The 70,578-nt window shown below is 50.8% G+C and overlaps 2 protein-coding genes across 2 annotated transcripts; both read right to left on the bottom strand.

Moving 5' to 3' along the window:
* Positions 1-37,490: 37,490 nt before the first annotated feature.
* Positions 37,491-41,408, bottom strand: LOC134057657 (zinc finger protein 239-like). Its single transcript, XM_062514627.1, has 3 exons — positions 40,945-41,408; positions 40,450-40,590; positions 37,491-40,263 (listed from the first exon to the last, which is right to left on the bottom strand). Exons 2-3 carry the CDS (start codon positions 40,529-40,531, stop codon positions 39,347-39,349), a joined length of 999 nt encoding a protein of 332 aa, XP_062370611.1. The 5' UTR covers positions 40,532-40,590; positions 40,945-41,408; the 3' UTR covers positions 37,491-39,346.
* A 3,238-nt stretch (positions 41,409-44,646) lies between these two features.
* Positions 44,647-52,044, bottom strand: LOC134057655 (uncharacterized). Its single transcript, XM_062514626.1, has 7 exons — positions 52,021-52,044; positions 49,399-49,502; positions 48,950-49,352; positions 46,823-46,895; positions 46,435-46,487; positions 45,997-46,161; positions 44,647-45,519 (listed from the first exon to the last, which is right to left on the bottom strand). Exons 1-7 carry the CDS (start codon positions 52,042-52,044, stop codon positions 45,352-45,354), a joined length of 990 nt encoding a protein of 329 aa, XP_062370610.1. The 3' UTR covers positions 44,647-45,351.
* Between the last annotated feature and the right edge of the window lie 18,534 nt (positions 52,045-70,578).

Below are 70,578 nucleotides of genomic sequence, written 5' to 3'. Positions count from 1 at the left end.
AATTTATACTCTACTTAATTTATGTGACTTGTAATTCTTCCTGCAATGTTGGTAATTTTTTCCAGGGACTAAAATCCAGTCCCCAGGGGTCTTGGGCACTATACCAAGCTCTCTGAGCCCCCTGCCTGGTGAGTCTCGAGGCATCCAGGGAAGCCAGAGGAACACTCTGGACTCCCACATTTTTCCCCCCACTATTTGCTGTTTGCACCAAAAACTCCTCTTTTGCAACCCTGTTCATGGCTCGCTGAATGCACTGAATGTTGCACGGCAGAATGAGCAGAAGAATTACAAGTCCTACTAATATGTAAAACCCTACTCTTAAAAGTTCTTTCCACAATGGCGAAAGATTAAAAAAGTCAAACACACCATCCAACCATGATCCACTGACTTCTCCATGTTTTGTCACACCCTCTTGCAACTGTCTTACGTTCTCATTAATTGATTTGGAATGATCTGACAAGTTCATGCGGCACATTCCTTGAAATTCTTCACACCCATGTCTGTGAGTCAGCAATAGATAATCAATTGCTGCTCTGTTTTGAAGAGTGGATATTCTCATACTGTTGACATCAGTTCAATGCAAGAGAAACAGCTTGCTCTCTTCTCTCTATGTTTTAACTTTCTTAAGATTTTCAAATCAGATGTTAACAATGAAAGTCTTCCAACGCTGCATGGACCTCCTTTGATGTTTGCAGGTATAGCAGGCCAAATTCTGTCCCCACAAATTAAAAGTGTCCCTTGTGGCAATTGCGCAGGAACTTGGAAGGATGGTTTGTCTGAAACCTTAGTATAATTACACCACGATGAAGCATTTTTATACACATCATGATTCGGAGTAACATATATTGTTTTGTTCTCTGTCACTCCCAAAGAATTAAATTCGATAGAGAAATCCATTCTTGCTGAACCAAAAATTTACAATTCTTCTGGTTCAAAGGAGCCACAGGGAGAAATTGAACCCATACATGCCATCTGTCCACAGGAGTTGACACACCCTGTAACACCTTTGGAAGGATGTTCTCTGGAACTGGCCATTCTTTCACTGGCAATTCCACCAAACGTTCAAAATGGCTTTTTCGGCCTGGAGTGTGTCAAAGAAACTGTGTCTAGACCTGCTGCATAAGCTAAATTTTCCCAAACATTCTCCCTTGGCTGCATCATGGGTAAATCTGCCCCATCACTTAACACAATTGACAAAAAAATTGAACACAAAATTATCTGAATATACATTTTCATTTTCATTTCTTGAGTTCTTTATGTGTTGCTCGAAGAGGAGTTCATGATCTTTGTCTCTGACTCTGTCTGTGAACTCGCCTCTTCACTTCCAGGGTTGGCATCTGCTTGCTTTTGAGCCCGATAAGGCTTCATGCATCTTGCTGGCAACCCACTTCTGTCCTCTCTCTGTGGAGACACAAGCAAAACCCTTTCCCCAAGTGATTAATTTGAAAGGCCCTTCAATTTGACCTGTCTCCAGGTTTCTGATTAAAACCAAAGGAGTCTCCTTCAGCTTTGCCCTTGTATTGTTAGTAAAGTGTCTTATAATCGGTGGAGTTGGCTCTGAAAAAGAACCATTCAAAAAATTCAATATATATAAAGCTTTATTCAATTGCATGTGAGGCGTAGCCTCTGCCTCCCCTATTTTTTGTTTATCTAAAAGTGTTTTTAGGGTATGATGTATCTTTTCTATAATTGCCTGACCTGTGGAAGAGTGGGGAATGCCAAAGGTATGTCTGACACCCCACGTTTTTTAGAAATTTGTCCAGAACCTTTCCAATATATGTTGGACCATTATCTGTTTTGACTTCCTGCAGTACTCCTAAAGATGCAAATGCTTGTAAAAAATGTCTTCATGCATGCTGTGCTATTTCTCCTGTATGTAGTGATGGAAAAATTGCCCCTGAAAAGATTTCAACTGGAACATGAATATTTTTCAGTTTCCCAAAAGATGGATATTTTGTAACATCTGTTTGCCATAATTGAAGACTTTGCAGTCCTCTCAGGTTGACTGCTCCCATAGAAACTGGTGGCTGTACCATTTGACAATCTGGACAGGACTGAATAATTTCTTTTGCCTGGCTTTTCAAAATGTGAAAGGATTCCATCAATGCTTGTGCATTTTGATGGAAAAATGCATGGCTTAATTTCGCCTGCTCAAAGATATCTGGTAAAGTTTGCAAAACTGACATGGTTAATTTATCTGCTTGTGCATTTCCTTCTGCTAAAAATCCTGGGAGTGATGAGTGTGCTCTAATGTGTGTGATGAAATATCTATGTGTTCTGCTTTCCAGCAGTGTTTTCATACATGATAAACATGAATACAGAATTTCATTGTTTGTCTCCCTCAGAAGTGATCCTTCTAATCTTTTAACTACCTTAGCTACATATGCTGAATCTGTGTTCAAATTGAGAGGCTGCTGAAACAATTCCAAAACTCTGACCATTGCTGCTAATTCTACAATCTGTGGTGAACCTTGCACTATTTTCACATCTGACTCCCATTTTCCTATAGCTGAATTTTGCCATGTAATTACTGATTTGTGAGTCTTTCCTGAACCATCAGTGAATACTGTGATTCCATCCAATGGTTCCTCTCTTATTTTTGGTTTCTCTCTAAAACTTAATTTTGCTTTTAACATCTTGTGACTTGGATAATGAATTGTACAAACACCTGTATAATCTAACAATGCAACTGCTAAATCTTGTGATTTTTGATTTGCCCAGTCAAAGTACTGCTTTTTGAGAGGTAGATACATTATTGAAAAATCTCTGCCTGCCATTGTCATCAACCTTGTCCTCCCTTTTATTATGATCTGAGACATCATTTCCAGGTTTGTGAGAATCGTTTTCAGGGACCCGTAAGATAAAAAAAATCCACTCTATGATTAAAAGAGGGTCTCTCTGAGACTCGTCTCATTGAAAAATCAAACCATATAGCTGTGTCTCTTCTCAAAACACCGCTAAACAAAAAGGTAGTAAATCTACATAATGATGTGCCTGTCTTTGTTGTATGATTTCTGCAACTCTCTCCCGAGCTTTCTGTGCTTCTGGTGTGAGAGTTCTGGGAGATTTGATACTATTGTCTTCTCTCAAAAGATTGAACAAAGATGAAAGATCCTCAGTTTTGATTCCTAAAATTGGTCTCATCCATTTTATCTCTCCAAGAAATTGTTGTAGATCTTGTAAATTGTTGATTGTTGAGCTGATTTCTATTTTCTGAGGCTTTATTGTCTGCTCCATGATTTTCCATCCGATGTATTTCCAAGGTGCAATCTCTTGAATCTTTGAAGTGCTGATTTCCAGTCCAGCCTTTTGCACTTCTGTAATCACACAGTCACAAGCTTCTTGTAGCTTTTGTTGTGTCGATGCCGCAATGAGCAAATCCATGTAATGAATGATCCTCACTTCAGGATACTTTTCCTTGCTGGAGCCAAAGCTTGTGCCATGTACCACTGGCAAATTGTTGGCGAATTCTTGAGGCCTTGTGGTTAAACCACCCAATGATATATTTTCTAAGGTTCTTCTCTGTTTAAACTTGGAACAGAGAATGCCATTCAATGAGCATCATCTGGATGAAGTGGTATGCTAAAGAAACAATCCTTGAGATCAATGATCACAAGCGGCCAATCTCTCTGAATCATCGTGAGAGAAGGAAGTCCTTGTTGAAGTGGTCCCATTTCTTCCATGATTTCATTCAGCTTCCTGAGATCATGACACAGTCTCCATGAACCAAAAGTCTTCTTCCGAATGACAAACACTGGAAAATTCCAGGGACTATTTGTTGGCTTGATATGTCCTTTTTGCAACTATTCTTTGACTAAACTCTTCAAAGCACTCAATTTCTTCTTCTCCAAGACCCACTGATCCACCCAAACAGGTTTATCAGTCTTCCATGTCAAATTCAGTGTTGTGATTGCCACAGTGAGCCCCACTAAAAATCTACTTTCAGACTCACGCCCTATTGTGCCAAAAGGTCTCTTCCCCATACTGTAAATGGCTTTTGCACAATGAAAGGATGAGTAATAGCTGGTTTTCCTCCTGGCCCTGAGATTACTATTGCATTCTCACTTTGCAGACATACGGAGCTTCCTCCTATGCCTGTGATTCGACCCAAAGGTACTACCAAATTCCATTCTCTTGGCCAGAAAATATATGAAACAAGTGTGATGTCTGCTCCTGTATCAAGCACTCCTGTGATAACTAGTTTTTTGTCATTATGTGTCAACTCACAAGTAATAATTGGTTTGTGACCTATGTGTTTCAGCCATGTAGTGTGAACTTCTACATGATCATTATAATAAGGATGATCTTGGCCTAATGCTGTCATAACTTGATGTTCCAGTGGGTGAGGTGGCAAAGCAATTGCTTTTGCTGAGTATTCTCTGGAATAGTTAATGGTGGCTGAAGAGCTCTAGCTAAAACTGTCAGATCTTCATTATACTCTGCTGAAATGACTGATAAATGATCAGACCAAAAATACTATTTCTGTCTCTACCTATTATCAAAAAGTCTTGCCTTTTCTGAGAAGATCCTCTGACTCCTGTAGGTATCGATCTCTGCTCTCCACTCAGGAAGCATATTATTTTGGAAGCTGCCAGGATGCATTGTGCTCTGGGTGGTAATAATTTTCGGCCACAGGGGACACCTGCAAGCGTCTTGCAGAGGGAGTCTGATTGACGTTCCCTAACAATTGTGCCGTCTGTGCTGTTGTTGTTCCCTGTGTTATTGCCATTACTTCTGTCATCGCACATTGACGACCCGCACTCTTTTCGAAGTTTCCTGGAATGGGTAATGGTTTTTCATCAACATCTGTCTGAGAGTAACACTCACTTGCAAGATGCTTTCGTCTCCTGCATCTTGGACAAAGCTCTGATGGCTTGCCAGTCTTTGCAAGCTGAGGACAATTTTTTTAAAATGTCCAAAACCCCCACAATTGTAGCATTGTCCTTCAGGGGAGTTATTTTTCTTTTTAAAATTCACAAGAACCTGCTCAAAGTTTTCATTTTGTGCTTGAAGTACTCGTTCCATTTATTCTTGTATTCTTGAAGCTATATGCTGTGGAGTGCCTACTTTATTCCAGGCTTCAACCATTTCTGATAAAGAGGGCTGACCAGGAATTGCACTAATAACTCTTTTGCATTCTTGATTGGCATTTGCAAATGCAAGACTCTTTAACAAATGTGGTTTGGCTGCTTCATCAGTGACTTGCCTGTTCACGGCTTGTGTGAGTCTGTCTGTGAATAAAGAGAAGGGTTCAGACACGCCCTGTCTGATGTCTGTATCAATTGTGTCCTGCATGCCTGCTAGTGCAATTTGCAGAATTGCCTTGCGTGCAGCTTCTTTGATATCTGTTAACACTTCTCATGGAAGTCTCGCTTGCTGAGCTGGATTGTTTTTCGGAGGATCACCTGCTAATTCTGCCAAGGTGAGAGCTGCATTCGGCCCACCTTGATATCTGGTTCTCAGTTCTTGCAGAGCCCTCCTCCATCTGTTGTCCCAGATGAGTTCCTCTGTGTCTGTGAGAATCAGAGAAACAAGAGACTTGAGATCGTACGGAGTTAACTCATATATATTAAAAGTACCTTTCAAAAGCTGTTTGAAATATGAAGATCCCAGTCCATTGTCCCTGATTGCCTTAATTAAATATTTCACTACTTCATGATTCAACCTTTCTCACCTTGGATTTTGCCCTTGGACATCATAATTGACTGGCATGGCGATGTCACCTGTTCCAGTCACAGGACATTATCTTTTGCTAGATTCAGCCTTATATGTGCCCAATCTATTAATGTCTGCGCTGCAGGTGGCTGTGCTTCCATGGAAATTGGCCTGTAAAGAGGAGCCATCTGATGTGTTTGTGTCCACGCTGCAGCTTTATTCACGGGCCTCACTGGTACCTGCACTCTTTGTTGTGTTGTTCCTGGTCCTGGCTGAGGAACGAGCATCTGTGACTCAAGAGTCGCCTGAAGAGTCTGTGGAAAATCTGCCCTCATCTTTGGACGACATTCCAGAGTTGTTCCCATCTGCTGTAAAAAAGCCTAAAAAACATCTTTTGGTATTGTAACCAATTGTCCTTGATTTGCACTGGCATCTGCTGTCCACGCCAGAATCCCCTCCGACACTGTAATATATAATGTATCATCCCGTTGCTCATGAGGAACTTCCTGTATTTTCTTTTTAAAAGACGATTTTTTATAAGAAATCGGAAAAAAGTCTTGTAATGTTAGGGTTCCGCCACCAGATGGAGCTGCTGCCTACGTTTGTAACAATCTACTTTTCTGTTGCCGTTGCCATGGCAACCGAGGCTCGACCAAGTCTGTGTCCATGGAAATACCTTTTGCTTGGGCACGCCCCGGCTCCACTCGCAGAGCCCCGGGGGTGTGGCCACTCCTGTCCCGACCGCGCCTCCTCTCTGCCCAGAAGACGCTGCCCTGCTCTTGGACATGCCTCCTCTCCTATCGTAATCACTATCGCTGTCACTAAATTCATGCCCTTTCGAGCTTGATTGGCTCTCATCTGAGCGGTTTCTTTGTTTTTACCACGCCCTATACGGCGTCTCTCCGTATCTGGGTTCCCGGTCCCTATCGCTGACACTTCCGAGTTTCGAGTCTCCCGCGCATGCTCGCCGCGTTTCGCACGCACCGCGCAAGCGCTATCCACTGCCTGTGTTACTATCACCGCGCATGTGCCGCTCCCTGTCGCGCCCGCCGTTACCGGGGCCGGGGCCGGGGTCTCCATCCCCGTCGCTGCACTTGGGGCCGGGACCGCCGCTGCCGCGCTCGCCGCGGTCTGGGCCGCCCTTCCCGCCGCCTCCGGGACCGGGACCGCTCTGCCCCCCGCCGCTGCCAATCCGCGCGTCTCGGTCGGCGCCGCGGACGGCTGCGTCCCGCCTACCTCGGCAGTGCCGCGCACCGAGCCCGCTCCGCTCCCCGCTGTTTCCGCGGTATTATCTGCCTTTCTCGCGCTTCCCGCCTCCCCCCTTGTCCCCCCTGCCTCCCCGGGAGTCGTCTGCAGCTCCCTCCCGCTTTCTGGGGACAAGGTTTCTGAAGGGCTAAAGAAAAGAAAATCTAGGTGCTCTAACACGCTGGGAAATATTTCTAACTTAATTTTTCCCGGCTTTGGATAAAGTACTGTGGGTAATTAAGGGAAAATGGGTGATTCTGGAGATTCTAGTAATTCAGGGCATATACCTTGACCTTCCTCAGGCCCTTCATCTATATTAATTGCACCTTGCTGGTAGCAAGGTTCGTCCACTGGCTGATAACCAGTAACGGTCTGCTGCTGGCTAGACCATTGTTGTTCCACTTGCTGATGGCAAGACGGTAAAAAACCTCGCTCCCCCAGCTGATGGCTAGGTGAGGACCTTAGATTGCCCTCTGACAAATGGATAAGCCCGCATTTCTGCGAGATAGGACTTTTAGCATTATCCTGGCAGGAGACAAAAGCTTTATTGCCTCCCTGTCTCTTAGAGTTGCTAAGTGAAACAAAGAACGATTGATTTCCTGCCAAAAACCTGGCTCAAATAACAAATTTATTTCAGCATGTGGATACCTTAGTCTGACCCACAAAAGTAAATTCTTAAGTTCTTTATCTGAGATGGGGATGGGATGAGCAGATGCCACACCTTTTAAGGTGGATAAAAGGCTTATTTGTTCCTGACTGAGTCCACCCCCCATAGTTTCTGAATTTTGACCTGTCTTACCCAAAGGCAAGTCTTCAAAGTCGAGCTGGACGGTTTTTCCTGATCTCTGGCCAGTCGGGCACAGGGGTGAGGAGTTCCCGGGTTTCCTCCCTTCCGAGTCGAATCTGGAGCTGGCTTTCTCTCAGCAGAGGTCAAAATTTCTGCAGTCTTCTCCAGTGGTGTGCCTCTCTCTGTTATTCAGGGTGTGTGGTCACATTTGTGAGCCATGCCCACCCAGGGACGCCAGATGTCACTGTCTGTGGGGTCTCCTGAACTGGAGATCACCCACAACAGGACATTTAGGTGGTTTAGAGTTCAAGTTTTCCCAGCTCCAGCACCGAAGAAGAATTAGGAAGCCGTTTTCTGTGGTTTCCAAGGTTGTTTATTCTTTCTTATCTAAGAAATTCTTTAACTAACAGAGGTCTGTGTAGTAGCTTGATCCAAGGCACACTCTCCATGCCCTTGGGGCAGGACGTATCTTTTATACTATAAATTACATACCTAATGTTTACAATTACTGTCCAACACATGACACCTTTATTACACTGTCCAACTTTGTCCCAAACCAATCCAGTAATGCCATCCTGACTCAGAAGGTGGATGACATGAAGAAGAAGAAGAAAAGACATACCATGCCCAAAGTCCTCCATCTTAGCTTTAAAGCCCCTAATATAAACATTTCTAAAAACTCACTTTTCTACCTTCTAACAATCTAATTTATACTCTACTTAATTTTTGTGACTTGTAATTCTTCCTGCAATGTTGGTAATTTTTTCCAGGGACTAAAATCCAGTCCCCAGGGGTCTTGGGCACTATACCAAGCCCTCTGAGCCCCCTGCCTGGAGGGTCTGGAGGCATCCAGGGAAGCCAGGGGAAGACTCTGGACTCCCACATTTTTCCATCCCATCTCAGGCAGAGGTGGGACTTGGGGGGGAAAAAGGGGGGAGAGCAACACAGGAGTCAGAGGGGCAGAGGGAAAAAGCTGCTTTTTCCCATCCCAAGCCCAGGTAGAGGCAGAATTCCTTCCCATCCTGACCCATGGAGAGGCAGAATACAAGGGGGAGCACAAATACCTCAAAACACTCCTTTGAGGTAAAAATAGGACAAAGAAAGAGTAAGGTTTTAAGTCCAAACTACCCATGAAGGGGTCAAAGTTCTTAAATTTAAAAAACAAAAAAAACCCGACCAGTAGGTTGCCAGAAATACCACCGGGCAGCCCTTTGGGAATGACGTTGAGACACAAGGGAATTATACAAATGAAAAAGTAAAGAAAAATTGATTCAATATTTGTTTAATAAAGTGGACCAAAGAAATGATCCGTAGAGATAATCTGTATTGGGCCATGTTCAGATCGTTTGAGGGGTGGATTTGTCGAGCATTAAACACATATGTTGCTTGTAAAGAACCATTTATGAGAGAGGAATGTGACTGTGCTGCTCTGTGGACAGAACAGCATAAACCATTCTCGGGATGTGCTTTCAAGGAAAAAGAGGATGAGGATAACAAAAAAGGTTACCTGGGAATCCCTTGATAATCTCCCACCTCCATATAAATACAAAAAATACAGGAGACACCCTCCCCCCCCCCCCCCAATGTCTCTGCTCCCTCCCCTTCTGGTACTCCAATAGCTCAAAGGACTCCCTGGAGTCAAAGAAATACCAGGAGAGATAGGATCAGCAGAGAGGAGGGAGATAATGACACAAAGGCTCCCCTTTACCCCCTGAGGGAAGTCCCATTAGCGGGACAACAGACTGAATTAACTGGATTTGTAAATGTTCCCTTGAACACAGGGGAGGTAAGAAACTAAAAAAAAGAGATGGGAAAACTATTGGAAGATCCTACAGGGGTATCTGAGAGACTAGATCAATTCCTCAGACTAAGTAGGTATAATTGGATCTAATTACAATCTATATTAAATATCCAATTCACCAGGGAAGAAAGGGGGAGGGAAACCACCCTGTTAGCGTGGAAACACATAATCACAGGATAATTATATGCAGGTGCATTTATTGAAAAGCTCTGGGAGCTGGGCTACAAACCCAAATCTGACTCCGACATGGATTTGAGATGAACATGATTTTATACCCTTTTAATTATGTAACTGTATATTAATTATTAAACTCATATTGTTGTATACATTGATCTTATCCAAGCATGAATTATTGTACTTTTCATCAGGTCCCCCAAACACCTTTTCTTGTGATTCTTATTACAATTAAACAACAACTATATTCAACTACCATACAGTCGTATCATTTATCATATGTTGATTACGCAGGTGCAGTTTCACCTGATCTAATTTGTTCCCAGGGCCTAGTTCCCATTCCCAGGCCTACCAGACCCAACCTTTCTTACCATCACCTGAATCTATACAATTCCCATGATTTTGGAAACATTTTTAACCCTATGCTATCATTTCCCCCCTTTGAAAGTATTTTTACTTCACTATAATAAGTGCAAATGCTTTCACTTGATACAGTCCTCTTGGCTTCCGAGTTTTTACTTGATGTTCGTCTTCAAATCCATGGTTGTTGTAACCATGGTCATGGATGTTGTCACAAACCGAGGAACCTGAAGATGATGGGTGTGGATTTCTGTCCTGTGTTAGTGTCTTCATTATCTTTCAGTTCCAGGATATCCTTTTCTGTATTTCTCTTTTCAGGATTCTGTAGACTAACCAAATCACTAAGAACATAATTAGTAAGATTACCAAATTCTCAATGATAGACCTAACCCATGAACTCACATTCCATCCTAACCCTTTGAAGATTTTGTCTAACCAGCTCGTAGTCAAGTCCTTTTGTTCTTCTGTGCCTAATACCTTATTTGTTTCAACTGATTGATATAACATTCTACATCTGCAGTTATGTTTGGGATGTGGATTCAGCAATGATCAATTTGTCCATTTAAAAATCCGCATGCCCCGTGCTCTTTAAGGAGTAACGTATCTAAGGCCAATCGGTTTTGTAAAGTCATTTTTGTGGTTGCTTGTAAGTGAACATTTAGTTCTTCAAATCCTTCCTGGGTGACTCTTTCTAGTGTATCTACTTGACCTGTAAGTTTATATAACATTTCTCTATTTTGGTAGTTTGTTATAGGACCGAATAAAGACTCTCGGGCCCACCCAAATTCCACTCCACTGGAGGGTTCTTGCCAAGTTTCATCCTGATCTGGAACTTCTCATCTTGTTCTTATCTGCAGAAGTTCATGTTTTCCTTTAAATGGGGATTTTTTCCAAACTGGACATAAAGTAGGCAGGCCCAGGTAATTTCTTTTACTTTCCCAAATCTACAGGCAGATGTGTTGTCCAGGTACCATCACTTGTTGCCCATACAAATTGTCCTGAACTTTGGATTGTGCTCTTGCCACATCCCACTATTATCTTATCATTCACTTTACTTCGTTTGTGTTTGATCCCTCTGCAGGCACAACCAATTTGCAAGGCTACTGCTAGTGGTGGCATTTGTTTTACCTTTATGTTGTCAGAAGTGCAATCATAAGTTTTATTACATGCCCACCAACTCACTATTTCTGCCTTTATTCTACTGCTAATGGCAGTGTTCATCACTGCTGGATCTGTTTCATTCTCAGGTCCTTCCCATTTTAATGCACCAAGGGGTATTTGCCGTATATTGAAATTTCTGAAGTATACTCATGGACCACACACTGTCCCAGGGTTCTGTTTGACCTTTCCAATCTTTTTCCTCACACTTCCATACAAGAGTGGATATTCTCTGTGATATTCTCTTTAATCTTTTTGTAGCGTGGCAAGAAGCATTCCCAGTTTGCAAGGTTTTGATCTTCAACCCACTATTCTATGATTTGTCCTACCTTTCCATGACTTGAAATACAGTCCTGTTTTCTCAAAGGCCTCGTCCATTCCCCTATTACTTTCCAGGTCTCCTTGATTATTTGCCTCGACTGTGGTACTTGTTTACATGCATTGTTTTGTTCTTTTGTACTTCAGATAATTTTGATGTTAGGATTCCCCAGCTTATTAGGTCTCCCGCTGCCTTCGGTATTGGTGTTTTGCATTGTGGCAAAGTCTTTGACTAATCCAATCATTACATTCTCAGCCCAAATTGCATTGGAAACTTTTATCACCTGAGTTTCTGCCTGGACCTCCCTCTTCATTCTGGAATGAAGAGTGGTCAGTTGATCCTTTTGCATTCCATATCCCAAAGTAACATTAATTCCAGCTGGTGACATTAATATTAATAACCATAAAATGAGCATTGGCACAATTCCTGACATCATTTAAAACAATTAAACACATCTTATCTGCAGCTTTGTTGGTCCTACAGCTTGTGCAGTCCACAGTCCAGGACAGACTTTCTTCACTCAGGTATAGTGTATCCAGGGATCCACTCCAGCCACCTTGACTGCTGTAAAAGTGGTCAACAGCACCTGGTAGGGTCCACTCCACCTTTCTTTTAATGGTTCTTCGTCCCAAGTCTTAATGTACATGTCATCTCCTAGATTGATGTCATGAACTGGATTCTCAAAGAGTCAGTGGCCTATTCCACATGAGGGCACTCGAAAGCTGAGCTAAAGTTTTCCCAAGAGACAGAACATAATTATGCACTTCCTGCTTCCCTGTGACATATACATTTGGATTAGGTTCAGGAGATTCATATGGTTTCCCATACAATATCTCATAAGGACTGACTAACATCCCACTTCTAGGCTTTATCCAAATCCTCAGCATTGCTATGGGTAAAGTTTGTGGCCATGGCAGTTTGGCTTCTTGGCATATTTTACTGATTTGCCTCTTTAATGTCTGATTCATCCTCTCTACCTGTCCACTTGACTGGGGTCTCCATGGTGTGTGGATGTCCCAGGTTATTCCTAGCAACCTACTCACCTCTTTTACCACTGTGGCTATAAAATGTGGGCCCCTATCTGATGATATCCCTATAGGCACCCCAAATCTGGGAATGATCTCTTGTAGTAACCATTCAGCTGTTTCTTTTGCTTGGTTTGAGTGACAGGGAAGGGCTTCTGGCCATCCAGAAAATGTGTCAACCCCCATTAAGAGATATTATCGAGTATCCTTGAGGTTCTCGTAACTCTACAAAATCTACCTGCCAATAGTCTCCTGGTTCTATCCCTACCTGAATTCTTCCTAGCTGTGTCTGTTGTCTAGCCACTGGGTTGTTTCTCAAGCAAATCTCACATTTTGTCATTACTGATTTTGCCATTGTTAACATTCATACTGAGATTAAATTTTGTTTTAGCAATTTCACCAGTGCTTCTGCACCTCAATGACATTCACTATGTTTAACTTGTAAAATTTCTCATATTATTGGGGGGGGGGGAGGGGAGGGGGGAATACCACTGTTTGCCCTTGTGTAGTTACATACCACCCTTCTGAATTCTTTTGTGCATTCAGCAAACGTCCCAGTCTCTTGTCTTCTGAATATTTTGGTTTTGGAGGCAAATTGAATTGAGATACATTAAGTTTTAAAGGTATCAATGCCATTGCTGTTTGCACCTTTTGAGCAACCTGTCAGGCTGCCCAGTCTGCCTTTCGATTTCCCTCACAAATTTTAGAACCTCTTGACTGGTGTGCTTTACAGTGTATAATTGCCATTTGCTCAGGTTTTTGCACTACTTTTATTAGTTGCAGGATTGTGTCTTGATGTTTAATGTGCATACCCTGAGAAGACAGCAGTCCTCTTTCTTTCCACAGTGCTCCATGCACATGTACTACTCCAAAAGCATATTTTGAGTCAGTCCATATGTTCTCTTTTTTCCCTTCACTCAATTCTAGTGCTCTGGTTAAGGCAATCAGTTCTGCCCTTTGGGCAGATGTGTTTGGTGGTAATGCTTCTGCCTCAACTACTGTACTGATTGTTGTTACCGCATATCCAGCGTATCTGATTCAGTTCCCCATGAAGCTGCTTCCATCTGTGAATAACTCCCACTCTGGTTGCACTAATGGGACATCTTTTAGGTCTTCTACACAGTCATGCTCTAATGGGCCTTCTTCAGTTGTGGTACCTAGGAACCAGGCTAGATTCAAAAAGTTAGTTGTCTTTAATGTGACATCATCCTGCTTGGTCAGGATTACCTGGAATTTTATCATCCTGCTTGGAGATAGCCAGTGTCCCCCCCCTTTTGCTCTAAAACAGTGGTTACCGTGTGTGGCACATAGACATCTATGTGTCTTCCCATCGTGAGTTTCCTGGTTTCTTGTATCAACATTACAGTGGTTGCGACTGCCCGCAGACATGAAGGCCATCCGGCACTTACATTGTCAAGTTGTTTGGAAAAATAGCCCACCAGCCTTTTCCAGCTTCCCAAACAGTGAGTCAGGACTCCCAGTGCCAGGTGAAGCCTTTCATGTACAAACAGCTGAAAGCCTTTAAACAGATCAGGTAACCCTAATGCTGGAGCAATTGTCAGTGCTTCTTTCAATTTTACCAAGGCCTCTTTCTGTGGTTTGCCCCAAGTGAAGGGCTGTGTCTTTTGAGCTTCATACAGGGGTTTGGCAATTAGCCCATAGTCCTTGATCCACAGACTACACCACTCTGCCATTCCAAGGAAGATTCGCAGCTCGTGAAGATTCTGGGGCTCTGGAATAGCACAAATAGCTTGGATATGGTTAGTACCTAGTTTTCTCTGTCCTTGTGAGATTTCACATCCCAGGTAAATTACAGTCTGTTGGGCAATTTGTGCCTTTTCTCTAGACACTTTGTACCCTCCCATTCCCAGTGAATTCAAAATCTCAATTGTTCCCTTCATGCAGGTTGCCTTTTCTTCTATTGCTATCAGTATATCATCAACATACTGCAACAAAAGGTATTGGTCTTTCAGTACTTGCCCCTCTTTGGTCCATATCTCTAGTTCCTTTGCCAGTTGGTTTCTGAATAGGGTCGGACTGTTCTTAAATCCTTGGGGTAGTCATGTCCAGGTGAGCTGGGTTTTTCTTCCATTTCCTGGATTTTCCCACTCAAAGGCAAACAGTTTCCTACTTTCTTTGTCAAGGGTATGCAGAAGAAAGCATCTTTTAGATCAATTATAGTAAACCATTTATATATCTCTTTTACAGATGTCAACAATGTGTACTGGATAAATGTCTAGTTATTTTATTTATTGCCCTTAGATCCTGTACTAGCCTATAATCCCCATTGGGTTTCTTTACTGGGAATATTGGTGTATTATATTCTGATTCACATTCTTCTAGAGTTTGATATTATAGAATTTATCAATAGTCTTTGCTATTCCTTGCCGTGCTTCTGTTTTTATAGGATACTGTTTGACCTGTACGGCTTTTGCAATATGCTGTTTGCAATGGGCACTGATTCAAGCCCAACCCTTGCATGACTGACCCTCTGCCGCCCTTGCCAAACCCACCCCTCCCCATAGTTCTGCCTCAGCTGCTTCTAGCACCTCCCCTTGAATTTCCTTGTACTATTGCCAAGAGATTCTGCTCCTGCTGCTTGTTAACCTCTTTTTCTCTATTGTTATAAACGTCCAAGCTACCTCAAGCAACCTGTCCAAACTTCTTAACTCACCCCCCCCACCCCCCATCTCTGCAACTCCCTCCCAATGTCATCCCATGATTGGCCAAGAAAGACAAGAGCAAGCTGAATTTTCACCTGTTCTGCATCTACCTGGAGGTCAGTATATTTCCTGGCTGCTTCCCCAAGTCCTTCCAGAAAGGCAGCTGGAGACTCCCCCCTTTCTTGCCTGATCTCATATAATTTGGACCAATTCACAGTCCCAGGCATGGCACCCTGAACCCCCCCACCTACATCCACCCTCGATATTTCCTCAGCCCCATCATATCCACTCCAGGTGGACTACTAGGATGCCACAATGGGTCCACAGTAGGAAAGTTATAATCCAAAGTCCCATTGCAAATTTCTTCTCTCACCCTTTCCCTGGCTGCACTAACTACCATTTCCTTTTGGTAGAGGCCATTAGAGTATCTAATATAACTTGGATGTCATCCCAGTCCAGATTTTGAGTTTTCAGAATAATTTTCACTACTCTGGCCACTTTATCAGGGTTTACTCTGTAAGTCCAAGCTGACTGCTTCCAAATTACTAAATCTCCTGGGGAAAAGAGTACATTTACAAAAAACGGTCTGTCCACTCCCGCTCATTGTCTCAAAGGGGCAACTACAGTTCTCTTTTGTTTGTCTGATCTTAATAAACCCTCTCTTGTTTTAGACCAAGCCGGGGCTAATTTTAATCATGTCCAACGAGCAATAGGGGTTAGTGGTTTATCTTCATCGCTCCCACTACTATCTACTCCTTTTGCACCCTCCCCATATCTCTGTATTACAGTTACATCTTGGTCACTTTCTGGGGAAGGAGGGGCAGGTGAAGACAGCAAAGAGGGTACAGGAAGATAGGAGCAGGTGAAGGAGGCGTTGGAGGGAGAGGAGGGTATCCCTGAGCAGGAGTAGGTGAGGGAGGAGGGTATCCCTGAGCACGAGTAGGTGAGGGAGGAGGGTATCTTTTGGCAGGGGGGTGTAAGTGAGTCAGGTGAAATAGGGTCAGGTGAGGTAGGGTCAGATTCCCTTGATGCCGTGAGGGCTACCAGCAATTCACCATCTATATCATTTTTCCAATATAAACTTTCATCCAATGCCAGGTGTTCTAAACAACGCTTCCCTTGGACACAACCCATGCAATTATTGTTTTCAGGTATTTTAACAATCATTAACCCACACTGAGCCAGCCACTCTGGTTTTTCCTGCAAACAGGAAAACAAATCAATGTACAGAACTTCATCCAATCTCCTCTCCTGTTTACAAAACATCAATAACTGTGAAATCATGTCATATTGCAAAGAACCGTTTTTCAGCCACGTTTTCCTTTTTTTTTTCTCTCTTTTTTTAACCTTTTTTAATTTTTTATTTTATATGCAAGACATATTTTGGCCACCAAGTGTTGCAATAATCAATCAACTTAACCTTACGTAACTCGTGCCCAAAATTACCTTCCTTCCAATGTGCTATTAAGCACCCCAAAGGATAAGTGTGTAGTATGGGGGCATTGCCGCCCAAAATCCATTTGAACTTCTCCATGTTACAGCTATAATAGACCCCTGATGCTGAACCTGCAATGCTTTTGCGATTGACTGACAGACGGTGCCTAGGCAATACCAGGAATTCCTTAGCCCAACAACACACAGCTTTCGCTGCGTCTAACTGGCAGGCAACCAGACCAGATTAAAAGAACCTTACCTTTCTCCAGGGGACGTTGTCAGCGGTGGGGGGTCCTGGTGCCGATGGGCTCCCCGAGAATCCCTTGGTGCCGGCTGGAGCGTGATCAGGTCATGGGGTCATCAGCAGCACTCACAAGGTCCCATCTGGGTCACCAAAATGTTAGCGTGGAAACATATAATCACAGGATGATTATATGCAGGTGCTTTTATTGAAGAGCTCTGGGAACTGGGCTACAAACCCAAATCTGACCCCAACATGGATTTGAGATGAACATGATTTTATACCCTTTTAATTATGTAACTATATATTAATTATTAAACTCATATTGTTCTATTGTATACATTGATCTTATCCAAGCATGAATTACTCTAATTTTCATCAGGTCCTCCAAACACCTTTTCTCATGATTCTTATTACAATTAAACAATAACTATATTCAACTACCAAACAATCGTATCATTTATCATACGGTGATTACACAGGTGCAGTTTCACCTGATCTAATTTGTTCCCAGGGCCTAGTTCCCATTCCCAGGGCCTAGTTCCCCAGGCCTACCTTACCATCCACTAAATTTATACAATTCCCATGATTTTAGAAACATTTTAACCCTATGCTATCACCTTCAAGGTGGTTTTAAGCAGCCCATTGCACCGTTCCACTTTCCCAGCCGCTGGTGCGTGATAAGGAATGTGGTACACCCACTCGATGCCGTGTTCTCTGGCCCAGGTGCTTATGAGGCTGTTCTTGAAATGAGTCCCATTGTCTGACTCAATTCTCTCAGGGGTACCATGTCTCCAAAGGACTTGTTTTTCCAGGCCCAGGATGGTGTTGCGGGCAGTGGCATGAGGCACAGGGTAGGTCTCCAACCATCCAGTGGTGGCTTCCACCATGGTCAGCACGTAGCGCTTGCCTTGGCGTGTCTGAGGCAGTGTGATGTAGTCAATCTGCCAGGCCTCCCCATACTTATATTTGGACCACCGCCCCCCATACCAGAGGGGCTTCACTCGCTTGGCTTGCTTGATGGCAGCACACATCTCATAGTCATGGATAACCTGGGAAATACTGTCCATGGTGAGATCCACCCCTCTATCTCATACCCACTTATAGGTGGCATCTCTGCCCTGATGACCTGAGGCATCATGGGCCCATCGAGCCAGGAACAATTCTCCCTTGTGTTGCCAGTCTAAGTCTATCTGTGACACCTCTATCCTTGCAGCCTGATCTATCTGCTCGTTGTGTCAGTGCTCCACATTAGCCCAACTCTTGGGGACATGGGCATCTACATGATGGACATTAAATATGTTAATGATTTTGGGAGAAAGGATTATAATATGTATCTTTATTCCAGGAAAATCAGTGAATATGTATATAAAATAGAGTATAAAAACAGAAGCATTTTCTATTATCACTGTGTGAGTTTGCTGGAGTTATGCCCCACACATCCAGCCAAATAACGCCTGCTTTCTACAGGAAAACACAGGAGACTGCTCCTCAAACATAGGGCTGAAATGCACAGAAAGAGAATGCTCACAAAATTGCACCAAACTGTTTCCAAGCCACCAAAATCCCTGAAATGTAATCAGACAGTTTAATTTAAACAGCAGAATGGGACAGACTCCTTTGCTTTGCAAAGAACAAGTACAATATATCTACTTAAGACAATTCCTTCTGGAATAACACATTCCTCAACTTCTCCTGAAACTGGGATTTTATACTAAATACAGACATGACTAAGACTTTTTTTTTCCAACCTGACTTTCACGGCAGTCCACTTTTGCCCTGTGAGTCTCACCTTAAAGAGCTTTTGTAAAGATTGTTTTATCTGCAATGACTTTGTGCCTGTATATGGGAAGTATTTTTAATTATTCTTTTAACCATTGCTGCCCTCAGAGTGGGTTTGCCTGAGGAGAATAGAAGCTCAGACATGCGGGTGTGAGCAGGCTGCTTCCCCTGGAGTAATCAAAGTATACACAGAGCTCACATCTGGGATTTGAGAGGTCCCAGCTGGCTGGAATCTGGCAAATGTACAAATGTCAAGGAGGACAAGAAGGGGGACCCCAGACACTCCAGGCCAGTCAGTCTCATTTCAATACCAAATAAAATAATGGAAAAGTTTATTCTGGGAAGTATTGAAAAACACCTGGAGGACAATACAGGCATCAGTCAGAGTCAGCATGGCTTCATGAGGGGAAGGTCCTGCTGGTGAAGTCTGATTTCCTTCTACAACAGGGTAAAACACATCAGTTGATGCAGGAAAGCCAGCACATGGAATCTTTCTGGATTTCAGCAAAGCTTTTGGTACTGTGTCTCCCAGAATGCTTCTGGACAAAGTGTCCAGCACACAGCTGAATAAACACATTGTGGGATGGGCAAGCAACTGGCTCAGGGGTCAGGCACCAAGGGTGGCAGTGACTGCGGTGACACCACACTGACAGTGGTCACCAGTGGGTTCTGCAGGGCTCCACTGCCAGCCCCAGCTCTTCAACATCTTCCTTAAGGACCTGAACACAGGGCTTGAAGGGATAATCAGTGAATTTACTGATGACACTAAACTGGGAGGAGCCGTCACCTGCCTGGAGGTCAGAGAGGCTCTGCAGAGAGACCTCACAGCTAGAGATGGGCAATCACCAACTGTGGAGTTTAACAAGGGCAGTGTCAGATTCTGCCCCTGGGATGGGGCACCCCTGCCTTGGTGTATGGACCAGGAAGGAGAGGCTGGAGAACAGCTGTGGGGAGGGACCCAGGGGTCCTGGCCAAGGGCAAGTGGAACATGAGTCAGCAGTGCCCTGGCAGTCCAAAGTGCCACCATGTCCTGGGGCAGCAGGCCCAGCATCAGCAGCCGGGCCAGGGAGGGGATTGTCATGCTCTGCTCTGCACTGGGGTGGCCTCACCTTGAGGGACAGCACAACATAGAGAAGACATAAAGCCATTGCAGAGTGTCCAGAGGATAATAGCAATCTCTTCACTCTCATGAGCAGGGACAGGACTCGAGGAAATGGCTGGAGCTGAGTCAGAGGAGGCTTAGGTTGATTAGGAAAATCTTTTTCACCTAGAGGGGGCTTGAGCACTGGAACAGGGTCCCCAGAGAAGTGGTCCCAGCCCCAATTCTGTCTTGGGACAAGAAGCATTTGGACAGTGCTCTCAGGACCATAGTGGAATTGTTGCGGTGTCCTGTGCAGGGACAGGAGTTGGACTCAATGATCCTGATGGGTCCCTTCCAACTCAGCACATTCTGAACTTCTCTGAAATTACTTCAGCATCCAGCACTCAACTTCCACTCCAGAATAACTCACCTGCCCTGTAGAGGAGATGAATCTCTCTGCAAACAGCCCTTCAACAGTCCCCTGGAACCTCCTTTGAGATAAGAAAAACTACTTGCTTCGAATGACTCATGTTATAAAAATGCAAGCTCTTCCTATCTTTTTAGAATATTACTGGTTGGGTTTGGTTCTTTATAATTGGTTGTCCCAAACAAAGAAAGATAATGTAGTTAGCCAAAATGTGTTTACCCTGTTTTCCATTGGTTTACTTGTGATCCCCCCAAAACCTATAAAAGTACATGTGTGATCCCCTATCTTTGGATTTGTAGCCTGACCCCTTCACGGACAATAATAAAGCCTGTGGAAAAAAGTCTGAGCTGCTCTCCCGGTCTTTTTATGCCGGCTGGAAACTACAGGTTTCTGTGAGAAACCATGAAGCTAAGTGCCTGAAAGGCCAGCGCTCACAAACCTTGTCACTTTCCCCTGCCCAACAACACGGCAGGGAACACAACAAAAAGTTACACTGTCCCATCCTGTGTCCCCAGCTCTGCCCTGGCACTGCTGTCGCCGTGTCCCCTCCTCCTGCCCACAGGGCGCAGGTACAGCTGCAGGGATGGCCTTGTCCCTTGTGTCCCCTCAAGACCCCACGGCTCCTTGGACACCTTGGAGGGGACAGAAAACACCCTCTGGATCAGCGCCCAGTGCACGCTGCCCTTGGGGACACCCCTGTCACCAGCCCTGTCGCTGTCGGGGTGGCTGTAGGAGCGTTTCCAGCCCTGCAGCCGCTCCCAGCGCTGGCTCCCCAGGGACCCCCCGCCCCTTTTGGGGTCCCCTCCTGGGGTGGTGACGGCCACAGTGTGCCACTTGTAGGTCTTCAGTAGTGCGGGGGGGGCTCAGGGGTGTCCGGGGGGGCTCACACCTCCATGTGTGGTGGCGGGGAGTCAATTTTGGGGGGTTCAGGGGCTGCATTTGCTGGCGGCATCATGCGGGAAGTCATTTTGGGGGGACCAGGGGTTGGATTTGGGGCTGGTGGGATGGGGAGAGGAATTTTGGGCTTGGATTTGGGGTTGGTGGGACAGGGGAGGCATTTTGGGGACTGAATTTGGGAGTGATGGGGTAGGGAGAATAATTTGGGTGGGTCCAGGAGCTGCATTTGCTGGCGGCATCATGCGGGAAGTCATTTTGGGGGGACCAGGGGTTGGATTTGGGGCTGGTGGGATGGGGAGAGGAATTTTGGGCTTGGATTTGGTGTTGGTGGGACAGGGGAGGCATTTTGGGGACAGATTTGGGAGTGATGGGGTAGGGAGAATAATTTGGGTGGGTCCAGGAGCTGGATTTGAGGGTGGTGGTGGGAAGCATCCCCAGCCTGGAATCCCCACCTTGAAGGGTCCCAAATTTCCTGACCACCCAGGGGTTCCAAATTTTTGGGTTCTCCTGCCCACCCATGCCAGCCTCCCGCAGCCTCCACCCCTGCTGGGGACAGGGTGACAGGTGTCCCGCTACCCCTGTGCCCCAAGTGCAGGAGGGACTGGAGGCATTTCTGCTGCGCCCCAACCACACTTCCCTTCCCCCCTACACCTTGGGGATACCCCTGACCACCTCTTTATCACCCTGGGGTGCCCCTCAGTCAGGGGGTGCTTGGTCACACCGCAGGACCCCCTCTCTGTGCAATCCCCGAGGTGGGGGTGGTGGCAACATTTTTGGGGTCACTCCCGACCATTTCCTTTTCCCTGCATCATCCTGAGGATGCTGCACCACCCCACATCACCCCCCCCCCCCCCAAACACTGCCCCTGCCACAGCATTCCCTGAAGGGACCTTGGGGACTGTCCCCATGTCCTCCCCTCCCCCCTGACCCCCCGTGGTACCTCCACTGCTCCACCTGTGCTTGGCCCCAGTTCCTGTCGCGACCTCCCCATGTAAACGGGCAGGAGTTTCAGTCACATCCTCACCTCCTCCTCCTTCTCCTGCGGTGGACTCACTGGTGACACCAGAAGAACACCACGGGTCACCCTTCCAGGGGACTGCAGAGTCACGGTGGCTCCTGGAGTCCCCCTGGTGTGACAGCTGAGGGGCCTGAGATCCTGCGGTGACAATCTGGGGGTTGGGTGCTTGTTTTGGAATCTCCAGGGTGGATCCCTAGGTCCTGAAGTCCCCTCCCACCACCATACTCACCCCCCCCAGCTCATGCCTCAGTTTCCTCCTCACTCTGCAGGGACTACCCAGAGCTGATGTTCTGATACTGGGTTTATTTTGGGGTGTTTGGGGTTGGGGCAACTGGAATGGGCTGGTGGATCAGTGAGGCTGGCCAGGGCGTTGCCAGGCTGGTGATCATCTGTGCTGGGGGCTGGCCAGGCTGGGGGTCTGCAGGACCAAGGGTTGTCCAGACCAATGTCCAGCTGGGATCTACCCAGAGCATTGTCCATCCAGAGTGGGATCCATGGCTCTGGTGTCCATCTGAACCAGTGTCCAGCTGGTATCCATGGCTCTGGTGTCCATCAGGACCAGTGTCTAACCTCTCCTGCCCCCATCCATCCCAGACTCCCTGGCCAGGGATACTCCTCACTGCAGAGTGGACAAGACCCACGGTCAGTCCCAAGATGACCCCAAACTCCCTCCCACCAGGAACTGCATTGAGCAGCGCTTTGCCATGGCCAAGATGAAGGTGCTGGTGGCACTGTGGTGGCACAAGTGGTGGCATTGATGCCATCCCAGTTCATGTCCCCATCCACGTCCCCCCATATCCATATTCCCCATGTTCCTACTCATGTCCATGTACCCTCATGTCCATGTCCCCTTACCCAGGGCTGTGTCCTTACATGTCCTCACACATCCCCACCCATGTCTTTGTCCTGCCACGTCTCCATCCATGGCCATGTACCCATCCATGTCCACGTCTCCCATTTCCCCACCCATGTCATTGTCCACCACGTGTCCTGATTCATGCCTTAGTACAATGACTTTACCCCGATTTTGGGTGTTTTTAACGACAAAGAGAAATGAAAGAAAATCTAGGCCACGAGGAGCCAGGAGGATGTGGAGCCCCCAGCCGGGTGCCTTCTCAACATAGATGAGTGGCAACACAGATCACCGGAGCTCTGCCCACTGGGGGTCACTGGGGATCATCCAGCACAGATCCTGCCATGGGGGATGGAGCTGGAGCAGCACATGAAGCTTTTCCCACACTCGGGGCACTCACAGAGCTTCTCTTAGTGGAAACTCTGTTGGTGTATGATCAAGTTAGAGTGCTGTGAGAATCTCCTCCCACACTCCCCACACCCGTAGGGCGTCTCCCCGGTGTGGATGCGCCGGTGCCTGACGAGGGTGCAGTTTTGCTTGACGCCCCTCCCACAGTCAGGGCAGCAGAAGGGCCTCTCATCCATGTGAATGCGATAGTGCTTGAGCAGATCAGAACTGCTCTGAAATCTCTTCCAGCACTTATCACACTCAAAGGGCCTCTCCCCTGTGTGGCTCCTTTGGTGGACAGTCAATTCTGAACTTATCCTGAAGTTCTTTCCGCATTCCCCACGTTCATAGGGCCGCTCCCCCATGTGGATTCTCCAGTTTCTGACTGAAGCTCTTCCCAACTTTTGAGCACTTGTGGGGCTTCTTCCCATCATGAAGCTGCTCATGGACCACCAGCTCCAAGCTCTGGCCGCGTCTTTCCTCCTGGGATCCCCGTGATCTGCACTTGCAGCCCCTCCTCATGCGGGATCTCCAGGGCTTTTCCTCCCCGTTGGATTGCTGCACCGTGGAGCTGCTCAAAACGGCCTCTTCCACGAGGTTCTGCTGCGGGGATTTGTCCTTCCTGGTCTCCTTCCCCTGCTCCATCGGGCCAAGGTTGGGGAATGGGAAATCCTGGTTTGTGGGAAAACAAGGTCTGAGCACGCTGGGTTTGATGGTCCCTCTGCCCGAGGGCAGCTGGAGAAGCCAGGGCCCCTTGCAGCCTCGGGGAGCCCAGAGCCCGCTCAGCACCAACCTCCCGCACCCCTCCAGGCTGCCGGGGGTCCCCCGGCTCCGGGTCCAGCAAGATCCCTGCCCTGCAAAAAACCCCTCCCGGAGACCCTTCCGCCGACTGATTTGGGACGAGCTTCCCCTCCCAGCTCACCTGCGGAGTCCGAGGGGGGGTGATGCTGCCGCAGCCGAGGGAGTTGCTGCCTGAGGGGAAAACTGCGTGTTTCTGCGGCTGCTACTCTCCCTCCCGTTCTGCCCTGGGGGATTCCAAAGCAGCTGCGCCCGCGGGGCACTGGGAGCGATACTAGGAGCACTGGAAGCGATACTGAGAGCCCCAGAAAGGAATTGGCAGCGCTATCCCTGCCAGGACCGCTCTTACTGGGAGCACTGGCTGCAGCCGGCGGTGGGCGGGGCCACATACAAGGGCATGGTTATGCAAATCCAGAGCGATCGCGCGCTGTAATTGGTGGGAGGGAGGACCGCGGGGTTTCCCCAGTCACGTGAGGATCGACGTGGGGGGGGGGGGGGGGGCTGGGGATGGCGGCGGCGTCGGGTGAGAGGGGACGGGAACCGGGAATGGGGACGGGGAATGGGAACCGGGTTCGGGAACGGGAAGTGTGACTGGGAATGGGGACTTGGAATGGGACGGGGAATGGGACCGGGAATACGGGACAGGAACCGGGAATGAGAGCGGGGATGGGAATATGGGAGCAGGTCAGGGAATGTGGGAGCAGCAAGCAGAGAGAGAATATGGGATGGGGATTAGTGTTCAGAAGTGTTCCAGTGAAACACCCCGGGGCTGTGAGCTCTGCAGCTGGGCCTGCCCTGGGCTGCTGCGGCCCAGGGCCCCAAGGCTGGAGCTGCAGCCTTGCTCCTGTGTCAAGAACAGGAGCCTCGTGCAGGCCCATGGCCCTTGCATGGCCCCACTATGAGGGAGGGCTCTGAGGCACAGGGGTGCTGGCAGGATGGGCTGCTGTGGCCAGCTGGGGGCCTCTGAGCAATGCCCAAAGCCTTGTACTCTCTGCAGCTGGCCAAGGAGAGCAGCAGGGCTGAAGGGTTCATGTGGCACGGCAGCCCCAGCTGTGAAACCCTCGGCCCCCATGGGAGAGGCGGCCCTCAGGAATGGGACTGGGAATACAGGACAGCACTGGGAATGGAACTGGGAATGGGACCAGGAATGGAGACCAAGATCTGGAATGAGACCGGGAATGGGGGTGGGGACTGAGAAAGGGCACCGGGGAACAGGGACTGGAAATAAGGACAGCGACTGGCAATACAGGAATGGGACCGGGAATACAGGGCTGGGACTGGGATTGGAGACAGTGACTGGGAATGGACCCCAAATACGGGACACAAGCGGGAGTGGGACCAGGGATGCAAACATGGGTATGGGACAGGGAATATGGAAAGAGCAACCAGAGAGAGAATATGGGATGTGGATTAGGAAGATTGGGAACCTGAGTACGGGAGCAGAACTAGGAATGTGAACTTTGGAACAAGACAGGGACTATAGAAATGGAAGTATGGAACTGGAGCAGAACTGGGAATATGTCAGTGGGAACAGGACAAGGAATATGGGCCTGGGAATTTGGGAAAGGCAACCAGACAGAGAATTCAGGACACTGACAGGGAATGAGACCTCGAATGGGATCCAAACTGGCATGGGAGCAGGAGTGGGGTGACTTGGGAATGGGCTGGGGGCAAGGGAGCTGGCAGCAGGGACAGGGGGATCCTGGACAAGGCACACCAGGGACCGGGATGGGGGGACATGGGGACAGTTCCAGGGCAGGGGGTCCTTGGTCAGCTGCCCCAGAAACTCTGCCAGGGTGTCCCAGTGCCGACAGAGCTGCTGGGCCTGCAGTGCCCAAAGCCCTGAGCAACCCCCAAGTCCCTCTGAGGAACCCTGAAGTCCCACGAACCCAGCATCCCCCACATCCCCTGGAAGATCCCCCCATGTCCCCTTCCACATCTTAGTTCAACATCTTTATTTCTGCCCCAGTTTTGGGTGTTTGGAAAGGACAAAGAGAAATGCAAAGAAAATACAGGTAACGGGGAGCCAGGAGGATGTGGATCCCCCAGCCAGGTGTCTCCCCAACACGGATCAGTGGCACCACAGATCACCAGGACTCTGCCCACCCAGGGTCACTGGAGATCATCCAATGCAGACCCTGCCATGGGGGATGGAGCTGGAGGAACACAGTCTTGGTTTAAAGACAGGTGTCTGCTGAGGAAGACAGGAGCCTCTCTTGAAATGGAAAATGTAAACTCTCTCTCTCTCTGTTATAACTTTGAGATTAAGGAGCTCTCAGGCAAAGATATGGGAATAGGAATATCAGATTTTTACTGGGAAAATTAAAAGTATAGTAATATTAAAAAGAAAACACTGATAGAGTTAGAATGCAACCTGACACCCTATTGGTCACAGTGTTGGTAGCAGTCTGATTACATGCAGGCTATAGTTTTACTGGAGTGACAGATGTGGTTTTGTTGAAGCAATGATTTTGGAGAAGGGTGTGTTCTTTTTGATTTTTTTTTTTTTTAAGATTTACTGGTGATGAAGCTGGGCCTGGTCTTTCTGGTCTTTCTCTAGGAATTTAGTGGGAAAAGGTTGCTGTGATATTTCAAATTTTAGATTTTATTTAGGTAGGAAATGCTTGGCTCTTCCCCTTGGGTGGGGCATTTCAAATGGGATGATGTAATTTGATTAATCATGCAGCGAGACTTAATGGCTTATTAACAGAAAATACCTTTGTTATAAATGAGAAAGAAAGTCTCCATATTTAGCAAAATTTAAGTTGCTTTATTTGATATAGACGGAGCAAGCAGCGCTGGGGAACGTGAGGGGTCAGCGCCCACTCCACGCTCTGTCAAACCTTGGTTTGCAGCTCCTTTTTATAGGATGTTTTTCCTCGTAGTAATCAATAACTGTTATTTTTTTTGTTGTCATAATTCTACCAGGTAAGCGGTGGTGGTCAAAAAAACATCCATGGGACCGCTTGTGAAATCTCCGGACAATTTGTCAAGTAACCATCTGGTTTTGGTAGATAAAGAACAGCAGAAGTGGGAAGTCTGGTCTTAGCAGATAGGTTGCAATTGATTACACAAAGGCAGGAAATCTGATTTTGCAAAATCTTTCAGGCTGTGGGAAATCCTCATTTTGCAAACTGGTATTGAATACAATTTACTAAAAAACACAATATTCATAACAGGGGTATTTAAAGAGAATGATTTAATCATATATATTTTTCTCTATTTTTCTCTATCTAATGTCCATGCTTCATTTCAGACCTAAGTATTCTGGTTTATACAAACCCCACTACTTTTATGATTGACACGAATCTTTTATCAATTATCACACCTTCCTGGACAAAGGATGGGTCCTGAAAGGGGTAAACAAAACTACCCCACCTGGCTTTAACAGCTGGCCTATTAACAGAAGATATTTCCCCCTGCCCCCTGGAGTTATGATGGATGGGTCATGGAAGAGAGAAGGAACACTGCTCCACCTGCTTTTAACAGATGGTGATAGAATATATACTTGTGGTTAACATCTTACATTGCAACCTTAGACTGGCACAAAGCTCTTCTTGCACTCCGGGCACTTGCAGGGCTTCCCTCAGTGGTGCATCTTGGTATCTGGTGAAATGAGAGCTCTGTGAGAAGCTCTTCCCACACTTGGGGCACTCATGGGGCCTGAGACATCACAAGGGGCAGGGCTGTGATGTGCTCTGGTACCTGTGACTGAAGGCTGGTAGGGGGTCTTTTGAGATTCAATGCTTCAGACCCAGGAAGCTGCCAGCCTTCCCAGAGAGAGAGAGTCCTGCAAGGAACTGCCTTCTAGGGGATCTTCTGTCTGTTCTCCTGGCCACTGGATAAGCCTCAGGAAGGGGTAGCTGTGGCCACAAGTCATCAGCTCTGGTCAGTGATTTAATCTCAGCGATTCCAGCTCTGCTTGCAAGGCTTTCCCAGGCTGCCTCAGGGACAGAGAGACGGGAAGCGTCTTATGGCAAATTCCACAAAGATTCCTTTATTATTCAGCAGCTCTGTGAAGGGAGCCAGGAACGACTGCTCCCTAGAGAACTGAGGGAAATAACTGAGGTTTTTATGGGAGAGAGCAAGGGGGAAAGACCAATTGGTTACAAAGGATTAACATGGATACTAGGGCATGGTGGGATAAGAGAAGCTATTCAGTAGCTCACCATGACAAGAAAAGGTGTGCTAACCTAATGAGCATCCTTCTAGGAGGGTTGAGATAAGCTAATCACAGCCCACTCAAGGGAAATTCCTCTAAGGCAAAGCCATGGGCCTCCACATTTGACATCACAAGGAGCAGGGCTGTGATGTGCTCTGGAGCCTGTGACATCACAAGGGGCAGGACTGTGATGTGCTCTGGTGCCTGTGACATCACAAGGAGCAGGGCTGGCTGTGATTTGTTTGGTGCCTGTGAAATCCCAAGGGCAGTGTCACAGTGGGGGCAGCTCTCAATGTCCCCACAGGTCACTCTGTCCAGTGCAGCCGTGCCAGCGGTCACTGCGCACTCGGGGGAGGCTGGGCTGGACGGGGATCGGGGCAGAGACGCCGCCCCCGGGACTGGAGTCTCCCCCTGCCTCTGGGCCCAGCCCCTGGTGGGAGCGCCTTGGGCACAGCACGGGGCTGCTGCTGGGCCAGGGGGAGAGCCCCTGCCAGCTGCCTGGGCCCTTCTGATGCCTGTGCCACATCCCTGTGGCTCCTGTCCCTGCTGCTCCCTGCCACCTTCACTCCCTCCATCAAAGCACCACTCAACCTCTTCACAGTGACCTGTGAAAAGAAAGAGAGAAAGAAAGAATGAGAGAAAGGAAGTGTTGTCAGATGACCCTGGCTGGATGGCCGACACCCACCAAAGCTGCTCTCTCACTCCTCTCCAGATACGGACAGGAGACAGAAAACAGAATGAAGGCTTACTGGGTTGAGATAAGGACTGGGACATATCACTTAGCAAATGTCACAATGGGTGAAACAGGTCTGAAATTGGTGATATTAATTGAATTAACTGCTCTCCAAATCAGACCAGGAGAGTGAGAAGTAAGATAACTGTATCTTCTGCCCATCCCTCCCTCTTTCCCAGCTCTGCCTCCTCCCCCAGTGGGTGCAGGGAGATGGGGAATGGGGGTTCTGGTCAGTTCATCACATGTTGTTTCTCCTGCTGCTGCTCAGGGAGAGGAGCCGTTCCCCTGCTGCACCATGGGGTCCCTCCCTGAGACGCTTCTCCATGAACTTCTCCAAGGTGAGTTCATCTCAGGGACAGCAGTTCTTCATAAACTGCTGCAATGTGGGTCACGTTCCTATGGGCTCGCAAGTCCTACCAGGACCCTGCTCCAGCGTGGGCTTCTCTCTCCACGGGTTGCTGGTCCCTGCCAGGTCCCTGCTCCAGCACGGGTTTCTCATGGGGTCACAGCCTCCACTCAGGCGTCCCCCTGCTCTGGCACGGGCCCCTCCAGGCGCTGCAGGTGCACCTCTGCACTCTGTGCCCTCCATGGGCTGCAGGGGCCCAGCTGCCTCACCAGGGACTGCACCACAGAATCTCAGGGCAATCAGCTCCAGCACCTGCAGTAGCTCCTGCCCCTCCTCCTGCCCTGCCCTGGCTGTGTGCACAGTTGTTCCTCTCATGTTCTCGCCCTGCTCTTCCCTGGCCACAGTTACAACTGCACGAGAACTGCTTTTCTTCAGTCTGTTTTCCCAAAGGTGTTCCCACCATTTCTACCTGGCCCAGCCTTGGCCAGCGGCTGGTCCGTCCTGGAGCCGGCTGGCGTTGACTCTGCAGGACATGGAGGAGCAGGTGCTTCCAGCAGCCTCTCACAGAAGGTGCTTTTAGAGACCCCCCATACCAAAACCTGGCCTGGCAAACCTAGTATAAGTGTGGTAGGGTTTTTATTACCATGATTAATTCTTATTATTGCTATTAGCTCTATTATTGCTATCAATAGTACAGTTATTCTTAGTTGTGTTACAATTAGTACAGGTATTTTTAGTCTTTTTGACTATTAATCGTTGCTTTATTAGACATCAGAATAAAAGTTCTTAATTGCAAGTAGAAGGTAGGAGTTTGGCAGCTGCTCTCCCTGCCCTATTCTGTGTCATTGCTGCGTGTGAAGCGGCAGCTGCCAGGACCCCCCATTTCCCTGGTTTGGGAAATTGGATGGCATTGCTCACATGTCAGAAAGAGAGGCCTGATTCCAATTAAATGCATTGCCTGAGCTCTTGTAGTCGCAATGCTCAAAGCTTGTTTTCTAACGTTGCTGACTTGCTCAGCTTCTGTTCATATTTGCGATTTTGGACCAAAATGTTGTCAGATGTGATTTTGCAAGGTTTTCTGTAATGAGCTGTCTGTTTTGCTCTTGGATTTCTTAATGGTGGGTCAGAACGGAATGCAGCATTTTGGGTCGGAGCCCTTCAGTCTGATCTGGGACTGTCTGAGCAGCAGCTGGTTTTGCACCTGTAAGCAGAGATAGCAAAGATTGCATGAAGTGAATATTGTGCCCGGTTGCGGAAGCCGTAGCGCCTGGCAAGCGCGGGGCAGCTGCCGGGATCTTCGGGGCACGGAGGAGCCGCAGACGGACGTTGTAAGTGGCTCCTTCGGGGCAGGATTTTGTCCCGATGCGGGGGAATTGCCGCGGGCTGGGCGGGCTGGGGCCTCTGCCGAGCGCCGCCGCCTTTCCCCGGGAGCCCCCGGGCAGAGCTCTGTGCTCAGGGCCGAGGGCCAGGCACCCGCTCGGCGGCTCTGAGACGGCAGAGTTTTGGGGGTGCCGCTGTTGGGGGCAGTGCCGGGGGAGTTGCCCCGGGCTGGAGACTCAAGGGCGCCGAGGATGGCGAGCACCCAGTCCATGTGGCATGGGACAGCTGCGGATATGCCTGGGGGGCAACCTGTGTGGGGGCTGAGGAGGTTTAAGAAGTCGGAGAGGATTGGAGGAGGGGGAAGGCACCCAAAAACGTACCAGAAGCAAGAAGGTGCCTGAATTTAGGGGAAAGGATGGAAAATGGGGGAAAGGATCCAAAAGATGAGGAAGGGAAGCAAAATAAGGGGAAAGGAAACAAAATAAATGGTAAAGACTCAAAAGAGGGGGAAAGACACAAAATAGGGGATAAAGTATCCAGAATAGGGAGAAAGTATCCAAAATAAGGGGGGAAGACCCAAAATCCAAGGAGAAAAGGTTTCATGGGGTGTCATAACTGTCATGGCGTGTCCCTACGTGTGCTGGGGTGGGTGCAGACACTCAGCACCAGGAGCAGCCACGGAAACATCCTGAGGGACACAGGGAGACTCTGCAGGACATGGGCTGGGGACCTTGGAGTATCAGGCCCCACCAGGGGTGGAGGACAGGAACATAGGAGGAGACATGGGGGCACATGGAAGGGGACAGGGACACACAGAGGTAATGGCCACAGTGGAGGATGAGGACAAATGGAGGGGAAGGGACACAGTGCCACCAGGACACACAGCAGGGGACAACATTGCCACACCTGTGGGGACACTGCCACTAGGACACCACTGGTGACACCCTGCATGGGACACTGCTGGTGGCACTGACATTTGCGCTGTCCTCAGAGGTGGTTGGGCTCCCCTGAGGGTGGTGGCCCTGGTACACTGTGGTGGCTGTCACTTGCTTCCACACCCCTTGTCACCAACTGAACAAGCCCTGACAACAACTTGTCGACAACCCTCCCGCCCTGGTGGATGGTGACATTCAGCTGGGATACTGCAGCAGTGATGGTGGGAATGTGGTGGCAGGAACTGCATTAGGCAGTGCTTTGCCATGGCTGAGATGAAGGTGCTGGTGGCATTGATGCTGTCCCAGTTCGTGTCCCCACCCATGTCCATGTACCTTCATGTCCCCAGCTAGGTCTGTGTCCCCATCCATGTCTATGTCTCCATGAAAGGCTGTGTCCCCTCACGTCCCCATCCATGACCTCACCCATGTCCTTGTCCGCCACATGTCCCCATCCATGCCTTACTTCAACATTTTATTTTAACCCCATGTTGAGGGTTAGTTCTTTCTATTTTTTTTTTTCCCTCTGTGGAATTTTCCCCATTGTCATGCTAAGATACCTGTTGACTGGGCCCTGGTGACAAGGGGGAGGGGACGGGAGGGAAGAAGCAAGCCCCGCGAGATTCAAACAGCCAGAAGAGGAAGAGGAAGGCTGGGCCTCGGCCCATTTCCCCCGCGGAGTTCGGACAAGAAGGACGATCGCCGTCTGTGTCCCATCCCAGCGTCGGGAAACCACCATCGGACCCTGCCCGGCTGTCTTCTCGCTGTGAACTACCACCATCCAGCACTCTACTGAGCACCGGGACCGACACCGTGAGCGGAGAGCTCTCTCTCCATCTCTCTCTCCCCCTGGGACAGCTCTGCCATCACCCCCAGCCCTCCTGCAGCTCTGCGGGAGCCGCCCGCCCCCAGCACCGGGAACTGCAGCTCAGGGAAAAGGTGCCTGCAGCCAAAAAACACTGGGACTGAGTTACTGTTCTGTTTGTGGGTAATTTCATAGCTGTTGTTGGTCTTGTTAAATATACTAGTAAAGAACTGTTATTCCTACCCCCATATCTTTGCCTGAGAGCTCTCTTAATTCCGAAATTATAATAATCGGAAGAATCATATTTTCTTTCAGTCCAAGGGGAAGCTTCTGCTTTCCTTGGCAAACACCTGTCCTTCAAACCAGGACAGATTTTGGCGCCCAACGTGGGGCCCGAGGGCATTGAGAGAAAAGGGTGAAAAAGGAATAACAGCTCTTGAGTTACCTCAGTTTTGTGTTAGGTGGCATCATGTTGTCCAGCTTACCGTGGTTTGGGCTCCATGTGGCCCCAGCTCTATCTCTCCCATTTGCAATCCCTTACTTGAACATGGGTCCTATAACTCAGGCTGCTGTAACTATTATCCAGTTCCTTTTGTGGGCTGATAACGTGAGAAATTCATGGATTTTTAACTTCCTCTGGAAGGTGGGCACATGGATTCGGAGCTATCACACTCTAACTGTATGTTTTTGGGGCTACTTTAATAATGGTACATACTGTGAGGATATGACACCAGGGAAAATTTTGTCCCAACCCCTTACACAGTTTTTTGGGTCTGCTCCACCAGCTTTTGAGGGGTTCAAATCTCTTCTAAGCAGTAATGATATCATACAGTGGCTGACATTGCTAATAGGCCTTGTAAACCTGTTCTATTTAACATTCCGAGATGAGGGGAGATTGACTTGGATGACAACCCTGATACGTCCCCCAAGGAATAGGGATCCTGCCCCAGAGCCTGGCCCTGCCCCAGAGCCTGGCTCTGCCCCAGAGACTAAGGACTCTGCCCCAGAGCCTGACCCTGCCCCTGCCCCAGAGACTAAGGATTCTCCCCCAGAGACTAAGGATTCTGCCCCAGAGGTTAAGGATGTTGCCCCTGAGCCTGATTCTGCCCCAGAGCTCACCTCAGAAAGGAACCATCCAGAGTGGGTGGGGTTTCTAGTGAAGGAGATGGGCCAAATGCTGAAGGAGTACCTTTCCCCAGCTCTTGAGAAACTCTCCCTCTGCCTTAAAGAGGGAGAACCTGATGGTGCAGCAGTGGAACCCACAAATGTTACATCTCTCCAGGCTCCAGCTGAACTGCAAGGGCACTCACAGCCAGCAGCAGTTGCCCCCGTGGAAACTAGAAAGTCTAAGGTGAAAACAAAGCACCTAGATAATAATGATCAGAAAGCAGGGCCCTCACAACCAGCAGGGGAGCCAGAGGTTGAGATCGTCACAGAGTCCCTGTCATACGAGAGTCTCCGTAATCTGCGTAAAGATGTTGTACGAAGGGGCCGTGAGGCTTTTACAACGTGGTTACTGCGGGTCTGGGACCTTATGGGTACAGGTGTGCAGCTGGATGGTACTGAGGCAAGGAATTTGGGACCCCTAACCCAGGACTCAGGTGTGGATCACATATTCGTAAGGGAACGAGGCCCCCTTTCCCTCTGGGAGCGGCTTTTAATGAGTGTAAGAGAGAGGTTTGTCCATAGAGAGAGAATGCAGGAGCACCACCATAGAATGTGCTGGAAAACCGCTGAGGAGGGGATCCAACAGCTGAGAGAAGTAGCAATACTGGAAGTACTCTTTGGGACGGGTGGACAACATGACAATGACCCCGACAAGGTCAGGTGCACAGGGCAGATGTTGTGGAATCTGGCACACCTGGGGCCATCTCAATACACCACATTCATTGCAGCCATTAATGCTGACACCAACCACGAGACAGTGGGTTCTGTTGCCGATAAGCTCAGAAATTTTGAGAGTATAATGAATGGCCCAATGCAGGCTCAGGTCTCTGCCGTGATTAGGGAACTCAGAGAGGAGTTCAAGGAGGAGATAAGAGGGGTGAGGGAGGAGATGAGGAAGGTCAGTGCAGCACCAGTGCGAGTCACAGATCCCAGAGTTAGAGCCCAACGTCCCCCAGCTAAGGAGAGAGGATACACCCCACGAGCTGACCTGTGGTTCTTTCTGCGTGACCATGGGGAAGACATGAGGAGGTGGGATGGGAAACCCACTTCTGCCCTGGCAGCACGGGTGCGTCAACTCAAGGAGGGAAACACTAACCAAAGGAGCTCCACTAAAGTGAAGGTAGCCTCAACTTCCCATAACCAAGATGCAGGGTATTACAAAAGGGAGGATGATTTGTCAGATCCCCTTGAGGGAACCTCCAACATGTATGCCCAGGAAGGAAATAATAACCAGTGCTAGAGGGGCCCTGCCTCTAGCCAGGGAGAGGCACAGGAAAACTGGGTCTTTTGGACGGTGTGGATCCGATGGCCTGGCACATCAGAGCCACAAAAACATAGGGCCTTAGTTGATACTGGTTCACAGGTCACCCTAATACCATCAGAACATGTGGGGGAAGAGCCTGTTTCTATTGCTGGGGTGACAGGGGGATCACAGGAATTGACTTTGCTGGAGGCTGAGGTGAGCCTGACTGGGAAAGAGTGGCAGAAGCATCCAATTGTGACTGGCCCAGAGGCACCGTGTATTCTAGGCATAGACTTCCTGAGGAATGGCTATTACAAAGACCCAAAGGGACTCAGGTGGGCTTTTGGAATAGCTGCTGTAGAGGCAGAAAACATTAAGCAATTGAACACCTTGCTTGGACTGTCAGAGAACCCATCTGTAGTGGGACTCCTGAAGGTGAAGGAGCAGCAAGTGCCAATTGCCACCTCCACAGTGCACCACCGGCAGTACAGGACAAATCGAGATGCCGTGATCCCCATCCACAAGATGATCCGTGAGCTGGAGGGCCAAGGGGTGGTCAGCAGAACCCACTCACCCTTCAACAGCCCCATCTGGCCTGTGCGCAAGTCTGATGGAGAATGGAGATTGACTGTGGACTATCGTGCATTGAATGAAGTGACTCCACCGCTGAGCGCTGCCGTGCCGGACATGCTGGAACTCCAGTACGCGCTGGAGTCCAAGGCAGCAAAGTGGTACGCCACCATTGACATTGCCAATGCATTTTTCTCCATTCCTCTGGCAGCAGAGTGCAGGCCTCAGTTTGCTTTCACCTGGAGGGGCGTGCAGTACACCTGGAACCGACTGCCCCAGGGGTGGAAACACAGCCCCACCATCTGCCATGGACTGATCCAGGCTGCACTGGAAAAGGGTGAAGCTCCAGAACATCTGCAATACATTGATGACATCATTGTGTGGGGGAACACGGCAATGGAATTATTTGAGAAAGGAGAAAAGATCATCCAGATTCTGCTGGGAGCCGGTTTTGCCATCAAGAGGAGCAAAGTCAAAGGTCCTGCCCGAGAGATCCAGTTCCTGGGAGTAAAGTGGCAAGACGGGCGGCGCCAAATCCCCACTGAGGTCATCAATAAGATCACCGCGATGTCTCCACCAACCAACAAGAAGGAAACACAAGCTTTCCTAGGTGCCATAGGCTTTTGGAGAATGCACATTCCTGAGTACAGCCAGATCGTGAGCCCTCTCTACCTGGTCACCCGGAAGAAGAACGAATTCCACTGGGGCCCTGAGCAGCAGCAAGCCTTTGCCCAGATCAAGCAGGAGATCGCTCATGCTGTAGCCCTCGGCCCAGTCAGGACGGGACCAGAGGTGAAGAATGTGCTCTACTCTGCAGCCGGGAACAAGGGCTTGTCCTGGAGCCTTTGGCAGAAGGTACCTGGTGAGACCCGAGGCCGACCTCTGGGATTCTGGAGCCGAAGTTACAGAGGATCTGAAGCCAACTACACCCCAACAGAGAAGGAGATCTTGGCTGCTTATGAAGGAGTTCAAGCTGCCTCAGAAGTGATTGGCACAGAAGCACAGCTCCTCCTGGCACCCCGACTACCAGTGCTGGGGTGGATGTTTAAAGGGAAGGTCCCCTCTACCCACCACGCCACCGATGCCACATGGAGCAAGTGGATTGCCCTCATCACACAGCGCGCCCGTATCGGAAACCCAAATCGCCCTGGGATTTTGGAAATAATTACAAACTGGCCAGAAGGTGAAAATTTTGGTCTTGCCGATGAAGAGGAGCAAGAACAAGTGACCCGGGCTGATGAAGCCCCGCCATACAACCAACTGCCAGCAGATGAAACTCGCTACGCTCTTTTCACTGACGGTTCCTGTCGCATCGTGGGGATGAACCGGAAGTGGAAAGCAGCCGTATGGAGCCCCACACGACAGGTTGCACAAGCTACTGAAGGAGAAGGTGGATCAAGTCAACTTGCTGAACTCAAAGCTGTTCAGCTGGCCCTGGACATTGCTGAAAGAGAGAAGTGGCCAAAGCTTTACCTTTACACTGATTCATGGATGGTAGCCAATGCTCTGTGGGGCTGGCTGGAAAGATGGAAAAAAGCTAACTGGCAACGTAGGGGAAAGCCAATCTGGGCTGCTGATGAGTGGAAAGACATTGCCAGTCGGGTAGAGAAGCTACCCGTAAAGGTCCATCATGTAGATGCCCATGTCCCCAAGAGTCGGGCTAATGAGGAGCACCAACACAATGAGCAAGTAGATCAGGCTGCAAGGATAGAGGTGTCACAGATAGACTTAGACTGGCAACACAAAGGAGAGTTGTTCCTGGCTCGATGGGCCCACGATGCCTCAGGTCACCAAGGCAGAGATGCTACCTATAAGTGGGTATGAGATAGAGGGGTGGATCTCACCATGGACAGTATTTCCCAGGTTATCCATGACTATGAGATGTGTGCTGCCATCAAGCAAGCCAAGCGAGTGAAGCCCCTCTGGTATGGGGGGCGGTGGTCCAAATATAAGTATGGGGAGGCCTGGCAGATTGACTACATCACACTGCCTCAGACACGCCAAGGCAAGCGTTACGTGCTGACCATGGTAGAAGCCACCACTGGATGGTTGGAGACCTACCCTGTGCCTCATGCCACTGCCCGCAACACCATCCTGGGCCTGGAAAAACAAGTCCTTTGGAGACATGGTACCCCTGAGAGAATTGAGTCAGACAATGGGACTCATTTCAAAAACAGCCTCATAAGCACCTGGGCCAGAGAACACGGCATCGAGTGGGTGTACCACATTCCTTATCACGCACCAGCGGCTGGGAAAGTGGAACGGTGCAATGGGCTGCTTAAAACCACCTTGAAGGCACTGGGCGGGGGGACTTTCAAAAACTGAGAGATAATCTACCAAAGGCCACATGGTTAGTGAACACCCGAGGTTCCACTAATCGAGCAGGCCCTGCCCAGTCTGAGCCCTTGAGAACACCAGATGGGGACAAGGTTCCAGTGGTGCATATGAGAGGTATGCTAGGAAAAACTGTTTGGGTGAACCCTGCCTCCAGCAAAGACAATCCAATTCGGGGGGTGGTTTTTGCTCAAGGGCCAGGGTGTACCTGGTGGATCATGCAAAGGGATGGAAAGACCAGATGCATACCCCAAGGAGACATTGTTTTAGGGTGAACTACCTACAATACTGTGCCTGTATCTGTAACTGTATGGATGTCTATAATTTGAAGGTTTTTAATATGATTTGGCATGATGGTAGGGGAAAATTCGGGGTGGATAATGTTGAGGGTTAGTTCTTTCTTTTTTTTTTTTCCCTCTGTGGAATTTTCCCCATTGTCATGCTAAGATACCTGTTGACTGGGCCCTGGTGACAAGGGGGAGGGGACGGGAGGGAAGAAGCAAGCCCCGCGAGATTCAAACAGCCAGAAGAGGAAGAGGAAGGCTGGGCCTCGGCCCATTTCTCCCGCGGAGTTCGGACGAGAAGGACGATCGCCGTCTGTGTCCCATCCCAGCGTCGGGAAACCACCATCGGACCCTGCCCGGCTGTCTTCTCGCTGTGAACTACCACCATCCAGCACTCTACTGAGCACCGGGACCGACACCGTGAGCGGAGAGCTCTCTCTCCATCTCTCTCTCCCCCTGGGACAGCTCTGCCATCACCCCCAGCCCTCCTGCAGCTCTGCGGGAGCCGCCCGCCCCCAGCACCGGGAACTGCAGCTCAGGGAAAAGGTGCCTGCAGCCAAAAAACACTGGGACTGAGTTACTGTTCTGTTTGTGGGTAATTTCATAGCTGTTGTTGTTCTTGTTTGTCTTGTTAAATATACTAGTAAAGAACTGTTATTCCTACCCCCATATCTTTGCCTGAGAGCTCTCTTAATTCCGAAATTATAATAATCGGAAGAATCATATTTTCTTTCAGTCCAAGGGGAAGCTTCTGCTTTCCTTGGCAAACACCTGTCCTTCAAACCAGGACACCCCAGTTACAGGGCTTTCAAAGGAATGAACAGAAACCTTTTTGTTTCAAGGCCAAAACAAAAGAATTTATGTGTCCCTGCTGGCAAAGCATCCACATGCTTGGCTGGGTGGGAAGAACCCTTTTTGAAGGGGTTTCCACCCCACCATCTCCAAAATTGTGGGGTTTGCCCCAATATGTTCCCATTTGGCTGTGGAAGATGCCCATGAGCCAGAAAGGATTAAAATGATGGATTTCTATTGGAGAAGACCTCCAAGGCCATTCAGTGTTGCTTGATGCCACCAGAAGATGCAAAGAGTGAGATTTTTCTCGGGTCAGAAGTCGACAAACGTGCTCTTCACAATGGATTTCTGATGTTGATCTGTGGATATGTCCAGGTGCTCAAGGGAAGCCAGGAGGATGAAGAGCCGCCCAGCCAGGTGTCTTCCTAACATGGATCACCGGGGCTCTGCCCACCAGGGGTCACTCGGCATCATCCAGCACAGATCCTGCCATGGAGAATGGAGCTGGAGCAGCACATGAAGCTCTTCCTGCACTTGATTTGCAGGGCTTCCCTTAGTGGTGCCTCCATTGGTGTTTGGTCAGGTGAGAGCTCTGTGAAAAGCTCTTCCCACACTCAGAACACTCATAGGGCCTCTCCCCAGTGTGGATGCGCCGGTGGGTGACGAGGTTGGAGTTGTGCCTGAAGCCCTTCCTGTAGTCGGGGCAGCAGAAGGGCCTCTCCTCTATGTGAATGCGCTGGTGCAGGAGGAGACTGGAGCTGGTCAGAAACCTCTTGCTGCATTTATCACACTCATAGGGCTGTTCCCCTGTGTGGATCCTTTGGTGGACAATCAGTTCAGAGCTTGTCCTGAAGCACTTCCCACACTGCCCACACTCATAGGGCATCTCCCCAGTGTGGATGCGCCTGTGGGAGACAAGGCGGGAGTTGTATTTGAAGCCCTTCCCACAGTCAGGGCAGCGGAAGGGCCTCTCTTCTGTGTGAATCCGCTGATGCATGACGAGATTGGAGCTGGTCTGAAACCTCTTCCTGTGTATGTCACATTCATAGGGCCTCTCCCCAGTGTGGATCATCTGGTGGCGGATCAGTTTGAATCTCGTACTGAAGCTCTTTCCACACTCCCCACACTCATAGGGCCGTTCCCCCATGTGGATTCTCCAGTGCCAGATCAGGGAGGATCTCTTGCTGAAGCTCTTCCCACAATTTGAACACTTGTGGGGCTTATCCGCATCATGAAGATGCTCATGGAACCCCAGCTCTGAGCTCTGGCTGCAGCTCTGTCCGGTTCTTTGGCCCTGGTTCTCCTCCTCGGATACCCAAGAACTGTGTTTGCAGCCCATCCTCATGTGGGATCTCCCGGGCTTTTCCTCCTCGCTGGTTTCCTGTGCAATGGAGCTGCTCCAAACAGCCTCTTCCACAAGGTTCTGCTGCAGGGATTTGTCCTCCCTGGTCTCCATCCTCAGCTCCTTGTCTAGAGGGGGAAAGACAAGGAGAAGATGGGATTTGCCTCTGTTCCAGAGGGAGGGGGAAGGAGATCCCCCCAGCACGTCCCTGGCAGGACGGCGTCGGCAGCGGGGCTGTCCTGCAGCCGGGGGCCGTGCTGGGCTGGGAGATGGAGCAGGACAGAGGGTGAAAGGGGCAGGGACTTCCTCCTCACCTGCCTGGGGCTCCGGGGGCATGTTCTTCTTCCTCACGGCCTCATCCTCCATCGGGCCAAGGTTTAGGAATGGGAAATCCATTTTTGGGGGAAAAGAAGGGTTGAGCGCGTTGGGTTTATGTTCCTGCGGGCCAAGTTCAGCTGGACAAGCCAGTGCCCCTTTCAGCCTCAGAGAGCCTGGGGCTGCTTATCACCAACCTCCCACACCCCTCCAGGCTGCCGGGGGTCCCCCGGCTCCGGGATCGCCCCTCTGCGCTCTCCCCGCTCCGGGGTTCCCGTATTCCCCCACGGCTCTCCCGGATATCCCCAGAACCGATCTCGCCCCCTCTCCGCCAGAACGAGCGATAGCAATGTGGGACCCGCCAAGATCCCTCCCGGGGCATTTCCGGCTGAGCTTCGGGGTCCTGCAAGATCCAAACATCTCCTGCCCCACAAAGAAACCTCCAGGAGACCTCCCCACGATGGATTTGGGGCGAGCTCCCCCTCCCAGCTCACCTGCGGCTTCCGGGGGGAGGGGTGATGCCGGGGAAGTCGGGGAAGCTGCGGCCTAGAGCGGGCGAGCGAGTGAGCCGCTCGGTTCTGCTGCTGCTCTTCCTTCCACTACTCTTCTTCCTTCCGCTCCTCCTCCCCCAGCCCGGCCCGGCCCGGTGCCGACGCGCAAAAGCAGCCGCGCTCCGCCCTGGGGGATTGCAAAGCGGTTGCGCCCCGCGCGGCACTGGGAAGTGATACTGGGAGCACTGGTAACGATCCTGACAGCACCTAGAAGCAACTGGGAGCGCTCTCCCTGCCAGTACCGCTCTTACTGGGAGCACTGGGAGGAAACTGGGAGCAAACTGCGCCTAGACCCGGCTACAGCCGGTGGTGGGCGGTGTCGGAGCAGAGGGCGTGGTTATGCAAATCTAGGAGCGATCGCGCGCTGTGATTGGTGTGCGGAAGCAGCGCGGGGTTCTCCCTGGTCACGTGAGGGCGGGAGCGGTGGGCAGAGCGATGGCGGCGGCGTGCGGTGAGAGGGAACGGGAATGGGAGCGGGAGCGGGAACGGGAGTGGGAACGGGGACTGGAATGGGGACTGGAATGGGGACAGGGACCGAGAATGGAAACAGGGAATGGGGACAGGGACCGGGAATACAGGACCGGGAATGGGGACAGGGACTGGGATAGGGACAGCCCCGTGTCATGCCCTGGGGACCGAGGAGGGGACAGGGACAGGGGAGGAGCCAGGGACTGGGCTGTCGCACCGTGACCTTGCTGAACTGGGAGCTCGCGTGTCTCATTTTCGGGGCTCCTGCCCCCCACCTCCCCCCCCCCCCCCCCCCCGGGGGTTCCTCTCGTCGTGTTCTGGGGGGGAAGCAGTCAGCACCCACAGTACCCCTCCAGTAGCTCCCAGTATCCCCAGTAACCTCAGTGCTGCCAGACCAGTATGGGGGCTTAAGATAGATCCTGGTTTGGTGTCCAGTTCCAGTGCCCAGCCCCAGACCCGGTGTCCATTGGTCTAGTCCCAGTCCCCACCACGTTTCCAGCTGCTGTGTCATGATGCCAGGCATTGTCCCAGGTGGCTTCCAGCCCCAGTGCCAGTCCCAGTTCCCAGGGCCATGATGCCAAGATTGGGCTTGGTGTAGGGCCCTGGGCATGACTGGGGCACAGCGTGAAGGGTTTCATGGGACATGGGACTAAAGACATGAAACATGGGACATGGGGCATATAGGACATGACACAGGGTGCAGGGTGTGGTATAGGACACAGGACATGACCTTGAGCATGGCACAGGACACGGAACAGGACACAGGGACAGGGGACATGATTTTGGAGCATGGTACCTGCCCCAGCCCGTGATGCATGAGTTCCTGTGCCCACATGTGCCCCACACGTCACCTGCCACCCCCCCTGCGGCACCACCATGTTCTCACCGGTGTCCCTCCTGCCTGCTGGGTACAGTTTGGTGGCCTCGGATGTGGCCTTCCCAGTGTGGGTCCTGCTCTGCCACAAGCCCTGGGGACATCATCCCTGCCCAGTGGCACCAGGTGTCTATCCATCGGCGATAACTGGGACAAGTCCCACACGGTGGCATCAGGTGGCACCTGTGCCACTGGCAGCAGAGATGTCTACAAGGGGGTAACTGAAGGGACAGAACAGGGTGCAGGTGCTCACAGTGTCCCTGTCATCCACAGGGGGTGGTGATCAGGGGTGTCAGGATGAGGTGGTCATAGAGGTGCCACCAGGGGTGTGGTGATACCAAGGCACACATGGCCATGGAAGTGCCGCCGCGGGTGCTGGAATGCCCGTGGAGATGCCACCACGAGCACGGCAGTGCCAGGGGACACATTAGTCTATGGTGTGGCAATGCTGGTGGGCATGGCAGTGACAGGCCAGGCGTGGGGCCAGGCTGGGGTGGCTCCGTGCCCACCCCATGGGTGGCCCTGCTGGTTGCAAGCCGTTTTGGTTGGTGTCTGTGCCAGTGCCTGGCCCGGTGCTACCGTTAATGCCAGCCCTGGCACAGGGACATGCACAGGTGTGGGAGTGACAAGGGGGACTGGGCACCCCGAGGGCTGTGCCAGGCCAGCACCTCCCACCCCATGCCTTTGTCCTCAAGAAGGTGGCACACGGACACCGAAAGGGGTTAGAAGAGTTGGGGACACAGTGGTCATCTGGGGACATGAAGGACCTCAGCCTATGGAGGTGATTTGGGACACTGGTGTGATTTGAGGACGCTGAGGTGCCCCAGTGCTATCCCCAGCACTGTTTCCCTGTCCCCACAGTACCTGGCTGTCCTCAACAAGACCCTGGGCCACTACCCCTATGCTGGCACTGCAGGTGTCACCAGAGATGGCACCAGGCACAGCACTTCTTCCGCACAGGGGACATTGACCCTGGTAATGACACCTTCGACATTGCCTCCAGCGTCATCACTGGTGGGGACACTTGGGGTTTGGGTTTTAGAGTTAGGGTTGGGATTTGAGATTTGGGATACTCTAAAGGCATTTGGGATGGTCCCAAGAGGTTTAGGAGTAGGGTTTTGGTTTGGGGTTTGGGGTTTGGGTTTGAGGTGCAAGGTTTGAGATGGTCCTGGAGTATATGTGATTCAGGATTTGGGAAGTCCCAGGGTTTCTGGGCTCTCAGCATTCCCTGACCCCAGTCCCAAGCCCACAGAGTGCCTGGGGGTGTACCCTGGAGACCCCCAGCTGCTGGTGCTGGATTGCACTGACAGCAATTTCACCCTCCAATTCCACAGGTAAATCCCACAAGTCCCACCCAGGGAAGTTTCCCATCCCTAAAATCCAAGTGTTGGATTTGCGACCCCTTTTTCCGAATTCCTGTGTGGGATTATGGGATGAAATTTTCCCTTTCCCAGGGTAATTTTTGGGGATTTTGTGGCCAAGTTTTCCCTTTCCTGATGTTTTCTGGGGGATTTTGGTGCAGAATTTTTCCTTTTCTAGAATGTTTTTTTTTTTTGTTATTTTGGGAACTCCTGAGGTTTTTGGGGATTTCAGGTGGAATTTTCCATTAGCATTGGATTTTTTGAGATTTTGGGGTGGAAATTTTCCTTTTTTTTTTTTTAGGATTTTGGGGTGGAATTTTAATTTCTGGGGGATTTTTGGGGTCAAATTTTTCCTTTTCCAGGTTTTTTTTTGAACTTGGGGAACTCACAGGGTTTTTTGGGGATTTATGGGCAGATTTGTTCTCTTTTTTGGGGATTTTTTGCGGCGGAGTTTTCCCTTTTGCATTGGTTTCTTTGGGATTTTGAGGTGGATTTTTTCCTATTTTATTTTTTAGTGATTTTGAGGCCTCTTGTAGTGTTTTTTGTCCCCTCAGGCTGATCAGTGTCATCATGGAGTTCCAGCTCAAGGCCATCAACATCCAAACGCTACTAAAACAGAAAATCCCCGACTGCTACACCTTCAGTGATATTGTGAGTGTCCGCAAGTGTCCCAGTGTCCCCTGAGTGTCCTTCTGGTATCTTCTCATGTCCCTTTTGTGTGCCTTATGTCTCTCCTGGTGTCTCACTCATGTCCTTCTGTCCCACATCTATCCATCTGTCCCCTGGCTGTTCCCCAGTACCTCTGCGGACCCTGGGGAGCAGCCAGTGAGTGCTATGACAGTGATGGTGATGGTGACAGTGACAGTGCTAAGGACGGTGACAGTGACAATAACAGTGACAATGGCAGTGGCACTGACAGTGATGGTGACAATGATAGTGAAATGCCAATGACAGTGCAACCCAGTGTCCCCACATCACGTTTGACAACTCTGTCCATAGCAGGTGAGTGCAGATCCACCTGGACACCCATCCAGGAGTGCCACCACCCCTTGCTGCCCAGCAAAAGGGACAGTGGGGTACAGTGGATGATGGGAGACAGGGGGACACAGTGACAGGGTAACAGGTGCCATGTCCCCCTCGTGCTCCGGACACCGGCAGGACTGGACGCATTTCTGTTGCGCCCCAACCACACTTCCCCATAAAACCTGCTCCCCTCACACCTTGGGGACACCCCTGACCCCCCCCCCCTTTGTCACCCTGGGGTGCCCCTCAGTCAGGGGGGTCTTGGTCATGCTGCAGGACCCTCTCTCTGTGCAATCCCCGAGGTGGCACCTGCGCTTTTTGTCACCGCCATCTGCCAATTTGTTACCAGCACCCCAAAGAAGGGGGCGGCCCACATGTTACAGGAGGAGGTGGTGAAAACATTTCTGGGGTCACTCCCAGCCATTTCCATCTCCCCACATCCCCCTGAAGATGCTGCTCCACCCTGCACCCCCTCCCCCCCGCCCCCACCACAGCATCCCCTGAGGGGACCTTGGGGACTGTCCCCATGTCCCCCCCCAGTCCCCATGGTACCTCCGCTGCTCCACCTGTGCTTGGCCCCCGTTCGTGTGGCGACCTCCCCATGTGAACGGGCAGGAGTTTCAGTCACATCCTCACCTCCTTCTCGTCTTCCTCCTGCTGAGGAGGTGATGTTGCTTCTGCTGGGGACTCGCCAGTGACACCAGAGGGACACCACAGGTCACCCCTCGAGGGGCCTGGGGTTGCAGTGGCTCCTGGAGTCGCCCCAGTGTGACAGCTGGGGGGCCTGAGATGCTGCAGTGACAATTTGGGGGGTGGGTGCTCGTTTTGGGGTCTCCAGGGTGAGTCTCAAAGTCTCCTCCCATCACCTCATCCCGTGCCTCAGTTTCCCCCTCACTCTGCAGGGAGCATCCAGAATTGATGTTCTGGAATTGGGTTTGTTTTGGGGGGTTTTGGGGTTGGGGCTACTGGGATGGGCTGGTGGGCCAGTTAGGTGATACACACCCAAGGTGTGTATCAAGGCTGGTGGTTATCTGGGCTCGGAGCTGCCTAGGCTGGGGGGCTGCAGGGCCAAGAGCTATCCAGACAAGTGTCAAGCTGGGATCCATGACTCAGGTGTCCATCAAGTGTCCACCAGTGTCCAATCTCTCCTGCCCCCATCCATCCCAGACTCCCTGGCCAGGGCTGCTTCTCACTGCAGAGTGGACAAGCCCCTGGTCAGTCCCAAGATGACCCCAAACCCCCTCCCACCAACCTCACCAGGCCACCCACCCTGAGCTCTGGTGCCATCGGCATCCCCTGGCAGCCGGTCCAGCTCTGAATCTCTTGGAAGAGGAAATCCACAGTCCCAGGCCGGGGACTCAAGGGTATCCAGGATGGTGAGCACTGAGTCCATGTGGCATAGGGGGACAGTTGGGGACACAGCTGGGGAGATGTCTGTGGGGAAGGGAGTTGGGGTGTAGGGGAGTGAGGGGCGCCTAAAAGGTGCGGAGGGGGTTGGAAGGGAGGGATGCACCCAAAAATGTGCCAAAGTGAAGGCGAGGGTGCATAAAATTGGGGTAAAGGATGGAAAGAATCCAAACAAGCACAGAAAAGACTCAAAATAGGGGGCACTGAACCCCAAAAAGGGGAAAAGGACTGAAAATGGAGGGGAGAAGGACCTAAAATCAGAGGACAAGGATGTTATGGGGTGTTACAGTGTTTTCCTACCTGTGCCAGGGTGAGTGCAGATGCTCCGTGCCAGAAGCAGCCATGGGGACATCCTGAGGGACATGGGCACACATTGAGGGACACAGGGACACTACAGGATGGGTCCCCTCAGACAGCCCAGGACCTCATGGTTTTTGGCCCCACTGGGGGCAGGGGACACATGGAAGGCGAGAGGAAGATATGGTAGGGAATTTGGACATACAGAGGGGAAAGGACATGATGCCACCAGGACAGATAGCAGGGGGACAATGTCACCAGGACACCCCTGGTGACATGTAGCATGGGGCCACATGACACTGTGGGTGGCACTGACCCTTGTGCTGTACCTTGGGCCATTGGGGTCCTCTGAGCGTGGAGTCCCTAGGACGCCCTGGTGACTGTCACTCACCTCCGGGCCACTTGTCAACAGCCGAACAAGTTCCACCTCCTGCCCTGCTGGGTGATGACATCTGGCTGGTGCACTGTGGTGGTGATAGTGGGGATGTGGTGGCAGTACCTGCATTGGACAGCACTTCGCAATGTCCCCATCCATGTTCCTCACATCCTCATCCATCTCCCCCCATGGCCCCACCCATGTCTTAGTTCCTTGTCGTTATTTTTAACCCCAGTTACAGGGCTTTCAAAGGAATGAACAGAAACCTTTTTGTTTCAAGGCCAAAACAAAAGAATTTATGTGTCCCTGCTGGCAAAGCATCCACATGCTTGGCTGGGTGGGAAGAACCCTTTTTGAAGGGGTTTCCACCCCACCATCTCCAAAATTGTGGGGTTTGCCCCAGTATGTTCCCATTTGGCTGTGGAAGATGCCCATGAGCCAGAAAGGATTAAAATGATGGATTTCTATTGGAGAAGACCTCCAAGGCCATTCAGTGTTGCTTGATACCACCAGAAGATGCAAAGAGTGAGATTTTTCTCGGGTCAGAAGTCGACAAACGTGCTCTTCACAATGGATTTCTGATGTTGATCTGTGGATATGTCCAGGTGCCCATGGGGAGCCAGGAGGATGAAGAGCCACCCAGCCAGGTGTATTTCTAACATAGATCACGGGCACCATGGACCAGCAATGCTCTGCCCACTGGGGGCCACAGGAACATCCAGCACAGATCCTGCCACGGGGGATGGAGCTGGAGCAGCACATGAAGCTCTTCCTGCACTTGATTTGCAGGGCTTCCCTTAGTGGTGCCTTCATTGGTGTAGGGTAAAGTGAGAGCTTCTGGAACAGGACTTCACACATTTGGGACACTCATAGGGCCTCGTCCTAGTATATATGCGCTGGTGGGTGACGACAGTGGAGTTTTGGTTGAAGCCATTCCCATTGTTGGGTCAGTGGAAGGGCCTCTCCTCTGAATCTGCTGATGCCTGAGGAGACTGGAGCTAGTCTTAAATGTCTTCCTGCATTCCTCACAATCGGCACGCCTCTGCTTTGTGTGGCTCATCTGGTGGGCAGTCAGGTCAGAGCTTGTCTTGAAGCCCTTCCCACACTCCCCACACTCATAGGGCTGTTCCCTCATGTGGATTCTCCAGTGTTGGATCAGGTAGGATCACTTGCTGAAGCTCTTCCCACATTCTGAGCACTTGTGGGGCTTCTCCCCATCATGAAGCTGCTCATGGACTCTCAGCTCTAAGCTCCAGCAGCATCTCTGGCCACCTCCCTGGCCCGGAGTGGGTCTTTCTGCTTTGGATCACCGTGATCTGCATTTGTAACCCCTCATGAGGGATCTCTGGGGCTTTTCCTCCTCCTTGGATTCCTGCACCATGGAGCTGGTTTAAAATGCCTTTTCCATAAGGTTCAGCTGTGGGGATTTGTCCTCCCTGGTCTCCATCCTCAGCTCCTTGTCTGGGGGAGGAAGGACAAGGAGAGGATGGGATTTGCCTCTGTTCCAGAGGGAGGGGGAAGGAGATCCCCCCAGCATGTCCCCGGCAGGACGGTGTCGGCAGCGGGGTTGTCCTGCAGCCGGGGGCCGTGCTGGGCTGGGAGATGGAGCAGGACAGAGGGGGAAGGGGGCAGGGACTTCCCCCTCACCTGCATAGGGCTTCTGGGCCATCTTCCTCACGGCCTCCTCCTCCATCTGACCATGATTTGGGAATGGGAAATCCTGGTTTTGGGGAAAAACAAGGGCTGAGCACATTGGTTTTGATGTTCCTGCGGGCCAAGGGTAGCTGGAGATGTCATCACCCCTTTCAACCTCAGAGAGCCTGGGGCTGCTCATCACCAACCTCTTGCACTCCTCCAGGCTGCCGGGGGTTCCCTGGCTCTGGGAATGCCCCTCTGCGCTCTCCCCTCTCCGGGGCTCCCGCATTCCCCCACGGCTCTCCTGGGGATCCCCAAACCCCATACTGGCCCTCTGCCCACCAGTACTGGGTGATCACCACGTGGGACCTGCCAAGATCCCTCCCGGGGCATTTCCGGCTGAGCTTCGGGGTCCTTCAAGATCCAAACGTACCCTGGCCCCTCAAAAAGAAAACCTTCCAGAGACGCCCCCGCTGGTTTTGGGGCGAGGTTCCCCTTCCCGCTCACCTGTGGGTTCCGGGGGGGCAGGGCGATGCTGCCAGAGTTGGGGGAACTGCAGCCTGAGCGGGCGGGCGGGGGAGCCGAGTGGTTCTGCTGCTGCTCTTTCTCTTGCAGCTCCTCTTCCTCATGTTCCTGACTTTCCCCTTCTTGTTCTTCCCGCTCCTCTTTCCTTCCTCCCCCTCCTCCGCTCCCAGCCCGGCCCAGGTCGGTGCCGACACTGAAAAGCAGCCGTGCTCTGCCCTGGGGGGTTCCAAAGTGGCCGTGCCCTGCACAGTGCTGGAACCAATACTGGGAGCACTCGAAGCGATCCTGAGAGAACCCGGAAGGAATTGGGAGCGCTTTCCGTGCTAGGACCGCTCTTACTGGGAGCACTGGGAGGGAACTGGGAATAAACAGCGCCCGGACGCGGCTTCAGCCGGCGGTGGGCGGGGTCAGGACCGAAAGCGTGGTTATGCAAATCCAGGAGCGATCGCGCGCTGTGATTGGTGGGCGGAAGCAGCGCGGGGTTCTCCCTGGTCACGTGTGGGCCGCGGGGGGGCCGGAGCGATGGCGGCGGGGCCTGGTGAGAGGGAACAGGGAATGGGGACAGGGAATGGGAACGGGAACCAGGAACAGAAACAAGAATACAGGACTGGGACGGGGAATACAGGACACGAACTGGGAATGGAAATGTGGGAACAGGACAGGGAATACAGATACAGCAACTGGAGAGAGAATATGGGATAGGGATTAGAAAGATGGGACCGGGATTAGAAATAGGGCTGGGAATGGAAATACGGAAATGGGACAGGAAATATGGAAATGGAAATGCGGGACCAGCATGAGGACTGGGAATATGAGAACGGGAACAGGACAGGGAATATGGGACCGGGATTATGAGAATGACAACCAGACAGAGAATACGGGACAGGGAATGAGACCAAGAGTGGGATCCAGACTGGGATGGGAGCAGGGTGGGACCAGGAGCGAGGTAACATGAGAATGAGCAGGGGGCAAGGAGAATGACAGCGAGGAGAGGGGGATCCAGGACAGGAGAAACCCAAAACTGGTACAGGGGATATGTGGACAGTTCCTGGGCAGGGGATCCTTGATCAACTGCCCCAGAACCTCTGCCAGAGTTTCCCAAAGCAATTAGAACTGCTCAGCCTAGAATATCCAAGACCCTGAGTGACCCCCAAATCCCTCCCAGGAACCCTCAACCCTCTTGAACACAGCACCCCCCACATCCCCTGAAAGATCCCCCCCCATGTTGCCATCGTTGTCTTAGCTCAACATCTTCACCCTGGGTTTGGGTATTTTGAAAGAACAATGAGAAATGCAAAGAAAATTAAGGCAGGAGGATGTGGAGCCCTCAGCCAGGTGTCTCCCCCACATGCGTTGTAGAGGAGACAAATCCCTCTGCAGATATACAAGGGACTGCAAGGTCCCTTGTTCCCATGAGGCCTTGCAGTGTCACAGGGGTCTCCTTGGTGATGCAGTGTCACAATGGACCCTTGGTTCTGTGGGGACTCACAATGGCAGAATGGTCTCCTTGGTTCCACGAGGCCCTGCAGAGCCCCTTGATTCAACGTGGCCTCAAAGTGTCATCATGGTCTCCAGAATTCCATGAGGCCCTGCTGTGTCAGAGTGGATCTTTGGTTCCATGGGGTCCGCACTGTTCCATGAATCCTTAGTTCCATGGGGCCCTGCAGTGTCACCATGGACTCCTTAATTCAATGGTGTCACACAGTGACACAATCACCCCTTAGCACAACAAGACCCCAGAGTGTCACAATGGTTCCTTGCTTCCATGAGGCCTTGTAGCGTCACAATGGACTCCTTGGTTCCATGGGGCCACAAAGTGTCACAGTGGCCCCTTGGTTCAGTGAGGCCTGTCATGGCATAAGATTTTAGCCTTTATATTTTTGAAATCCTGTTATGCATCAATGCATAACTCTAAACTCCATAGAAAGTATTAGTTAACTATCTTCACATTTTGGTCAGACAAAAAGATTCCTCTGAAACTCAAGGACACCCTACAGCCTCAGGTTCCAAATACAATAAACAAAAGTGAATTGGGAGGGGGGAGCAAACTGAGGGAATATGACTTCATTAGCGGAAGCTGTAATTGGAGGATTAACCCCTTATATGCAAACAGACCAAACTTATATCTGTCTGAAAAAGTCATGACCACCATCCACCTTGGGTGTAGCCTCTGGGAAGCTTTTCACTGTCCAAGGTGTATCTGTTGAAGGCCTTTAATAAGCACCGACTTTATTCCCTTAACCTTGTCTAGCCTGTGTTCTAGGTAGCCACTCCAAGACATCACCTGCAGTGCCACAATAGTCTCTGTGATTCGTTAAGGCCTGCAGTGTCAAAACAGACCATTGATTCCATGACACCCAAAGTGTCACAATGGCCCCTTGGTTCCACTGAGTCCAACAGTGTCACTAGGGTCCTGTTTGCTCCACAAGGCTCTGAAGTGCCACCATGGCCCTTTGGTTTCACAAGGCCTCAATGTGTAAAAATGGCCTCGATGGTTTCATGAGGTCCTGCTCTGTCACAATGCACCTTTGTTTCCATGGTGCCCCATAGTGTTACAATGGTATCCTGGGTTCCACGGTGTCAGAATGAACCCTTCATCCTGTGCAGACCCACAGTGTTCACTGCCGTGCCCTTGATTCCATGAGGCCCTGCCAAGCTGTAACAGTCCCTTGTTCCAGTGGGTCCCAGAGTGTCAGAATAGTCTCCAATGTTCCATGAGGCCCCGCAATGTCACTGTGCTCCCCTTGGTTCCACAGGCTGCACAGTGTAGCAATGGACTCTTGGTTCCATGAGGTTCCTCAGTCACAATGCTCTTGGATCCCCAGTGTCAGTGTCAGTGTCAGTGTCAGCGTTAAGGAGAGAGAGTTCAAAGTGCACCTCATGATTTTTGGTTTTAATCAAGTGAATATTTTTTTTAATTTTTCAATTCAGAGAAGAGGTGACCGAAGCATTCCCCAGGTGATCTTGATGATGAATGTCACCTTAGAAGGTCTGGGCACAGAGAAGAATGATCCCTTTCAGGGTTGACCCTATTTGGACAACCTGCTTCTCACCTCCAACGTCACCATGTCAGACATTGCCCACCTGGGACTGACATTCTAAAACATAAAAAAAATCCCTGCATGTTTATTATTATAATTATATATTAATAAAATAATAAAATTACAAAGATGTTTTTCTTTTAATAATAAAAATAATATTTTTATTACCTAATTTTTCATTTATGTGTTAAAAAATCGATACGGTTTTAGCAATCATAAAAATTCTTGGTGATTGGTTCTAAGTAACACAATTCCCTTCATTAATTAATTGAAAACTACTGGCTATTGCTTTCTCCTTCTGTATGATAAGTAGACTTTTTTCAGTCCTTCTCTAATCCTTGTTATCATTTTCTCAGACAGGGTAAAAGGGGCCACTCTGGAGTCCAGGGAGACATTTCTGGGGTACATTTGGGGCAGTCTTGGGTCTACACAGGGAATTTAGAACTTGAGGGTATGTAGGACACTTCAATGGGCCGGGTGGGCACTGGGCAGGGCACTGAGGGATTCTGACAGACACCTCGGAGGCTGGGAGAGCTCTTGGGGGTCCAGGGCGAAAACTTGGAGGTCAGGGAGGGGAATGTGGAGCGCTTCGGGGTCCGGGCAGGCACCTGGGGGGCTAGAACGGGGCTCTCTGGGGCGCGGGGGATGATGGGAATTGTAGGCACGGGCATAATACGATTGAATACAGCCGCGGAGCATCACAGGAGGGCGCATCCGCATTGTCTCTTTGTGGGTCGCGGTGCCTGATGGGAGATGTAGTCACGGCTGGAATAGCACTCTAACGGGACTGCGGAGCATGATGGGAGCTGTAGTCCCGGAAGTGGCTCGGACGAAGCATTTGGGGTCCGGGAAAGCACCTGGGGGACACTTTTGAGTCCGAGCCGTGACTTGAGGTCCCCAGGGCAGAACGCATGTGGTTCTGGAGCACTTGGGGGAAGCTTGGGGGGCTCTAACCAGGCTTTTTGGGCACCGAACTTTGCAGGTGTTTTTGGTGCCGAACTGTATTATGAGGGGCTGTGAGGCTGTGGCGGATGAGACACTGTTCCCTGTGTCCCCAGTTGGTCCCACTATACCTCGTATCACTCACAGTATCCTCAGTTTGCTACATTATTGCCCAGTATCATTCCCAGTATGTCCCAGTATGTCCCAGTGGGTCTCTGTGTACCCTCACAGTCCAACCCACCTGTACTGGATCAAAAGCAAAACCAGTGAGACTTCAAGTCAGTAATACAATTTTTAATAGGGAAGAGAAAAAGGAAAAACAAAATACATGCAATTAAAAAAAAAATACAACCACTAACAGAGTCAGAATACAACCTGATACCCTGTCAGTCAGGGTGCTGGTGCAGTTTTCCTCCAAAGGGTCCAGTAATGATGTGGAAAAAAAGCCTGGTTCTTCCTCTGGAATCCAGTGGAAAAAGGTTGCCTTTGGCGTTCTAAGCCTCAGTTTTTTATCTAGGTAGGAAAGGCTTGGCTAGTCCTCCTGGCTGGAGTATCTCCCAATAGGATGATGTAATCTCATCAGTTATACAGTAGGACTCAATGGCCCATTAACAGAAGATACTTCCTACAGAGATAAGGATGATCACCTGTTGGGGGTTGGTTCTTTCCTTTTTCCCTCTGTGGAATTTTCCCCATTGTCATGCTAAGATATCTGTTGACTAGGCCCTGGTGGCAAGGGGGAGGGGAGAGAAGAGGGAAACCCCCCGAGATTCAAACATCCAGAAGAGGAAGCGGAAGGCGGGGCCTCGGCCCATTCTCCCCTCGGAGTTCAGAGGAGAAGGACAATCGCTGCCTCTTTCCCATCACTGCCATCCCAGCGTCGGAAACCATCCTCACTGCTGTCGGACCTTGCCCTGCTGTCTTCTTGCTGTAAACTACCACCATCCAGCACTCTGCCGAGCACCAGGACCGACACCGTGAGCGGAGGGCTCTCTCCATCTCTCTCTCCCCCTGGGACAACGCTGCCATCACCCCCAGCCCTCCTGCGGCTCTGCAGGACCTGCCCGCCCCCAGCACCGGGAACTGCAGCTCAGAAAGGACTGGGACTGAGTTACTGTTCTGTTTGTGGGTAATTTCATAGCTGTTGTTCTTGTTTGTCTTGTTAGGTATACTAGTAAAGAACTGTTATTCCTACCCCCATATCTTTGGCTGAGAGCTCCCTTAATTTCAAAATCATTATAATCGGAAGGAAGGAAGCATCACATTTTTCAGTCCAAAGGGAAGCTTCTGCTTTCCTTAGCAAACACCTGTCTTTCAAACAAGGACAGCCAGGGACCTGATCCTTTATGTGCAATGTGTTACCGAGGATGTTGCAAACACCTGGGCTTTTATGTGGCAATTTTTATGGAGGGTGTTGTTCCAAGGGAAATGGTGCTTCACATGTGAAGTTTTGCTTTTCTGTCACAAAGCCTTGGGCATGCTCGGGGTGGCAGTGTGGGATATTTGTCCTCTGAAATGGGTCCTGTTTGGTGTAAAATACCCATTTTTTTTACTGGTTTTTGGTTTTTTTGTCCCTGAGGAGTATGAGGCTGACCAGTCCGGTTGGTGTCTGGGAATGGGGGGGGGGGGGGGGGGTGTTCTGGGTTCCAGCAGCACTCCCAGGGCTGCTGCTTTGAGATGTAATATGGAACCCAGCAATCTCTGTGCTCTGCAGATGCGGGAAGGAGTGGAACAGCAAGTGGCAAAGCTGGGCTTTGCTCCTTAAATCCCAGAACAGCTGGGTTTAAGTTCCATCAGCCAGGGGAGGGAATGAATCCTGGTGCCAGCTGTTGGGGGGCACTGGACTGGTGTTAGCATCTTCTCTCTTATTTTTTGCATGATGTGATTGTCCCTTGATGAGAGAAGTCAGAAAACGAGGCAGGAGGGGGAGCTCATTTTGTTTCTGTGAACTCCAGGCTTGGGGCAGCTGCAGAGCACTTTGGTTTCAAATAATGATGCCCAAACACAGTGAACTTGAACCTCTCTTGGGCACTTTGGGATCCCTCTGTGCCACTCTTCCTCAGATCCTTCACCTGCGAGGTGGGGGCTCAGAAACCCCTGCCCCTACTTGACAGGTTTTTACATGTACAAATTGATTTTCTTAGAGAAGCCATCAGGCATAATGAGAATCTATGGAAAACAGGGGGTTGGTACACTAGCTGATAGTAGGTCTTGGGCTTTTCTTCTTTTCTTTAACTTGTTCTTAAAAGGATCCCTCCACTGGAAAACTGAATGGGGAGGGGAGGGAGTTGCTTTTCATTTTTGGAAGTATTGCTTTGGATTTTGGTATGTCAAGTGACACCACCAAAATAAGATTGGAAGAACTGAGCTTCAGGACTCAGCACTTAATTATTTTAATGTGTTTGCGTGGGTGCAGGAAATGCCAAATCCCAAAGCAATTCTATTATCTGTAACATGAAGTGCAATAACAGCTTTAAAACCAAGTGCTCGGTGTGGGGTTTTCACATATGTTTTTATGGTCTAAAGGCTTTTCTTGTGCCCCAAAAGCCACAAGGAACCTGCCAGAAGCCGGCCTGCATTGAATATGTGGGATTTCATTTTGCTCTTGGATTCTTCCCTGCAGTCTTCTCTCGAGTTCTTGTTCCAGAGGGGCTCTTACTCCAGAGCCATACGCGGGGGGGGGGGGGGGGGGGGGGGAGGGAGGGGGGGTGCGTTGCCTTGATAAATGGGAATGAGATTGCCCAAGTCTGTCAGGAAAGCAAAACCATGCCCGAGGTTTGTTTGGCCAAAGATGGACCATGAAGACATCCGTACTGGCACTGGGTGTGAGCGCTGATGCTTTTGGGTGGTGTGGTGCCTCTGGCCCCTCAAAGTCAGGGCGAGGCTGAAGGAAGGAGGGAAGCTGCCACAGCTGCAGGTGAGGGCAGTGCTGGCTGTTTCCAACTGCTTGGTGCAGAACTGGGAGAAGTGTGAGAACAGCTTTCCTCCTTCTTTCTCTCCATCACTGGGCAGAATATTAGGATGAAGCTGCACTAAGCTATGTCAACAAATGTGGGTTGTTGATTGGTTATTTTTCTTCTGGCTCTTTTATGTATTTCCAAGTGATCCAGTGAGGAGCAAGTTGCTGGCTTACATGATTTCTGAGTGACCTGTCACGGAAACGGGCATCTCTGTGTGCACGTGCTTCCTGGCAAATCCAGATGAGACATGGAAATCCTAAGGGAGGATTTCCAGCCTTGACCACACGTGACACAGGCTTGTGAAAATGGAAGTGACCTTGACAGAATAGCAGCTGTGAAGTGAAGCAGAACTGAAATCCACATAAGCAGAAAAACCAAGTGAAGTGGTACTTCTCGGTCATGCGTGCACCTCGTGCCTCTGCCTGCTGCCAACACTCGGTGGTGCAGCTCGACAGAGTCCCTTTCAGTGTTTTTTGGGTTTGATTTTTGTGGTCAGTTCCCATAAACAACTCCCCTCCTTTACTGGATACATCCCTGGAGTGGGACCAGACTCACCTTTAGCCTGGAGGAATTCTCTGCTCCCCTGGTGTTTTAATGCACATTTATGTTTTTGTGTTGCACTGAGGATGGTTCGTTCTGTTTCACTCTCGGTTTGTATCGTGGTTGTCCCCTTCCCTTAACCCCTCCCTTTCCCCTGGCCAGCCCTGAGTGGCTGTGATACGGGATTCCTCCGCCCCTGAGTTGGGATTGAAAATACCCCGTGTTTCCCATGCTATCTCTCTCCTCCCTGGAACCCTTCAGGACAATAAACTTGGATCATCCCAGGAAAGAGAGCCTCCTCTCATCTTTTACCTTTGTCCATGTCAGATAAAAAATCCCCCATCTCTCTGACCCTGAGCTAGCCGAGGCAGGTCAGAGAGACCAGGGGGAAGATCTGACACCCTGGAAAGGGGGTGAAGCCAAGGCTTATGAGTAAAGGGAAGACAACCACAGCATGGGCATTGTGTCCTCGATGCATGCAGCACCACGTGTTTTCCAAGTTCCCAGCACTGATGAATGTAAACAAGAAAATACCTGTTCCTTCAAGTGTCCAGCTCTCCCCCGCCACCTCCCCTGCTTCCCCTGCTCTTATCCCTCGCTTGCCAAGGTCCTGCATCTCCCTGCTCTCCAGCTTCAAGTCACCTTGTCCTGCCTGTGGCTGAGAAAATACGGGCCTGAGGTTCTTTTAGCAGCAATCCATTCATTTAAAGAGCACAAAGAGCATAAAGTGCAGAAGAGTCTTTAGACATCCAAAGAAGGGACTCTGCTTTTCCTGTAGTTCTCCTTCCTGTTTTCACATGGGCCGGAAGGATGGGCATGGCCAGTATTTATCATATGAAAGTGATGTTACTAAATTTGTCAGGAGTTCTGATTATTATTATCATTATTATTATTCATTTTCTGACAGAAAACATTCTCATTTTGCCTTTCCCACATTGTTTACAGGTGCTGCCCAGGGCGGACATCTGTGGCTTCAGACAGCAATTGCCTGGGAGGAAGGGGAGCCTTTGCACAACTCACCTGCACAGCTCAGGTGGATAGGACAGGGTTGGTGTGGCCTGAGAAGGCATGAACAGCCGTCTGTGTTCTGGAGTGACTTGAAACCTTTCTCTGTCAGGTTTTGGAGGCATTTCTCTTTGGGATTTCTTGCAATGGAGCACCCTGGGTGTCCCTTTGTGCAAAGTCCAGTGGAGGGCTCCCGGTCCTGCCTGTGCTGTGAGGTCAGTCAGAGGATACAGGGTTCCCCTTTTCCTCCCTGCTGGGATGAAGTGCCTTGAGAATCTGGAATCTGGGTGAAACTCCAGCTCTGCTGGTGTCCAGGGATTCGAAGTCCGGGGGACTGGGTTTACCTGTGGCTTTCCAGGTCAGCAGGAGCAAGAGGAAGTGGAGTGCCAGAGCCGTGTCCCATCAGGCTGTGTTTCCCTCTGAGGACAGAGAGTCCGGGCTGAGGTGAGGTTGCCAGGAGCGCTTGGGTGGGCAATCCAGGGAACGGGGAGCTTGGAATTGCAGCTGCTGCTGGATCCATTGCCTTAGGTCTGCTCCGTTTTATCTGTGCCAAGTGGGATTTGTGCTGAGGAGAGAGGTGCTGTGGTGAACGAAAGGTGGAGTAAATCCTCTCTGGGGATGTGCAGTGAAGAACTAAGCAGCAGGGAAGGAGAAGATTTGTAAACAATACGACTGTTTCTGCCAAAAGTGGGGTGGAGCAGTGATGGGGTGGTTGGGTTTGGCCTGGGTCTGTTATTCTTTGTGCAAATTTTAAATTCTGTAGTATGATTTACTGTCCGGGATCTTTCTAACAAAAGCTGACGGAAATTTAGGTTTGCATTAGAAGTTGGGTCCATTCACGGCAGAAACTTGCTGAGGCTGGAGGACTGGAGTGATGGCTACTCACAGGAAAGGTCACTTGTATTAATACTGTCTCAGATTTCCCTCGGTGGCTGCCAGCCCTGAATGGCTGTGAGTCTGTGCTCTTCTCATTGGGGAATTGGAAATAATTTCAGTATAATTAGAAATTTTAGAAAAATCCAGCTAAAAATTTCACCTTGGTCCCGCCTAAGAACAGCTGTAAATTCAAAGGCAGAGAGAGAAGATGTACCAGCAAAGGACAGGAAAGGGGAAAGTTTTCAGAAAGCATTTCTGTGGTGTAATTAATGACAATTTCTGACGACCAAGGGAGAAGAAGATGAACTCCCAGCCATTCGGGCCTGACAGTCCCCTGCAGCGAGAGCTCAGCACATATCCCCAGAGGCAAGTCCAGCATGTGAAAGAAGAAAAAATATTATTTCTTTTGCTTCAAAGTTATTTCAGGTTCTTAAAGGCCAACCAGCATTTGCTCTTGATTGTGGTTGGGTGACCCATGAGCAGTAGGCGGCACGGGTCATGCCATTGATTTAGCTGAAAGCCCCGGTGTCATTTAGAGGGGAGACAAGAAGTTTTTGTGTAGGAAAATGCGAGGGGATGTCCAGGGGAGTGAGGAGGCATTTTTGAGGGGATTGCTGAGGTAGTTGAAGGGAGCCCGGCAGGCGGTTCCTCTGGGAAATTTCTCCGAGGCCCATGGGGAGCGCAGCCAGGACTCTCCAGGGCTAGCAGGCAGGGCTCAGCCCTCGGGACTCTGTGTCCTCCTTCCCTGGCAGCAGCCGGCGAGAAAGGGAGGAGAGGCTCCGTGTAGGATGAGGCCCGTGGGAGAGAGCAAGCAGAGGAGCGGCCTGGGGCTGGAGAGGGGCAGGAGAAAGGCAAAGGGACCTTGCTGGGGTCACTGGGGGAACAGAATGGACACTTGGATGACCAGTGGAGGTGAAGAGTGGATCTGAGTTCACCTACAGGGAAATAAGGAGGGGATCTTTTGGAGGGAAAAGCTGAGGTGATGAGTTCAGTGACCTTGGCACAAGTTGTGTTTGCAAAAAGTGGGACCTAGAGGTACAGGTGATGCAAAGCCAACCCTGCTTGACCTCTGAATTCCGGGATAGTCTGTCAGCACACCAAGCTAGGAACTGATGGGAAAAATAAAGCAGCACTACCATTCTGGACCTCTGCATGGTATTCACCCAGAACTTGCTTCTCAAGGACTAAAATGGAACAAAAGCTATAAAAGAAATGTAATTCCAAGAGGGAAAATGGTCTGCAAGAAACAAATCCACGTAGGCCTGGATGCTGATCCCTATTGCTGGTCCATGAGAGCATCTGACAGGTCAGATTTCAAATGGTTTGATTTGACAGGGAGCTGGTTTGTTCCTTCTCATGAATAGGATCATTGGCTTGGCATGGGCCAAGCCACTTGACCTTTTCCATCTAGGTAAAGAGTTAGGGAACTGTTTGAAAACCTGGTCCTGGATGTAGACAGCTTGGCTCGGTATTGCTGTGTAGAAATAGGAGAATATCTCTTCTGATTTTTCTCTCATCTTTCTTGCACAGCTGTTTTTGTATTCCTGACTTGCGTTCGCGTCGGGGCCGTGTGGCTTGGAGCTCGGGAGCCGGATCTGTTACTTACCCACGTCAGATTGGTCTGCACTGGTGCAGGAGATGAACTACAGGCTGACTTGGGAGCTCGGAAACAAGGAGAAGAAGCTCTTTTGTCTCTCTGCAAAATGGTTTGGCTCCATCCGGGCATTAAGTCAGGGAACTAACACTTCATTTTTAATGTTCTGTGCTCTGCCATCATCACTGTGAGCCCTGAAAGCCTCCTGAGCTGTTCTCATACAGACCTAACTTATTTGGTCCAAAAAAAAAAATCTTAGTTTTGTTTGTTAAAAAAAATGCTATTACTGTGTGCAAACTCAGGGAGAAGATTTTATTCAACACCTCTCATTAAAGGGACATTAAAGCTCCGTTTTCCTTTTTATTGAACAGTCTGAGACACATTATTGCTTTATATCATTTTTCTTACAGGCGTTTTTAACTTTTTGAAGAGCCAGAAAGACAGTTTGTGCATATGTGTGTCACTCATATGCATCCTCTCTCCAATGTAGGATGGAAAAAAAGGCTGCAGAGCTTCCTGCAAGGGGCTGTAAGTGCAAATCAAGAGGAGCCAGAGGTTTAGATGCTACAAATTACCATTTCTTAAAAGAACCCTATGTATTTCATGCTATCAAAACCAGTACGAATAGGAGACTGAACTCGGGCATTGTGATGATCTCCTTGGGTTTTAAAAAGCTTTAATGGCCTTAAAAGACATATCACACTTAGTTTATTTTTAATACCCTTTCATTAAATTTAACGAAAGCCCTGATCCATCACTGCTGTTGTGATGTGTGACAAAAGCCCATCTTCCCTGCATTTGGAACAGGTGAGAGATGGAACTAAACGCCAAGAGATTTTCTGCTCCCGGACTGTGAGTTTTATTGGATGTTCTCTGCCAAATCTGGTCAGTTGTTCATGAATGTGTCCATGAGGGGAGATGAACATGCCAGTCCAGATAGGCAAGCATGCAGTGCCAGAAGGAGAACCCTTGAAATGTAAACCGGGATTTATTCAACTGACTCACAGGTGTGTGCTGAGCCCAGGCCCTGTGTACAAACGGAGGGCCAAACGTACCCTACAAAAAGACATCAGCATTGTGGGCTCTTGAGTTTGGCTTCCTGGGGGAAAGTGCCACCTATGTCTTGCTCTAGGTTTCAGGTTAAGTTTAGGTTAATGTTATTATTAAGCTTAGGCTTAGCGTTAGAGTTAGGGTGCGGGGTTAGGTTTAGGGTTAGGGTTAGGATTTGTGTTAATATTACTCTTAGGGTTAGTGTTGGGTTAGCGTTGGTGTTGGGGTTAGTGTTCGGGTACAGGTATGGGTTAGGTTTAGTTTAGGGATAGGGATAGGGATAGGTATAGGGATAGGGATAGGGATAGGGATAGGGATAGGGATAGGGATAGGGATAGGGATAGGGATAGGGATAGAGTTGGGGTTATGGTTAGGGTTAGGGTTCGGGTACGGGTTAGGGGTTAGGGTGAGGGTTATGTTCTGTCAGAGCTTAGCAAGAGAAGCTGTCCTAGAGCGGGCTTTACATGAGATAGTTGCCCAATTCCTGAAAATTCTCTCCATTCCTTGGACAGAATAGAGTGACACCACAGCAAACTAGCACGGAAGTTAGTTATTAGAACCTGGAAGAAAAAGGCAGGGACAAGAAATCAAAGACGGTGAAGGGCAATACCTTCCTGCTTGGCCCGCGTAAGTCGCATCACACCCACCAGGTTATTGTGTCTTTTCCTTATTCACTGCATCTGCCGAGGAGTTTTTGCATTTCGAAACCTAATGGCAAAGCGCTTCCACGTAAGGCTCAGAGATGTCTCCCAGAGAAAAATGTTCCAGCGGAGAAACTTGCCCTGCTATGTTTCCTCCTCGTTTCCCACATGCTGTTGTTGTGGTGATTGCCTTGGCCATGGAAACGAGTAATCCAGCAAGTACTCCTCGCCGGCCACTTCTCGCTGACCGGCAGTTACGTGGCCTACGGGAACAGTGCCAATTAGAAAACACAGCAGTGGAGCTTAAAGGGAGGAGAAAGCATGCACGACTCGCGGTATTCCTGTATAGTGCCCTCCGTGCTGAAACGCGGAAAAGCTAAATGCCCTGCCCGAGCTTCACTTATCGATCTTTCACAGAAAGCCAAGAATGAAGTGGCAGAAAACACAGATGGTTTCAGCAGCCTCCGGAACTGCAAAACTGCAGCAATATTTCTATCAAAGCAGTACTCAAGCGAGAATGCTTTTGCAGGTTGGCAAAGTAAGGTGCAGCTGTTGACAAGACGTGCCCGCAGCGATAAGCGACTCCTTACCCATTCACTGTTGAAGAGGTCTGAAACAAAAACCAGCACGCTACCTCTCCCTTATAGGCTTTCTCCCAGCAGACGTGCAGCACCGCCTACATTCTGCACTCTGGCAGCCTAGTTGCCAGCTTTCGGCAGCTGCTGTCCTAGCAAGGAAGCTCAGGGAGTCAAAGCCAGTGCCGGGCGGCACCTTTCTGCTTTGCCCGCCTAAGCGGCGCCACGCTGCCTCGGATACTGTGTCCTTTCCCTCTGCACTGCGTCTGCCGAGATGCTCTCTGCCTCTCGGAGCAGAAGGGCAAAGGACAATGTTTTCCACAGCAGGGTAGAAATGGCATTGCTAGCAGGGAAGCTAGATGCCTTGGAACTCTCCCCTGTAGCCCTTGCCACTCACTTCAGGCTCGTACGCTGAGCAGAACAGCCTGCTGTTCTGAAGCTTCGCTGGCTGCCGTTCGTGCCCAGACGCCATTTCCTTCCCAAGGAGGCGAAGCGCCGTCTACTTCTCGCAGCGAGCACGCTGCTCCTGGCTTTCGCTTCTGCCGCAACGAGCTCGCTACGAGCACTTTTCTTCTCAACCCTCTAGACCATTGCGTTCTGCTTTTCTTGTCTCGTGAATGGAGACGGAAAGCTTCTCGGCTACAATCTCGCCTAGAACAACTGCGGCTACACATTAAGCTCGCCCGGAACGCCCTGCTGAAACTTGCCTTCTGGCACCCCATTCGCGGGGCAGCCGTCTTTCTTCGGCCACCTGCCAAGTGGCCCCATATCGCCGCTCTCGTTGCACTCCGCTTGTCAGATTGGCTTCCCGTGGCGCTGATTTCAGCCTGGCCAAATACTAGCGCTGCGGAGAGCTGTCTCGCAGACAATCATGTTCCAGCATAGAAATTTGTCCTGCAATGTTCCCCCCTCTTTTCCCGCATTGTGTTGCTCTGATGAATGCCTTGAGCATGGAACGACTTAAGCCAGCAAGTATTCCTCGCCGGCCACCTCTCGCTGTGCAAGAGGTATGCCGTGGAGCCTTTGAACGCTGCCAAGCAAAAAGCAGAGCAGTGACCATAAAAGCGAGTAGAGAGCATGCACGAAGCACACTAGTTCTGTCTAGTGCTTTCCGTGCAGAGAGGCGGCAAAGCTGAATGCCGTGCCAGAGCTTCACTTCTCGCTGGAGCACAGGAAGGCAAGAATGAAGAGGCAGAACACAGCCTTGGTTTCAGCAGCCTCCGGGACTGCAAAAGTTCAGCAATAGCTCTGTCAAAGCAGAACTCGGCTGAGAATGCTCTCGCAGCTTGGGAAAGTTAGGCGCAGCTGTTGACCAGCTCTGCCCGTGGCCACAGGCTGCTTCTTCCACCTTCACTGTGGCAGAGCTTCTGCGGAGCAGAGAGGGCATTCTTCAAGTGCGTGTTCTCCAGGGTGCTGTGAAACAGAGCCTAGCACGCTGTCTCGCTGATCCTGGCTTTCGGCAAGCAGGCGTGCCAGACCGCCGACATTCTGCACTCTGGCAGCCTAGTTGCCAGCTTTCGGCAGCTGCTGTCCTAGCAAGGAAGCTCAGGGAGTCAAAGCCAGTGCCGGGCGGCACCTTTCTGCTTTGTCCGCCTAAGCGGCGCCACGCTCCCTCGGATACTGTGTCCTTTCCCTCTGCACTGCGTCTGCCGAGGTGCTCTGTGCCTCTCGGAGCAGAAGGGCAAAGGACAATGTGTTCCACAGCAGGGTAGAAATGGCATTGCTAGCAGGAAAGCTAGATGCCTTGGAACTGTCCCCTTAGCCCTTGCCACTCACTTCAGGCTCGTACGCTGAGCAGAACAGCCTGCTGTTCTGAAGCTTCGCTGGCTGCCGTTCGTGCCCAGACGCCATTTCCTTCCCAAGGAGGCGAAGCGCCGTCTACTTCTCGCAGCGAGCACGCTGCTCCTGGCTTTCGCTTCTGCCGCAACGAGCTCGCTACGAGCACTTTTCTTCTCAACCCTCTAGACCATTGCGTTCTGCTTTTCTTGTCTCGTGAATGGAGACGGAAAGCTTCTCGGCTACAATCTCGCCTAGAACAACTGCGGCTACACATTAAGCTCGCCCGGAACGCCCTGCTGAAACTTGCCTTCTGGCACCCCATTCGCGGGGCAGCCGTCTTTCTTCGGCCACCTGCCAAGTGGCCCCATATCGCCGCTCTCGTTGCACTCCGCTTGTCAGATTGGCTTCCCGTGGCGCTGATTTCAGCCTGGCCAAATACTAGCGCTGCGGAGAGCTGTCTCGCAGACAATCATGTTCCAGCATAGAAATTTGTCCTGCAATGTTCCCCCCTCTTTTCCCGCATTGTGCTGCTCTGATGAATGCCTTGAGCATGGAACGACTTAAGCCAGCAAGTATTCCTCGCCGGCCACCTCTCGCTGTGCAAGAGGTATGCCGTGGAGCCTTTGAACGCTGCCAAGCAAAAAGCAGAGCAGTGACCATAAAAGCGAGGAGAGAGCATGCACGAAGCACACTAGTTCTGTCTAGTGCTTTCCGTGCAGAGAGGCGGCAAAGCTGAATGCCGTGCCAGAGCTTCACTTCTCGCTGGAGCACAGGAAGGCAAGAATGAAGAGGCAGAACACAGCCTTGGTTTCAGCAGCCTCCGGGACTGCAAAAGTTCAGCAATAGCTCTGTCAAAGCAGAACTCGGCTGAGAATGCTCTCGCAGCTTGGGAAAGTTAGGCGCAGCTGTTGACCAGCTCTGCCCGTGGCCACAGGCTGCTTCTTCCACCTTCACTGTGGCAGAGCTTCTGCGGAGCAGAGAGGGCATTCTTCAAGTGCGTGTTCTCCAGGGTGCTGTGAAACAGAGCCTAGCACGCTGTCTCGCTGATCCTGGCTTTCGGCAAGCAGGCGTGCCAGACCGCCGACATTCTGCACTCTGGCAGCCTAGTTGCCAGCTTTCGGCAGCTGCTGTCCTAGCAAGGAAGCTCAGGGAGTCAAAGCCAGTGCCGGGCGGCACCTTTCTGCTTTGTCCGCCTAAGCGGCGCCACGCTCCCTCGGATACTGTGTCCTTTCCCTCTGCACTGCGTCTGCCGAGGTGCTCTGTGCCTCTCGGAGCAGAAGGGCAAAGGACAATGTGTTCCACAGCAGGGTAGAAATGGCATTGCTAGCAGGAAAGCTAGATGCCTTGGAACTGTCCCCTTAGCCCTTGCCACTCACTTCAGGCTCGTACGCTGAGCAGAACAGCCTGCTGTTCTGAAGCTTCGCTGGCTGCCGTTCGTGCCCAGACGCCATTTCCTTCCCAAGGAGGCGAAGCGCCGTCTACTTCTCGCAGCGAGCACGCTGCTCCTGGCTTTCGCTTCTGCCGCAACGAGCTCGCTACGAGCACTTTTCTTCTCAACCCTCTAGACCATTGCGTTCTGCTTTTCTTGTCTCGTGAATGGAGACGGAAAGCTTCTCGGCTACAATCTCGCCTAGAACAACTGCGGCTACACATTAAGCTCGCCCGGAACGCCCTGCTGAAACTTGCCTTCTGGCACCCCATTCGCGGGGCAGCCGTCTTTCTTCGGCCACCTGCCAAGTGGCCCCATATCGCCGCTCTCGTTGCACTCCGCTTGTCAGATTGGCTTCCCGTGGCGCTGATTTCAGCCTGGCCAAATACTAGCGCTGCGGAGAGCTGTCTCGCAGACAATCATGTTCCAGCATAGAAATTTGTCCTGCAATGTTCCCCCCTCTTTTCCCGCATTGTGCTGCTCTGATGAATGCCTTGAGCATGGAACGACTTAAGCCAGCAAGTATTCCTCGCCGGCCACCTCTCGCTGTGCAAGAGGTATGCCGTGGAGCCTTTGAACGCTGCCAAGCAAAAAGCAGAGCAGTGACCATAAAAGCGAGGAGAGAGCATGCATGAAGCACACTAGTTCTGTCTAGTGCTTTCCGTGCAGAGAGGCGGCAAAGCTGAATGCCGTGCCAGAGCTTCACTTCTCGCTGGAGCACAGGAAGGCAAGAATGAAGAGGCAGAACACAGCCTTGGTTTCAGCAGCCTCCGGGACTGCAAAAGTTCAGCAATAGCTCTGTCAAAGCAGAACTCGGCTGAGAATGCTCTCGCAGCTTGGGAAAGTTAGGCGCAGCTGTTGACCAGCTCTGCCCGTGGCCACAGGCTGCTTCTTCCACCTTCACTGTGGCAGAGCTTCTGCGGAGCAGAGAGGGCATTCTTCAAGTGCGTGTTCTCCAGGGTGCTGTGAAACAGAGCCTAGCACGCTGTCTCGCTGATACTGGCTTTCGGCAAGCAGGCGTGCCAGACCGCCGACATTCTGCACTCTGGCAGCCTAGTTGCCAGCTTTCGGCAGCTGCTGTCCTAGCAAGGAAGCTCAGGGAGTCAAATCCAGTGCCGGGCGGCACCTTTCTGCTTTGCCCGCCTAAGCGGCGCCACGCTCCCTCGGATACTGTGTCCTTTCCCTCTGCACTGCGTCTGCCGAGGTGCTCTCTGCCTCTCGGAGCAGAAGGGCAAAGGACAATGTTTTCCACAGCAGGGTAGAAATGGCATTGCTAGCAGGGAAGCTAGATGCCTTGGAACTGTCCCCTGTAGCCCTTGCCACTCACTTCAGGCTCGTACGCTGAGCAGAACAGCCTGCTGTTCTGAAGCTTCGCTGGCTGCCGTTCGTGCCCAGACGCCATTTCCTTCCCAAGGAGGCGAAGCGCCGTCTACTTCTCGCAGCGAGCACGCTGCTCCTGGCTTTCGCTTCTGCCGCAACGAGCTCGCTACGAGCACTTTTCTTCTCAACCCTCTAGACCATTGCGTTCTGCTTTTCTTGTCTCGTGAATGGAGACGGAAAGCTTCTCGGCTACAATCTCGCCTAGAACAACTGCGGCTACACATTAAGCTCGCCCGGAACGCCCTGCTGAAACTTGCCTTCTGGCACCCCATTCGCGGGGCAGCAGTCTTTCTTCGGCCACCTGCCAAGTGGCCCCATATCGCCGCTCTCGTTGCACTCCGCTTGTCAGATTGGCTTCCCGTGGCGCTGATTTCAGCCTGGCCAAATACTAGCGCTGCGGAGAGCTGTCTCGCAGACAATCATGTTCCAGCATAGAAATTTGTCCTGCAATGTTCCCCCCTCTTTTCCCGCATTGTGCTGCTCTGATGAATGCCTTGAGCATGGAACGACTTAAGCCAGCAAGTATTCCTCGCCGGCCACCTCTCGCTGTGCAAGAGGTATGCCGTGGAGCCTTTGAACGCTGCCAAGCAAAAAGCAGAGCAGTGACCATAAAAGCGAGGAGAGAGCATGCACGAAGCACACTAGTTCTGTCTAGTGCTTTCCGTGCAGAGAGGCGGCAAAGCTGAATGCCGTGCCAGAGCTTCACTTCTCGCTGGAGCACAGGAAGGCAAGAATGAAGAGGCAGAACACAGCCTTGGTTTCAGCAGCCTCCGGGACTGCAAAAGTTCAGCAATAGCTCTGTCAAAGCAGAACTCGGCTGAGAATGCTCTCGCAGCTTGGGAAAGTTAGGCGCAGCTGTTGACCAGCTCTGCCCGTGGCCACAGGCTGCTTCTTCCACCTTCACTGTGGCAGAGCTTCTGCGGAGCAGAGAGGGCATTCTTCAAGTGCGTGTTCTCCAGGGTGCTGTGAAACAGAGCCTAGCACGCTGTCTCGCTGATACTGGCTTTCGGCAAGCAGGCGTGCCAGACCGCCGACATTCTGCACTCTGGCAGCCTAGTTGCCAGCTTTCGGCAGCTGCTGTCCTAGCAAGGAAGCTCAGGGAGTCAAATCCAGTGCCGGGCGGCACCTTTCTGCTTTGCCCGCCTAAGCGGCGCCACGCTCCCTCGGATACTGTGTCCTTTCCCTCTGCACTGCGTCTGCCGAGGTGCTCTCTGCCTCTCGGAGCAGAAGGGCAAAGGACAATGTTTTCCACAGCAGGGTAGAAATGGCATTGCTAGCAGGGAAGCTAGATGCCTTGGAACTGTCCCCTGTAGCCCTTGCCACTCACTTCAGGCTCGTACGCTGAGCAGAACAGCCTGCTGTTCTGAAGCTTCGCTGGCTGCCGTTCGTGCCCAGACGCCATTTCCTTCCCAAGGAGGCGAAGCGCCGTCTACTTCTCGCAGCGAGCACGCTGCTCCTGGCTTTCGCTTCTGCCGCAACGAGCTCGCTACGAGCACTTTTCTTCTCAACCCTCTAGACCATTGCGTTCTGCTTTTCTTGTCTCGTGAATGGAGACGGAAAGCTTCTCGGCTACAATCTCGCCTAGAACAACTGCGGCTACACATTAAGCTCGCCCGGAACGCCCTGCTGAAACTTGCCTTCTGGCACCCCATTCGCGGGGCAGCCGTCTTTCTTCGGCCACCTGCCAAGTGGCCCCATATCGCCGCGCTCGTTGCACTCCGCTTGTCAGATTGGCTTCCCGTGGCGCTGATTTCAGCCTGGCCAAATACTAGCGCTGCGGAGAGCTGTCTCGCAGACAATCCTGTTCCAGCATAGAAATTTGTCCTGCAATGTTCCCCCCTCTTTTCCCGCATTGTGTTGCTCTGATGAATGCCTTGAGCATGGGACGACTCAAGCCAGCAAGTATTCCTCGCCGGCCACCTCTCGCTGTGCAAGAGGTATGCCGTGGAGCCTTTGAACGCTGCCAAGCAAAAAGCAGAGCAGTGACCATAAAAGCGAGGAGAGAGCATGCACGAAGCACACTAGTTCTGTCTAGTGCTTTCCGTGCAGAGAGGCGGCAAAGCTGAATGCCGTGTCCGAGCTTGACAACTCGCTGGAGCACAGAAAGCCAAGAATGAAGAGGCAGAACACAGCCTTGGTTTCAGCAGCCTCCGGGACTGCAAAAGTTCAGCTATAGCTCTGTCAAAGCAGAACTCGGCTGAGAATGCTCTCGCAGCTTGGGAAAGTTAGGCGCAGCTGTTGACCAGCTCTGCCCGTGGCCACAGGCTGCTTCTTCCACCTTCACTGTGGCAGAGCTTTTGCGGAGCAGAGAGGGCATTCTTCAAGTGCGTGTTCTCCAGGGTGCTGTGAAACAGAGCCTAGCACGCTGTCTCGCTGATACTGGCTTTCGGCAAGCAGGCGTGCCAGACCGCCGACATTCTGCACTCTGGCAGCCTAGTTGCCAGCTTTCGGCAGCTGCTGTCCTAGCAAGGAAGCTCAGGGAGTCAAAGCCAGTGCCGGGCGGCACCTTTCTGCTTTGTCCGCCTAAGCGGCGCCACGCTCCCTCGGATACTGTGTCCTTTCCCTCTGCACTGCGTCTGCCGAGGTGCTCTGTGCCTCTCGGAGCAGAAGGGCAAAGGACAATGTGTTCCACAGCAGGGTAGAAATGGCATTGCTAGCAGGAAAGCTAGATGCCTTGGAACTGTCCCCTTAGCCCTTGCCACTCACTTCAGGCTCGTACGCTGAGCAGAACAGCTTGCTGTTCTGAAGCTTCGCTGGCTGCCGTTCGTGCCCAGACGCCATTTCCTTCCCAAGGAGGCGAAGCGCCGTCTACTTCTCGCAGCGAGCACGCTGCTCCTGGCTTTCGCTTCTGCCGCAACGAGCTCGCTACGAGCACTTTTCTTCTCAACCCTCTAGACCATTGCGTTCTGCTTTTCTTGTCTCGTGAATGGAGACGGAAAGCTTCTCGGCTACAATCTCGCCTAGAACAACTGCGGCTACACATTAAGCTCGCCCGGAACGCCCTGCTGAAACTTGCCTTCTGGCACCCCATTCGCGGGGCAGCAGTCTTTCTTCGGCCACCTGCCAAGTGGCCCCATATCGCCGCTCTCGTTGCACTCCGCTTGTCAGATTGGCTTCCCGTGGCGCTGATTTCAGCCTGGCCAAATACTAGCGCTGCGGAGAGCTGTCTCGCAGACAATCATGTTCCAGCATAGAAATTTGTCCTGCAATGTTCCCCCCTCTTTTCCCGCATTGTGCTGCTCTGATGAATGCCTTGAGCATGGAACGACTTAAGCCAGCAAGTATTCCTCGCCGGCCACCTCTCGCTGTGCAAGAGGTATGCCGTGGAGCCTTTGAACGCTGCCAAGCAAAAAGCAGAGCAGTGACCATAAAAGCGAGGAGAGAGCATGCACGAAGCACACTAGTTCTGTCTAGTGCTTTCCGTGCAGAGAGGCGGCAAAGCTGAATGCCGTGCCAGAGCTTCACTTCTCGCTGGAGCACAGGAAGGCAAGAATGAAGAGGCAGAACACAGCCTTGGTTTCAGCAGCCTCCGGGACTGCAAAAGTTCAGCAATAGCTCTGTCAAAGCAGAACTCGGCTGAGAATGCTCTCGCAGCTTGGGAAAGTTAGGCGCAGCTGTTGACCAGCTCTGCCCGTGGCCACAGGCTGCTTCTTCCACCTTCACTGTGGCAGAGCTTCTGCGGAGCAGAGAGGGCATTCTTCAAGTGCGTGTTCTCCAGGGTGCTGTGAAACAGAGCCTAGCACGCTGTCTCGCTGATACTGGCTTTCGGCAAGCAGGCGTGCCAGACCGCCGACATTCT

The sequence above is a fragment of the Cinclus cinclus genome, unplaced genomic scaffold (assembly GCF_963662255.1).
Source record: "Cinclus cinclus unplaced genomic scaffold, bCinCin1.1 SCAFFOLD_57, whole genome shotgun sequence".
Classification (NCBI taxonomy): domain Eukaryota; kingdom Metazoa; phylum Chordata; class Aves; order Passeriformes; family Cinclidae; genus Cinclus; species Cinclus cinclus.
This window is presented reverse-complemented; position numbering and strand designations above follow the sequence as displayed.

Bases quoted from the DNA above. Each gene is read 5' to 3' on its own strand.
- LOC134057657 (XM_062514627.1), bottom strand. From the start codon at position 40,531: ATGGATTTCCCATTCCTAAACCTTGGCCCGATGGAGGATGAGGCCGTG. The intron at 40,264-40,449 runs GTGAGGAGGAAG...TTCCCCCTCTAG, and splicing joins GCCCCCGGAGCCCCAGGCAG to ACAAGGAGCTGAGGATGGAG.
- LOC134057655 (XM_062514626.1), bottom strand. From the start codon at position 52,044: ATGTCTGACATGGTGACGTTGGAG. The intron at 49,503-52,020 runs GTGAGAAGCAGG...CCCTCTCACCAG, and splicing joins CTGACATGGTGACGTTGGAG to GCCCCGCCGCCATCGCTCCG. The intron at 45,520-45,996 runs GTGGGTGGCCTG...TTGTCACTGCAG, and splicing joins CGATGGCACCAGAGCTCAGG to CATCTCAGGCCCCCCAGCTG.